This window comes from Phaethon aethereus (genome assembly GCF_964289735.1).
Source record: "Phaethon aethereus genome assembly, chromosome: Z".
NCBI lineage: Eukaryota > Metazoa > Chordata > Aves > Phaethontiformes > Phaethontidae > Phaethon > Phaethon aethereus.
Genome location: NC_138577.1, coordinates 61,828,035 through 61,900,123, shown reverse-complemented (window position 1 = coordinate 61,900,123; position 72,089 = coordinate 61,828,035). Strand labels below are relative to the sequence as shown.

At 38.8% G+C, this 72,089-nt stretch overlaps 1 protein-coding gene across 1 annotated transcript; it reads left to right on the top strand.

The window, feature by feature from the left end:
- Nucleotides 1-36,885: 36,885 nt before the first annotated feature.
- SLCO4C1 (solute carrier organic anion transporter family member 4C1) lies at nt 36,886-69,272 on the top strand (the record flags this gene model as incomplete). Its single annotated transcript, XM_082012829.1, has 13 exons — nt 36,886-37,099; nt 42,387-42,650; nt 49,459-49,653; nt 52,411-52,507; nt 53,423-53,544; nt 54,440-54,555; nt 54,831-54,975; nt 56,904-57,099; nt 61,830-61,983; nt 64,227-64,414; nt 66,434-66,498; nt 67,434-67,571; nt 68,700-69,272. The coding sequence occupies 13 exons, from the start codon at nt 36,886-36,888 to the stop codon at nt 68,822-68,824; spliced, it is 2,019 nt and encodes a 672-aa protein (XP_081868955.1). The 3' UTR covers nt 68,825-69,272.
- Between the last annotated feature and the right edge of the window lie 2,817 nt (nt 69,273-72,089).

Sequence of the window (72,089 nt, the reverse complement as noted above, 5' to 3'; positions counted from 1 at the left end):
GCTAACATTTTACAACAGTTTGGACAATACAATTTCAGTGTTATATGGGGGCAATCCCAAGTCTTGAGGTTTGGATAAACTCTGAAATATCAATACAGTTATTTAAACCAACAGAAATAATTTCTGTTGCTCAGACTCCTTTCACTTCTCCTTCCTTTGCTGGCATTTCCTTCCTTCTTCCTGACTTCTAACAGTTTCCTTGCTATTTCTTTCTTTCATGCTTGTATCAAGATTTCTGCTTTCCTAATACACCCCTCAAAGAAATGACCTTTGTGACAGATGTTACTCTCAAAAGCCTTCCTCCATATCTATTGCTCCTGGACTGTCAGAGTTCAATAGGTTACAGGTGTGTACCTCTATCCCAAGAAAGGTCCACTGAAATAAATTTAAACTTTTAAAGGAAAACTGCAATGAAGATAAGCCAGAGAATTTTTTTTTTTTTTTACAATATAAGGTTCAGAGTCCAAGTATCTATGCAGCTTCAGGAAATCTGGAGCTGAATTGAAACTCCTCAGTCGAAGCCACTTTATGAACTTGCCATGGAGCAGGATGGTATGTTATAACAATATCATCTGCTCTTGAGTTTCATTTGAATATTTAGCCATATCTGGTAACATGTCCCTTAGGGCAGTGCTGATAACCAAAGCAGTAAAAACCTGATAACTTAACATCAGGATTCTTTGCTCAAATTTTTGGAACCAGTTTACATACAGAGCTCTCCAAGTAGTTTGTTTAATTACTTATTTTCTTCATATTACATTGTTAAAAATAGAATTTACTTTGAGAGCTTGTGCACTTCATTAGAAAAACAGACACAGCTTCCCATTTTAATGCATTCCCCAAACCTCTGGGCCACGAAAGTAATTCTTTAGTTGAGAGTCTCTAGCCAATAAAAACTAATTGGTGCCATCTTGTGGTGAGTAAAGAAAACACAGAACCAATCAATCCACGTTCCTTGCATAATTGTGCAATAAATACTTTCTTTTTATCCTTTTGCCTTTTCTCTACTTTTCCATGCATGCCATTTTGTTACAGTTCAAAGCCTACCTCAGCTCTGAAGAGATACTGGTACAGTTGAAAAAAGTTACATAAAGCCAATAATTTAAGGAATCTTCAAAAAAAGAACAACCTGTAATATCTACTATGATCAAATTAAAATAAGAGACAAGGGGAAACTGTTAAGTTTATGAAACTAGGTTGAGCTACAGCTTGCTTCCTTGACACATGTAAGCTAAAAGCAAAATTGTGGAAAGGTTCTGTTTGGTGTAGGCATCACTGTGGTAGCACAAAGCTTGGCAAAGAAACACATGCTAGGTTTTCAGTGGAAGCAGTTGTCTGTGACACTAACTGGAATTTCTAGTGCTCTTTGACATAGTTCCAACTTCATATCAGAATGGGGTTAAAAATTTTTTTCCTTAGAAAATTTCATGGCAGTTTGGCCATCCCAGTGATGACATGGTTTCATCACTGCAATTTGCAGTGCTGCCTAACTACCACCATGAACTGCTTAGAAACATTTCTAGAATGTAATGAAATCTACCTTCCATCTGTGATTCACAGGCATCCCAAACTGGAGTTAGAGTCAACTGTGTCATCACAGTGTCAAAATTCCTGATGATTTTCATTTCCCATCATCTTAGTGATGTTCTTGTAATGAGGTTACTGGTAAAATAATAGATAGATAGTAAAAGAATGTGTATTTCCTTTAAGGAGTGTCTGGGAACCTACAAGACTAATAAATGCCATGAAGACCCTTGGCCTAGGCTAGACTATTTCTTTCCATAGCAAATCTATGGAAGAATATCATATTGAGGATTATCTATGGAATTGTTGCAAGAAAAATTCTCACATCCAAATATCTGTCTGGAATACAGAAAGCCTGGCCATTCTGGGTGCAGGCTTGTGACACTCTTTGGTTATGCATTTCCATTTTTTTATCTTGCCTGTTTTCCTTTAATCCAGTTTCAGGATCAAATCATCCCCTAGCTGTTTCCAGGAACTCCCTTTAAAAATGTGCGCGGCTATTCCAGAGTAGTAATATAAAAGACAAGCTCTGCATTATGCTCTTTCCATTATAAGCTCTTGCAGAGGTGTTGTGAGGTGGGGGTAATATATAGTCCCTTGCCTCCCATCAACATTTTCTAATACCAGCACCTTCCCAAAGAAAATCACTGGAAAAGCGTTTCTTCGGTCAAGTGTACATGGCAGAGGCAAAGAGGACAACACTTTCATGTTCCCTCCAGTCAGAGTCCTCCCCACTGCCAAACTCATCACACTCTATGTCTCTTTCACGAGGCTTCATAAGGCACAAGACCTCCCCTTTCTGTCATTCTGTGGACCACTCTGTGAGAACGACTGCTCCTCTTGGTTTACATTCTCTGCAAAGACAGACAAACAGCACAGTGTGAATCTATGATTTGAAATTGCATGCAAAACACAACAGTTAATTGGAAGAATAGGTCAGTCCATTGTGTGTACTGAACTGCATATTGTAAATGCCTTCTAAATAGCTGATTATATGCCTGAGAACGTCAATAAGCAATTTTCCAGTCAGGTCTTTGCACCTGAAAACATACTCTACTATTCCATCTTGCTTTCAAGAATTTTAAAGCAGATTCTCACAGAGCCTTAGGTTGCTGACACAAGCCTGAACACCCAGTGTTTCTTTTCTTCCTAGCATATGTATTTCCTACTCCAAATTTACCCCTTTGTTGCAATGTCTTAATTGTGCAGATTAGCTGAATAGTGAAAACTTAATGTCTGATCTGCTTAGTGGTACGACAGTCATCACGGACAAGGAAAGACAGAATATATTTATCAGCTGTTTTTTTCAAACTCGAGATCAAAGATGCAGCCATACTGAATAATTTTGCCTTCCTTTGTCTATGCTGGAAAGAAAAATCCCATGTCTGAAATGGCTGAAAATAATAATGAAATGAGATTCAGTGTAGCAAGTGGCTGGATTAAAAAAATAGGGATGATTATGAAAATGTGAGGATTATTTGTTCTGAGAGTTTCTTGGTAAAACTTTTCAATTTTTAATTTCAAACAGCATTTTTCATTTAAAATTAATCAACATTTCACAGAACCGTATAAAGCTCTGGACTCACAAGTACCTTGAGATGTCACCTGGTCTAACTCTATGCCCTAAGTCATGTTAAACTATACCATCAGCATGTTACCAACAAAATGTCAGTTTGTTTAACTTGGTCCTAAGGACTTCCAGTGGTGGAAACACTACAGCAACACCAGGAAACTTGTTCCAGTTCCTTGAAGTCTTTAGTGTTGATCCAATTATCCCACTCTTTAACCCAAATCTTCCCTGCAGCAAATGTGCTATTCAGCTTGGACATGTAGAACAGCGTTTTCCTTTCCTTTCAGAAAAAGCCTTTACAAATTTGGGGATTTATATTCCTCTTAATTTTTCTTTTCCTGCAGCTCTTCAAGCTTCCCTTGTAGATCACGCTGCTTAGGCCTTTGAACATACTGTAACTCTCATCCTTATTGATCCACATGTTCCCTGAAGCATGGTGCCAAAATGCCATATCAATTGTTCAAATAGTGCAATATAGAAGGAAAAGACCATTTCATGTTCTCAAAGCATCTGCTTCTTTCTATTGAATTTGTATTCTCTTTTTTTTTCAACTATATGGCACTACTCACATGGTCAGCTTTGCAAACCACTATGAACTCACATGCTGTTCTAGGAAACTTTGCCCAAGTGATTGACTCACATTCTGTATTTGTGCAGCTGCCAATTGCAGCCTACACACAGGCTTGTAAATCTAAGTTAGAAGTTTTTTAGCTGGCTTTGGAATTTCATCCCTTTATTCTCACATGAGTTCTCCAACATATCAAGATTATCTTGCATTCTCACACCGTTCTCCTGTATACTAGGAGCTCTACATTCCAGCTCTGTCACACATGTAATTATAATGATCATGTTCTCTGCAAATAGAAGAGAGTGCAGAGTATTTTCAGAAAGTTTACAAAACCTGAAATACTACATTGTCTTTGAAAATGACCAATTTTTCCACAGTTTTTCATGTGCTGAAAAAGGAACCCTCGATTTAGAGGAGTCGCAATATACAAACTTACAAAACTTCCTTCCTGACAGTTATTTCTACTCATAACTAAAATTTCTTGTTAGCAAGACCAAGCAGGGACTCTCTAAGATCTCTTTAGCTTCCCCAAATTGAGACTTCTTTGCAATTTAACTCTAAGAATCTTTGAATTTGTTCCCTATGAACTGAAAATGGGATACTGTACTGTTAAAAGGGTGGGTTGTGCAGGAAGCTTCTGGTGTACTACAAGTATGTTTGCAAGATACTTGCTTCTTTAATTCCTCCTATTTGCTACAACAGTGTTCAAGGTTACAAAATTGATCACTCATCTCATGCACCATGACTCAGTAGTCCATAATCACTTTCAGATTATTTTGTAGGGCTGGAATTACTTTTTTGAATAAAAACCTGTGACATGCCCAGCCTTAGCTACAGAGACTCTTCTTGAATTTGGCTTTTCATTCAAAAAACATGGACTAACTTAAACTCTTCCACTGTTTTTCTAGTAGAGTAGGTTGCATTTGTATTGCTTTGTTTTCTTTTTTTGGCCTTATCTGTCTTAGTGTCATTCTTGACCATGTGCTATAGTCAAGAATGCATATCATTGCATTGCAGGTGGAAAGAAGCTAGGGTTTAGTGCTGGCAGAATATTTTTCATGCAGTTTCCTTACCCAGTTTGCCACCTCATTCATTGTTTGTCACAAAATATAAGGGTTGTTTGAGATGTTGAAATATTTCTAAGGAGGAAATACCTTACAGCAGCATGTAAATAAACAAAAAAATTCTTTCATATTGCACAGTTGTTCCAGTCTAGTCGGCTGGAATTGGCTCAGTATCCATAAGCCTAATAAAACATTCTTGTTTCCTGGTGTGTTCATGTATATGTGAGTATAAGCATACATGTGTTCTATGCTTTTACTGTATGTATGTGCCTCAAGGAATACTATCTATAGCATATAGGCAATTTTGGTGAAAAAAAATGATGGAAATGGAACATTATTTCTTTGATACCTGTTTTAGGAAATAATGAAAATGATATAAAAATATATGTCTCAACTTTTCTTCGTTTGCTTTTGTATTTCCAAGATGCTTCTATGAAGAAATGAAAGTTTATGTAATTTGTAGTTAATTTTTGTCCAGTTCTGAAATAATCAGAAGCTGAATTAGTAGAATTTAATTTCTATGTATAAACGTTATTGCTAGATAGAGAATAGGAGATGGCCTGTGCAAACATCCACCTATCCTTGCAGTATGAATCATCACATCAAGGTTTTCTGCATATTTGACTCTTTTAGTAATCAAAACAATGTATGTCTGATGATAGATCTTTCAAAGACAGACCAGTGAAAAGCATGCCCTTGTAAAGAAATGTTTTATGTCATATTCAACTATTGCTGAAGGATTTTCACAATATACACAATATACTTTTCATTGTATAGAGAACAAGTTAAAACTTGAATCTCTTTTTTATCTTGTAACACAGGATAAAAAGACGGAAATCTGACAAGAAAAGTGATTGGAAAATGGAATTATCTACCTGAAAGGCTGCTTTCCTTTGTGGCTCCCATTCATATTTTTAAATGAAAAGAGATCTGTGTATTGTCTTACAAAATACAGATGAGACAGTTCAAGAAATAACATACTGAAGTACTGACAGAAGAGTTCATAATCCTAAAAATGATCAGTGGTTTCAAAGCTCAGTCTGTCACATAGGGATATTTTCTTCTAAAATTTTTCTTTTTTTTTTTTATTTAGAAAAAGACCATGACAAGATATTCAACACCACAAACCAGAAACAAGTAAGTTATCACAATATTCAAACACATTAACATCATGGATGACAGAATTATGTACCACATACCATTGATTTTATGGGTAGCATTCATTTACACTTACATATGAAAATGCAATATAATCTTCTCTGCGTGGCTTTTTTTATCATTAGAAGGAATTCTCGCAGAGGAGAAGCAGAAAACAACCTCTGATAAAATTCTTCTATAAGTGTGGGATGCACCTTTAAATTTTACCAGAGGAAACTGATGTGTCAGTCTTGTTTTGGTGAAGCTGATGTTTCATGGTGGTTGTATAGAGGAAAAATAAAATTAAAATAGTAAGTATCCTCTATCATTAAAAACAATCTGAGGACACCCTGAGAACATCTTAGAGACATTTAGATAATAACTGAAATCTCCTCGTAAGTGTGGTATACTTAAAAACTAGGCATTAAGTTACACTCATCTAAAGTCATTATATTAAACAAAACCCAAAGCAAAATAAGAATGCTGGAATAATGCTATGGCTTGCTGACATAATTCAAGAAACAAGGAATTTTGGACAGTGCCAAAACAATGGCATTGTCTCCTCTGAGACTAGAAGATATCTCTCAGCAGAAGAGAAGATCACATTTGTTCTACTACTGCAGATAATAAGACTTTATATAGAAAAGTAAGTCACTTCATCTTCCTGGTAGTGATAATCTGTGATAGCATTTCAATAGGAAATAATCCAAGTAATTTTACAACTGTGTTCCTTTTTATCATTCTAAATTTGCAAAAATAGTCTATACTCAACAAACACAATAGGTAAAATTCATCACTGATCCCTTTCATGTCTTGGTCCCCACAATGCCTTGTGTGAAAAGATCAGGCAACTGGAAGGTAGGAGAGTTGCTGACACAAACTTTCTTGCCAGTTTATGAAGAGTTATTATCAAATGCTCAGATAGTGGTTTTATATGTATTATGAACTCATATATGATATAGTCTATAGCATAATATAAACAATAAGACACATGAAATTGACATGGATTATGCACTACAGTTGACCATTTCAGAGCAAAAAGAAACAGTGAAATGAAAAACTTTTGCTTTTTATATTACCATTTTATGTCATGTTTTCATTTTTCCATTTTGAAGCGTACAGACAGAGTCCACATTGGTAGTATCAAAAGGAAAAATAAAGAATTTTGAAGAGAAACAATTTCCCATTAAAGTCAGTAATGAATTGAGGACTAGGTAAGTTTTTCTACCAAAATTATTCTAACCGAAATATGAAGATGTGATTAAATATTTTTTTGTTATAATAAATACTCATTCTTGCTAAGATATCTTGAAATAAATTTTGGTCTAAAAAGCAAATTTCCATTAAGGATTTTTGGTTTTTTCTTCAGTAAAATCTGAAAAAAAGATTTGCCTAAGTATTTTACATACATAGAAGTCTAGGTTTAAAAGTTAATTTACCCCAGCTAAAGCAAAGAAGAAGGATTAACTGCTAAAATCACTTCCAGAAATGTAATGTGACCTGTTCCTTTTAATTCTGAAAAAGTCTTGAAAATATTTTGCTTCTTGACAGATTTATCTCTGTTCTTTAAACAGCATCAAGTAATCACTCCAGCTTAGTGCAAATCTTTTGTTTGGGAAAAATATTCAACTTCACGAATTATCTCAGACAGAAAGGTACCATTTTCCCCAAAGTATTATCTCTCTTGTTAAAAAAACAAGATCTTTTTCCTCTTCACACTGGTGGTTTTGCTACAGAGTCACTGTAGCAAAAATAAATTTCATATCTGGATAATAAGAAAGTATCTTCGCAGAGATAGTTTTACAGTGGTTGTAAAAATCTCTGCAAAGATCTGATGAAATTTTTCACAAGAGATGACTAACAGTCAGTTGTCTTTCTCAATGTGCAGGCAGTTACCTTGGTCACTTGTATTAGTTACGGCTTTGCAAGAACCATGTAGTGAGCTTCCGCCTCAAGTAGTAAGATTCAAAACAACCAGGTGGTATGTGGATCAATACACTCACTATAAATTTCATCCAAGACTCAGTTGGACGCATGAGGTCTATGGAAAACTTTTATACTTTTTCTTGATGTGGTAGGTTAACCTCATACAGAAGCCAAGCACCCACACAACTCGCTTACTTCTCCTCTTGCCCAGTGGGAATAGGAAGAACAAAAGCAAGAAAACTCATGGATCAAGATAAAGACAATTTAATAGGTGAAGGAAAGAAAAAAAAAAAAAAAAAGGATGGAAAGGCAATCACTCACCACCTCCCACAGGCAGACCAATGCCAGCCAGTCTCTGAGCAATGGACACGTTGGAAGCCAAAACAACACCTTTGGCCAGGCAGCATCAGCTGTCCTGGCTGTGTCCCCTCCCAATCTCTTGCCTACCCCCAGCCTGCTCACTGAGGAGTGGGGTGCAGTGCAGAGTGGGAAAAAGATAAATCCTTGACACTGTGCAAACACTGTTCAGAAACAGCCCAAACATTGGTGTGTTACCAACACTGTTTTAACCACAAATCCAAAATACCTGATGTGAATAGTAATATAAAAGGAGAAGCAAATTCTTCATAATAACATATTTCAAAAAGTTGCATGTATCATCTGGATCTTTAATTTATACCTTAGATATTTATGATACTGACAGCAGTCTTCTTTTTTAATGGAAAGACATCTTTTTTGTCCTGTATTCCTGTCTGTAGCATCTACCTGCAAATAATTTTTGTATACTACAAGACCTGTATACAAATATGAAAAACAACTTGTGGGTATTCTTCCTCATTTAAAAAGGATGTTGTCAACTACCTTACCACTACTTGTCTGGACTGAGGTCTCCAAGTACTAGTCTTTGTTAGTCAATGCTGAGGAGAAATAGCTGATATATAGAGATTTAGAGCTGAACAACATTATCACCTGAGAGTATAATAATATCCATCCAAGTGTCCTTATTAGGCCTTTAACAAATTAACGTGTGCATTTAATAATAATGACAAGATGGAGCCTTGTAAAATCCTGAAAGTGTAACTGCCTACTAATACTCGTTGTCAGTGTTCTCAGAAAAGGAGCACATTCTCTCAGGATTAGCTGAGGGATTAAAATCTCATGATCAATACTAAATAGCCAATAGATAGATATACATGGGTGTGGTATGAGACGTTAATTCCTTACACAGATCAAAACACACAGGCAGGAAATCAGTCAACTAGAGGAAATGTGAGACTAGAGATCTCTAGCCTGACTCCATTACAATTTCCTCTGTACTGATTTTGGTTGGAATAGACTTAATTTTCTTCACAGTAGCTAGTATGGGGCTATGCCTTGGATTTATGCTGAAAACAGTGTTGATAATACAGAGATGTTTTTGTTATTAATGATCAGTGCCTACACAGAGTCAGCAGCCTTTTCTGCTTCTCACCCCACCCTACCAGCAAGTAGGCTGGGGGTGCACAAAAAGTTGGGAGGGGACACAGCTGCAACAGCTGACCCCAACTGACCAAACGAATATTCCATAAAATGTGATGTCATTATATTATTAATTATATTGATAATATTAATGACAACCATACATACATCAATATCATATGAAAGGTAGTCTACAGTTCTTGACAGACTACAATTTTGCGAGTCTTTTTTCACTTTTACTCTTCTGATTCTCTTCCCTGTTCCACTGTTGTGGGGAGTGAGCGAGTGGCTGCATGGTACTTAGATGCTGGCTGGGGCTAAACCATGACATCCTTACATGAATAAAGTGGAAGAATTGAAGTAGATAGGGAGCTGGGAAAGATGTACTTTCTCTGCTTATGATACTACTGCTGCTGTATACTGACCTTTACAAGGCAGAAGTACAATGTGCATGCAGTGTACACAGACTTTGCCAATATTAGATATATTTGCATTGTGTAAACATACAGCTTAGAATCTGTTCCAAGCATTAATGGCCATCTCTTTATAATGCAATCAAGTTCTTAAGGAATAAGTGATTCCTAGCGCTCACAGTTACTTGAGTTGCTCTCTCTAAGAATTGATTTCCTACAACAAAGCATCCTGAGCAGCCTGTTCAGTAGCATGCCCATCATTTTGTACTCAGTGATTCACTGCTCTTTCTAATAGTATCTTAAAGTTTGAAAAATTGTTATTTAAATGTAAAACTGAAAATATTTATTTCTTTGTGAGTCATCAAGATTACGTTAGCTTGCTTTACCTAGAGAACATTGCTTTACCTAAAAGAACATTGCAAAGCAAATACTCTGAAATGTTCAGATTAGTATTCTTTTAAAAATGACCCTGGTTTTGGTTCAGACTATCAGATAGGAAATGGTAAATCATTGGTATCTGTGGGACACTCCTCTCTTTCTGATTCTATTTGCAGGAGTTAATTCATATAAAAGGAAGAGCAGAATTAATCTGAGTGTATATGTAAATATATTGGATTCCATATTTCTCACTTCAGTTCTAAAATTATGACAGCCATGGTAACAACAGACATTCCTTTACTCATCCAACAATTAGTATTCCTAGCAATTCAATTTTCATAGTTTTCTAAGAATCAGAAATAATCTCTTAAATATAAACCTAGTATTTACAATGTGTTTTCCTTAGTATATTTTTACATTGGCTAACCAATATTTAAACTATGACATTTTCTAACTTCTGAGATCCCAAATACAGAGGTATGGGGCACAAGCAGAACTCTCTGTATCTCTTTAACCAGACTATCACAGCATTTTGTTTTTAGGATGTTATCAAATTATATATACACTTACTCATGTGAGAACTGAGCAAAATGCACAGGGATTCTCATGTAATTTTCACATACTAATTACAAAATTTACTCATGTCTCACTTTTCTTGAGTTAGAAGTAATATATCCAATTTCTCTACTTAAAGAATATGAATTATATAAAAAAAGAAGTATGTTCTTTCCATTTCACAGGAGCTGGGTTCCCAGAAGAACAGCCAAGGCTGAGAATGTAACTTCATCGTTGATGAAATCTGTTCAAATTAACATGCAAAAAAAATTTGAGCATACACTAAGCAACCCCTTTTTTATAGAAGAATAGTGCCATATATCCTTAATTGAATTTATATATTGCTTGAGTTATAAGGACACAAAGAAGAAGGACTAGGGTATAATATAGATCAGAACAAATAAACAGAAAAGAAAAAAAAGCAGACCTCCAGTTTGGTGGGGAATAGAAGAATCAAGTAGAGCTATTCAGATAAAGGTGACTCTAACTGACAGCCCAGAAAATGATCTTGTCAGCAAAATTTCCTAAGGACCACAGTAAATGGACTCATGAATGTAAGAAAGGATAGGAGATGAAGTAACAACCCTTTCCTCACAGTTTTGGATGAAAGTGAGAATGACAGTGTAACTTGGAATGGGAGCAGAGAGGATTTTAGAGAAAAGACGGGGAATTTGCTTTTGTCCCCACTATGTGGACACAAAGGAAGGGGTGTTAGAAAGCAAAATGAAGAGCAGGAATATAGTTTCTTAGTTCTGGAGTGAAATACTGTTTTAAGTGCAACCAATTTAGCAATACATCTTTCACAGTTTCCTTTTATCCAAAAAGTAAAGTGTCCCACAGCAAACTAAATGGCTTCAGTTCCAACGCTGCTAGCAACAAGGAACAGTTTATGATGTTAATAAAGCTCCCTCAGTGAATCATTGCTTAACAAAACATTAATATCTTATTTTGCTAAAAGATTTGTAAGAAAAAGTAACAGCTGGGTGGAAAACTTCAGATTGTGAAATTTGGTAAACTTTTATAACATCTAGTATTTAGTTTCTCCATTTTCGTCTTTTTCCTCACTTACTACTGAAATCACTGAGAACATAAATTCTGTTTGTGAATGGAAACTCCATTATACTCACAAAATGAGTTTCCATCCATGCAAATGCCAACACAAAAAGTAAGGTTTCCCTTGCTAGTAGGCCATCTGAAATCAGCCGTCTGGTATCACTGCTATTTTAACATTCTAGTTCTTGTGCAATTACTAATTCCTGAAAACAGAAAATAGAGGCCCACATACAAAGCTGAATTTAAGTCCAATTCAGTTCAGTGGAAGCGCTCATGCTTCCACAAATCAGTAAAGATCCAAGACAGACACAACAAAGATGGAGCAGACATGGCATTTGAATTTTTACTTTCCCATAATGATGGTCTTCAAAAAGCCTTAAGTAATCATAAGCGACTTTTTTTGAAAAGCGCTGTCTATTATTACTCTTTATACCAGCTGTCAGGGTCCCAAGGGCACTTCCAGCCCTGACTGTCTCTGCTTGGCCTCTCTGGGGCTCCCATCACCTCTCCACGGCCCAGGACCTGATCCCAATCTCCTGCGGCCATCAGCCCCTGCCCCAGTGATGCCACAGCAGTGACTTTCTCCAGCTCCCCACAGCCCTGCCCTGCCCATCCATAGTCTGTGCCAAGCTGGGCCCCACTACAGTGTCCTCCTCCCCAGGGAGGTGCTCAATGTCCAGGGCTGAGTCTGCCCATGGTGCCCCCTGCTCCTGACTGAGGTGTGGGATGGCCCCTGACTGCCAGGCCCTGGCAGGTATTTTCCTCAACTCCTGTCCCATGGGAACTGCTGGCCCTCACTGGGCCCTGGCATGGAGGAAGAATTGTGGAGGCGGGAGGAGGAAGAAGCTGCAGGTGACCCCAGATGCTGTGGACGAGTTACCCTCTGCTGCTGGCAGAGCCTTGCCAGATCTTTTCTTCCCATGGCTATTGCATGCATCCCATGTTGCCCCATTCTGGGGAACCCCTGGAAGGGTTTCCATCAAGAAATTAGTTTCAAAATCCAAGCAGCAGGAAAGGAAAAAAGCAGCAGAAAGCAGCAGAAGAGAAAATGTTTTTGTTAAGCTGCTGTGCTTTGTTTTAATAAACAAACTCGGGGTCATGCCCACAGTTCTCATGCCCTTTTGTTTATTTTTAATTATGGCATTATTACATAGTGCACAGTTGCTCTATGTGGTTTTTAAAAAACACCCTTACTAGAAACTGCCAGTTAATCACTTTTTGTGTACCCTTGCAAAATATACAATAGGAGAAAAGCAGCACCTGTCAGTTGAAACAATGACAAATAATAAATGCTAAAAGTCTAATGAAAAAAAAAGTCAAATGAAACAATGGCAATAATAAATGTAAAATATTTGTAATGGCTGTATAGTTTATATCAAACTCTGAAACAAAACCTTCTAGAAGTTTCATTTGCATGCAGTGGCAGAAAGGCATGCATTTTAACAAATGCATTTCCTAAGGACTGAGGAGAAAATTATTGCCGGTCTCACTGTAACACCTGTCCTGGGAACTTCCACACTGAACAGGAACCTTCCCCAAAGATGGTATTTCTGTTAGTTAGATTCTGTTAAGTAAATGCAATGCCTAAACCACACTGGGAAACCAGCACATCAGCTCTAAATTCTGTGCTTTAGGATCCGAGGAGAAATTACTTCAGAAACTTAGCCAAACTCAAACTTCCACATGTGTTTCTTTAGAACCTGACCTTTGCTAACAATGAATTCTTGGTAGTACAAAGTCTGACTGTGTTTTTTGAACTTGGAGTATTAGTAACTAAACTCACTAACAAGCAAATGATGAGCATCCAGTCCAGCAACAGCATTTCATTCTCAAGTAATACATTAAATATGTAAATTACATACCTATACTAAGTTTCCCGTGTCTTGAAATTGAGTCAGCTTATTGTCTGTCTTGACAATGCCATCAGCCAGAGTGTCAGAAGATACAAATGAAGATAATGCCATTGAGATACTCTATTTACCCTAGCTTTACTATGGTTTACTGCCTTTGAATCTTCAGGTAATTGTTTTAACTGGAGACAAACATAATAACTTATTTCTAAAACAGTGTTCCAAGCAGTGGTATTAATCTTTTTGTATTTACATTCTCCACTTCTGGCTGCTACCCAAGTAGCTCTTGTGAAATTGCACTGGCTAAGTTGGAACAAAACTACTCAGTCCTACCTCCAGTTTCAAGCCAACTGAAACCCAGAAGAGATTTCTGAGAAAAGGCATGGAATGTTGAAACAGGAGAAAATTATTTCCTTGTGTCTAAAAAATTTGGCCAAGCCAAGTCTGGTATAAAGGAAGAAATTAAGTTAAATGCAGATCTACTCATAATTTGGGAAATTCAAAGACACCGGCATGAATAGCATTTAAAAAATACTGTTGAAGATTTCATAGAATGTGTAATAACTGTTTTTTAGTATTGGTGTAAAAAAGTATTTTTTATTCAAGTAACAACAGCATGTATATTTTCTACAACATTTTACTGACTTTATTGCTTGTACACACTTAAAAAGAGAATCCAATAAAAACAATACAATCAATGTTTTTCTTAGTGTTAGCAAGCGTTAACAAGATCCAGCTCAAAATTCCTCTGCAGCAAAAATCCAAGGAGTACAGAGCCAGGAAACTGGGAAGGCAGAGATGGAAAGCCTTGAAGAGTCACTAGGAAGATGGGGGACATGATGGCATGTCTGCTGATGATAGGAGGATTTGGTGATGCTCCTGCAATAGTTGCCATCCCTGACACCTCTGCTGCTTTCTTGCCAGAAAGCACTTAAGCCAGCCTACCTTTTGAGGGCTCTGCTGTGATAGTCATGTGTAGTTTCCTGATTAACTCTTCTTTTCCTGTGTCTGCAACTGTATCAGTTCACATAGAAAGCTTTGTACATTTATTGTATTTTCAGAGATAAAGAGACAGATTATACCAAAGTCTGGAAGAAATGGGAGGTAGGAGAGGCTAGAAAGAAATGGAAGAGGTATACACAACTTCCCTAACAGCCTATGTCCCCAGCTGTCCCTGGCTGATTTGTCTAAGCTTCTCACAAAGGGACATGCAATGAGAGCTGAAGAAGTGGTCTCTGCTTTTCCATACCTACTAGGAAAAATACAGTTTTTGCAATATTCAAGCAGTGCAATAGATTATTTCTGGTAATGGACCATGCCTGCAATGGGCCATGCAAACCTATGGGGTAGCTTAATATGTATAAATGATTGTAAAATAAACTGCAGCAAGGGTGCCTCACAGTCTCATAGCTTCTTCTCTGTGTTTCCAATAGCAAATCAGGAAATCACCCTCTTCTAGAACTATCACTGGGACTGGACGCCTCCTTTTTGCTCCAACATGTGTTCTGTCACAGAGGCACAGTTAGCCCTAAGAATGAAATGTTGTCAGAAAGAGACAATGCTAGAAAGTCATTGCTAGAAGAAAAACATTCTTTCTTGCCAATTAATTCGTTTGTGTTTCTTGCTAATGAGCTTCTCTGTGTTCTCCCAAAACACAGCTAAGGATGAGGTACCTGCTAGTTTCTGCTGAACAACGTGAATATAGGAGTTTTACAGGTATTCTGTTATAAGAGGTTTCAGTCACACTATTGATTCCATAGTGCAACATAATTCCAGATAAAATATCTTTAAAAGTGGCATTCTTACAGTCAGTTGAAATATCATGCTCCTCCCTGTGCCCCTCCCCCCCACCAAAACCCACCAAACCCCAAAAACAAATGTAAAACCCCACAAACCCAAACTTTTAGCATTAAGGTAACATACCATTAGGACAGCAAAATATATGACTGATTTTACTGTAGGCACCAAGTATGAAACATGGTAATAAAGGAATTACCACAATACAGACTATCACAGTATCCAGCAGATCCTGACGTTCCAAAGAAGCTGCAGTATTTGCTGAAGCTGGAGCCATGAACGTTGTTGGAACATTTAGCCATTGTGCAGATCGCTTCAAATTTTTAGCATTTTGTCAGTTCACCCATTTCTCAACATTTACTTATTCTAAAAACATAAATGTCAAAGAGACATGAGAAAGAAAGCATTTCATTGCTTTATGTCTAAACAATATTAATTTGTTATGTGGATGCGAATACAATATGCAGTTCTCTCTTCACTTATGTGACCACAGATACATGAATTTGCTCACATCCATTGCTTGTTACAATCCTTTTCTTTAAGGTGTGTTCTAATACCATTAACAGTAATTTATTGAGTATTTTTAACCTAAGTTCCATTACCAATCTCCTGACTGACCAATAAGCAACCAACCAAATTCTTTGGTGACTTGATACAGCAACATCTCAAGCTTGTCCATGGCCTGGGCCTTAGAACTGAACCTCCCAAACTGCTCTGTCCCTGGCAGGTGCCAGACAACCTATCCTTGCTTGCTATCCCTTCTCATTGCCACAAGTTTTATGAATTTGTGGTGAAGTTGTGTTCTCTAGACATGCACTGAAAAGGCCAGTTTTTCCTGTTGATCACATCACTCAGATTTCTTGGGCACAGGCAAGTTCTTAACACACTGCTGCAAGTTTAACAGGGCAATTGCTTTGCAGCTGGCTGAAACGCAGATAGTGATCTAAGCCCTACTGACTCATAGCACAGACTAGACCTGATGCTTGTGGTTTCAATTAATGTTGAAATTACAGGGTAATGGTGAGTGCTATTGCATTATTCACCTTTATCCATAAGGTGTTCTTGGGCCTTTAAAAGCTAGAAATTAAATTCAAATAATAGATAGAAAACTGAACAATATTTTATGCATTGAACTCCCTTCTCCTTTTTGTAACAACTGTTTGTAAGACAAATTTGCACTTTCAGTTTTGTTATTGAAAACAAATACTGTTAAACAAACAAGATGGAAAAAAGAGAAATATTAGTAAACATTTTCCTAAATATATTGTTATGAAAAATTTTGCAGTCTAAGTCAATTAATCTGGCTAATCAAGTGCTAGCTTGCAAGCAGATGAAGACCAAAGCAGTAGCAGCAAGTTAGGTATTTCCAGAGTGTACCAGTGTCTGACAGTACAAAGACAAAAAAAATACTAGTGAAATAAACCATTTATTTCAAAATCTGGATTCATCCTATCACACAGAACAAGGATAATAAACCCCCTGCAAAATCTTGTTTTGTGTTTGTTTCTTTTTCTCATTCTAGAGCCCTCTTCTTGAACTTCCAAGCACCAGGAAGGCCAAGAGAAATTCCACTTAACTTTGTACACTTGAGACCTCATGTGGCCACTGTTGTCTCTCAGAATCAGTGTGTTTCTTTAGTTCTTTTACTTTATGTGAGTCACATTTTTATATCAACTCTTCTATCTCAAATAGCCAGACATACAACAGTTGTATTACTTGAAACAGGAACTTAGAAGATTCTCCAGCTATTACCTATCTTAGAAAGATAGCAATTTTGCAGCTTGAGACATGCTACTAATTTATATTTCCTAAAATGTTATACTCTTAATATCAATCCCATTTTAGTTTTTGAACAGAAATGGGATTATGGAAAAATAGCAGACTGCTTTCTCACACTTCCAAATGTTTTTTTAAATATCAGAATTGTGAAGTGATAGCCATGTATTTAATGAATTAAAGATAAAAGCTAATTGCTTCAACATTTGAATTGGATTTAATACTAACAACATGGACTCCAAACTTACTGTTACAGAAATTTTTTTAAAAGTTCTCATTCAGATATGTAGATTAGAAATACAACTGCTTTTATAATTTTTCCTTTCTCAAAGTAGAAATTAAAGTTAGTTTGAAATATTACACAGGAAAATGTTACATGAATTAAGTCAATAACATGTATTTATAAAAATCCTGAAGTATTTAACAGGTAAAGGTGGCTAGACTTTTCTTCACAACCGTCTCAACATAAAGTATGAATTAAGAAAGTTAACAGTAGTACAGTATGGGATGGGATATGAATAACCTCTTCCTTTAAAATTGCTTAATTCCTCTCCCCTTTTTCTTCCTCATCCACTGCACATATTTGCAGCAGACACTTATCCTACAGATTTGTCTGATCAGATTATTTCTGAATGTTAAAGCCAGAATTTTGGAATGCTTAATCTGGTTCTGAAAGAATGCCTGAGTCTCTGTGGAATAGTGTTGGCCTGCAGGGTGATGCATGGGTGAACACTGCCTTCAAATTTTATTCAGACTAGATGTTAGGAGTAAACATATGGGGTGACTAATTGGGTTGAACTTTATTTTTCATAACCACTACTGTATTTAGTTTTTACTTTCTCATGAACATTTTAAACATTCACTGCATTTCTGGGTTTAGTGCTGTGGATTTAGCTTGATGTTTATGGTTAAATCAAATAAATGTGATGTAAGATTACAATTTACTTATTGCCATATAACTTATAAACTGGGCAGACTGTATTTATGAACTGAACTTTAAAAGATTTAATATGTAACACAGTTTACAGTAATGCTGCCCCTGAAAAATAAAAGCCTTCACAAAAATATCATCACCTTTTTTGTTTAATCCCATAAAAATATTTAGGTGATGAAACTGTTTTAAGGTAAATAATTTCATATTAATTTCTAATATATGTATATTATTTTCTATTTTGTAATATCTTATATTTTATTTCTGTATTAATTTTTAATTTATTTTACCTGTCTTAAAATGAACAAATCCTGAAAATTGCCAAATTTTAGGACTATCTTACTTTCCTGTTTCCACATAATGAATTTATTCCTCACATACATCATCTGCTACTAGAGGCACACAGGTATTTTATTAATATCAATGAATATTGCCCCTTTACAGCCTCTGAAAAGTATTTCATAAGCAGTTTCACCTACATTTATGGAAGAATATTGCAGTCATTGAGAATTTGTATATTCCTGATGGTGAATACACATTGTAGTAGTCCTGCTCACACAGGTGTCCCATTGATGCCAAGGTAATTATTAGAGTAGATAAAGTGTATGAAATGGGTATAGTCAAAGGAAAAAAAAATCCTTGCTCAGTGGTGTAAATGTCAGGATAACCTTCAGCTTCAATAGTGGCAGGTTTTCATACTGATCATATTCTTACATTGGGCTTTTAAGATAACTCCAGTCAGTGGTATACCTACTTCTGGCATACTTGAACTGAGAATTCAGCATTTGTAATTCTACCCTAAAAACTTTCTTGAAAATTTCCTTTACTCCTCTTCTGGACAATTTAAACTTCTCTTTTGGGATTTACACATTTAAACACGTATTTCAAATGCACAGTTATATCACAGTTATACTCTGGTTTTCATATGCTTTTAAACACTGTTCCCAGAAAATGCTGCATTAAGTTATATGCATAACTCCCCAAGGGAACACATCTCTCAGTAGGGTTTAATTTAAAATTCTTTGCTTGTGAAGAGTTAGATAACTGTTTTGTGAAAAATGTTTGGTGTCACACCAGTTCCAATGTCAGCTGGGGCATGTGTTAGCAGAACTTCTGTAGTTCTGACAGCTAACATCAGTAGCAAAAATAATGTAATCATAGCAAGGATAAGCTAAGATGCACCAGTTTTGCCAGAAAATTCCTGATGTATTGTGTCTATAAAGTAGTTTGAGCTGCTATATTTAAGCAAGCTCAGTTTGTTTTCTTTCTCTTCCACCCAGGTTGTGACATCCATCTCTTGGATTACTTGCCAGTCTTCATTTATTTAGAATGCTTTCCATTCTGTTTAATTCTGCCTCAAAGTTTCCCTTGTTTGACTAGCACTCTTCCAAAGAGAATATACTCTAAGTGGAATCAGTTTGTCACTTTCTCCTTGCTTGTAATCTAGTATTCTGAAATATTTTCAAAGTCATAATGAATTTTAACAACTACTTAAATCTTCTGCATCTGCATGGTTGTGAGCTGCACATCTGGAACAACTAGAAGAGTATCTAAGGTTCAATTAAGATTGCTAATAGCTTACAGTTGGAGGTAAAATAATAGGACATTGAAACAGATGCAGTTAAAAAATTGTGTCCCCCCAGCTGTTTGTCATTCCCATCTATGCAATGGTGTAAAACAAAAGAAGAAAAGCACATAATAGCAAACTAAAGAAATAACAGGTGGGAGAGATGCACATGTGGTGCTATTTAATATGACGTAGTGCAACAAAATTTGAACTAATACTCATAACATGAGTTATTTCTTAATCAGTTCCATCAGGATCTCCAGTGCATCAACCTCTTTCCTTCCATCCGTCCCTCCTTGGTCTTTCCCTGCCTGTGCTTACGCCAGCTCTGACATGGTGCAGATGTGCTGCCCTGTATCAGGACTCCGGGAGCAGAGCTGCATGAGCAGGAGCTGAGGAAAGCCTCGTGGGGCGCTGCCCCTGCTTTCCCTGGGAGCTGCATCAAGCTCAGGTCCCCATGCCTGCTTTGCTGCTGCCCTCAACGCCCGGCTCCCCAGCCTGTCCATCCTGTGTTTTTGATGCCAGACAGAAAGCACTAGGTATGTTCTCTCAGTTTTCAGATACCCACAGAAACTCCTGAGAGTTTGACTTTCTTCTGGTGACACACCCTAAGGCATCTCAGCTCCGAGGACTGGCAGGGCACTAACATCCCATCCTCATGTGGGACCCCCCCCCCCCATCCCTGCCCATGGGCCTGGGTCTCCAGGGGAGGGTGCAGAGGGAGGCTGCGAGGGCTGATGAGGCCCCTGGCCTGCTGACTGTGCTGTCGCACTCACTCCTGGCTCCCTGTCCTTCATGCAGCCACTGGCCCTTGCCGCTCCCTGGCCTTAGGTTAAGAGTTATGCTACCTGGTTTTTCAAACAATGGTTACACCTTAACAGTCCTATCCAGTGCCACTGACTCCTTCAAGACTTTTAGCTAGTCTGGGCATGATTTTTGCTCCCTCAGGCCTCCTGAGGTTTCACAACCTCAATATGTCAGTGCTGATGTCTCCATCTGGAAAATTCAGACTTTTTATGGGGAAATCTGAGTATGCCAGAAACAGACTGCTAGCTCATTCCTCAGCTGATCCTCACTTGTTGAGAGGCACTGACTAGTAGTAGATAGGTTCATAGTCTCTCTTGTTCTCCTGGGCCTCCCTTTACAATATCCTTTTCTGAGTTGCATAGGTGAAAAGAGCACAGCAGCCTTCTAGTCCAGTAAATATGGCTGCCATTTCTTGTAACAACCTACAGGCTTTGTGTCTAGCTGGTAAGACAGGCCTCAGGACTTGTCAGGCTTTGTACAGACTTGACTTGGCCTGCCTGGAGACTCAGGATGCTAATGGATTGCTACGCTCTCCCCCACAATCCAAACGGAAGCCATCAGCCTTGAGACCCAGAGGGTTTGTGGAAGTGTGAATGTAACGCCAAAGAAAGGGGTGGACACTAGAAGTTTGTGCAGGTCATTTTAGCATTATTAAAAGCATGGTAATTGGACTAATAATAATTCCTTGATTAGACTGCTAAGACAGTGTGTTTGTTCTGCCCCGAACAAGACTGAGCTTAACAAACTACCGGGAATTCAAGCAAGCTACTCCAACTTGGATCCCATAAACTGATGACAGCATGAAGTGTCCCTAGATGTGTCAAAATCTTCCCATGCATTACCATTGGTGATATGTCTCCTGCCACTTCTGATGCGTAGCTATACCCTCTCCTGTTGCATTTAGTGGTTTACTAATGGCTGGAAATCCCGTGATCCTTTTGCACCCTTTTGCTCTTCTGTCACTGTAGTTTTGTTGTTAAATAGATTTAGTATAAAGTGTTTTTTTAAAAAATCTTATGCTGAATGCAGCCCTTTCTTTCTGCAAGGCTTCTTTAACATCATCGACTTTATAGTGTATGATGTAAAGATATGAATGTGATTTAGTGCTGCAAGGCCATCAGTTTGGCTTATTTCTCTTTCCTCAGAGCTTCAGCTTACCTAGGAGGTCATCTTCAGTAGAATAGGTAATGATGACCAGGATATTTTAGTTATGTGCCCCAAAACAGAAATCTTCTCATTCCATTCCGTTACTCATTACAAAAGTCCAAACAAAAATCTAGTACTAAATTAAACTGTTTAAAAACTGGTAGATACAATCCCTCAATCAGAAATTAAGAAATGGAAATGTATTACTAAGTTTCCTCCTGAACAACTCCTATTTTATGATTCTATGTATAAACTAAAATGTAATTTAAATTATTGTGCTATGGACCTCTAACATAATCATTTTCTTTATAACATCTCCTTAAGCATAAACCATTTAACTTTTCTTTTCCAGTCAAATAAATCACTTAATCACTGGAGAATCTTTGATAAAAAAAAAATCCTGTTATGGCTTAGCTTCATAATTTGACTATTGCATTTGGCAAGAGCTAACATAAAAGGATTTGGTTATTTTTCCTTATATCTGTTTTTATATACCCTGTGAATTAAATGTACTTAATCAACCTGATATTCAGTGGACTACTGAGCAGGAAAATGGCTTAATTTGCAGTTAAAGTATTTTAAACTCCAGTGTAATTGACTTTCAGTTTTGAAATTTTTTTTTCAATTACAGCTTTTAATTTTTATATTTGCTTTTTGAAGTTAATATCAGTGTTTTGTTGTTTTTCTAGGTTAAGAGAAATATAAAAGGCAACCATCAACTAGAAAGCTTCATTTTTAGAGTTTTTTCTGTGCAAGGCAATTTTTTAAAGCTTAATTTGTTAATAGAATATATTTTTGACAGAGATATTCCAGAGAGTTCATCAACTTAACAATTTTCATGGAAAAATTCTCTGTTATGTAATGTGTATTAATACTTTCCAGCTTTTATGTTTCACATACATAATTCTCATGACTAAGCACATCAATTTAAAAAGAACCTTTCCAAGAATCACTCATAGAAACATTGTTTTTGGCCAGAAAGGTAATAGGTAGTGAATGAAATCAGACTGAAGTCTCCTAAAAAAACAAAAGCTTTATACATTTGGGAAGAGGGAAAATCCTTGAAAAACCCTAGGCAAGTTTATGCTGCATCAATAAAAACATGGAGCAGAATTATGTAATTTCAGCTTTATTTCAATTAATGGTAAAAATTTCCTGTAAAAGGCTGGAACAACTTGAAATATTTGACATTAAGACACTTCTGAAAATCAAAGCAACAAATTCAGGATTTATGTATTTATCTGAATACATACTTGACACCTAGACAGAAATACATAGCTGATAAGAAGCCTTGTTCATGCAGCCTTGTTCATGCACTGTGTGGTTACAGTTTGCAAAACTGCTACAAAACCCATGTAATCTTGACCCCTTGAATTGCAAAGAATGTTGTATCAATTAAAACACAACATATTTTCCAAAGAAAATACTTCCTTTCCAAACTTCCTTTTCTCAGAAAAATCTGAGATTCTGAGGAAATTCAGGTATCTCTTCTGTCAGTTTTTAAGACAGGAGACATCAAGTATTGGAATAAAACTGCCCAAATCTAACAATCATAGGATTTTGTCTCCTATTTTTGAAACTTTAACTATACAGATTGTACAGCTTTAATATTGATTGGACAACTTCTGCAGTGGCATCTCTAAGATACCAGCAAGTTTCTTTCTGTACACATTTCTTTCAGGTATCATTTTAAAAACCAAATATATAGACTGGGTATACTCTCTTTCTAGATGCACATTTATAGCAATGTTCTCTGTTAGTAAATAGGCAAAGTCAATAGTAACTACAACTGTGACACAAGAGAATTATACCACCCCAAAAAAGGTACTTTTTTTCTGCTGCTGGAATCATTTTTTGTGACAGATCACAGAATCACAGAGTGGTGGAGGTTGGCAGGAGACTCTGTAAGTCATCTGGTCTAACAGACTGCTCAGGCACCACCTACGGTCAGGTGCCCAAGATCATATCCAGGCAGCTTTTGATTATGTCCAAGGATGGAGACTCCACAACCTCTCTGGGCAACATGTCCCAGTGCTCAGTCACCCACACAGTGAAAAAGTGTTTCCTGATGTTTTGATGGCACCTCCTGTGTTTCAGTTTGTGTTCATTGCCTATAGTCATGTCACTGGAAACCACTGAAAAGACCCTCACTCTGCCTTCTCTGTGTCCTCCCTTAAAGTATTTACAGATAGTGATGAGATCTCGCCTGCTCTTCTGCAGGCTGAACAGTCCCAGCTCTCTCAGTCTTCCTTGTAGGAGAGATGCTTCAGTCCCTTCACCATTGTAATGGCCCTTTATTGGACTCTCCCATTAGCTCCATTTCTCTCTTGTTCTGTGTATTGAGTCTGGCTGCGGTGGAGTTCATTTTCCCCACAGTAGCCCTCATAGTGCTGTGCTCTGTATAGGTAGCTAGAAAGGTGTTGATAACACGCCAGTGTTTTGGCTACTGCGGAGCAGTGCTCGCACAGCATCAAGGCTGGCTCTCACACATTCCCCCCCTGCCACCAGTAGGCTGGGGCTGGGCAAGATCTTGGGAAGATAACCAGTACAGATGGCCCAAAATGGCCAAAGGGATATGCCATACCATATGATGTCAACTCAGCAATAAAAGCTAAAAGAAAGGGCAGGGGGGGCATTTGTTTTTTACGACGTTCTTCTTCCTAAGCAATCGCTACACATACTGAAGCTCTGCTTCCTGGGAAGTGGCTGGACATCGTCTGCTGGTGGGGAATAGAGAATAAATCTTTCGTTTTCTTTTGCTTCGGCATGTGGTCTTTGCTTCTTGCTTTATTAAGTTGCCTTTATCTTGACTCTTGTGTTTGGGTTTTTTTTTCCACCTTAATTTCTCCCTGTCTGTCCTGCTGAGGAGGGAAGTGATAGAGCAGCTTGTTGGCACCTGGCGTCCAGCCAAGGTCAACCCACCACATTCTGGGAGAACTGGACACACTACTCCAGGTGTGGCCTCACCAGTGCTGAGTAGAAGTGCTCTGAGGATGAAGCCAGTGAAGCAGAATGAATACAGAGGGGGTGTGCATTTTCACCTGCCACATGAATGTTATAAATAGATTAAATTCACTGCTAAAAAAACAAGGAGTTGCCATCAAGGTAAGCATAGCATTTAAGAGAGAAATTTTGTGGATTTACCTGTTCCTGCTCAGAATTTACTTTACATCAGAAATAATTACTAACTGCCTGCCACTAGAGGTCATGTATTTGCTGATGAAACAAACTATGAGACAGATCAAATTTCATATGTTCTTGTTCAAACTTGGAACCAGGCAGAAAAAAAACAGAAGAGACTGCCCAGTTCTAGAAAACACTGAAACTAATGTTTCTGAAAAGAAATGAAATAATTAGTTCTTCTCTATTCATATACTTTTAGATTCCAAGGGTAGAAAACAATCCATGGAACTTCCTTTGTGAAAAATCAATGACTGTGGTAAGGGATTTGTCTCATTAGATCTGAATATGTTTACAGGTCAAAGAACATGACATTTACAGAAAACAGGCAAGGTTTGGTTAGCAGTAAAAGATTATGGCATTGAGATAAAAATGGGACACACCTTGAGTTTTCACATTGAGGCATATTCATTAGACAGTTTAACAAATGATGGAAATAACTATAGGAATTAATTGTAGGATACCAGGTTAACCCCTTTACCTATCACTAACCAAGTAAACAAACCTGCATACACTTAAATGTATTTCACTGAAGGATAAGTTGGTTGGACTTCCCAAGGGTGAAAATTGCACAAAAGTAAGTATAGAAGATCCATTACTAATGTCTTAATAAAGATAATGATTCAAGAAGATGTCTCCTTTGCCATATATTCCAAACAGGGAAAAAGTTGGTGTTGCTTCTTTGGGCCTATACTGGTGGCAGAATTAGACACAGGGCAGATTAAGAGCTACATTACCTTAATTAGCACAGATACAAGACTCTAAACAAACAGAGAGGTTAATGTTGTGTTAGCAGAAGCACGTAACTGCCTTGAGGCACAATGTAATTTAGAGATACCTTGAGCTAGTTCAGATCCTACAGCAGAAAAGTACACAGCTGTAGGTTTGCTTTGTTAACTTTCAAAAGAATAAATGTGTTCAAAACCAAACCAAACCAGATTGTTTTTACATAAATAAGTAGAAAACTATACACAGACAATAAAAATGCTGATTTTACACTTTTTCCAAAACAAACAGATCATCAGGACTTAAATGGAATTAAGATTTTACTAGAAATATGACACAATTAAGGTAGTCAAGAGAAAAGATAACTAATGTATTATAACAAATTCCTGGTTCTGCAAGCCAAGCAGGCAGGATAATTTCTACTCTTTTATGACCCTCTCTGGGTGCTAATATACCCAAATCCACAGGACTCTTCAACAGGGAAAGGTAGAGGTGTTAATTTCATCTTTAAATACCATAAAGTAGATAAAAATTCTAGACCCAAGGCTTTTCTGCACTGGAAAAAAGAAAGCAGACAGAAAGGAGATTCTTCATTAAAAAAGGCAGCACTGTTTTCCACAACTTCCTTTGAGTGAATTCTGATCTAGGCCAACTAATAGAAAATGATGTGGAGAGACCTACCACAGTAGAGATAAAATAATCCACAGAGGACAAGGATTTTATTCAGACTGCCAAAGTATAAAGATGTAGAGAATTTGATATCTGAAACATTCAGCAAACACTGAAAAGCTGCCCAGAAAATGTGTTGTAAGGATCCCAGGTAATCTACTTTGCATCTTATTTTATAGCTGGTAGAGTCAAAGGGAGTATTGTACTGACAAAATGTTGTGCCACGTTTCTGGGAGATAATCTTCTTACAAGGTGAGAGTGGGTCTGTGCACCACTTGGCCTTTAAATAAGAGGGGATGGCTTCAAGATGCTTGGAAAAAAAAGTTTTAAATGTGCATTTTTTGGCCTAATCTGTCTTACCTGATGGCAAAAACTTGATCACTTTTGCAATTCAGAGAATGGCAGTTCTCAGAGTTTTTAAAATGCAACACTATTTCTTAAACAAATCCACAGGTCTTATCTAGCATTCCTATGGTGGGTTTATGTCTAATCAAAAATGTGACACACCATGATACCATGCAACAGGAGAGTTCTGACAAGTTGTGAGACTGCAGAAGCTGTAGCTGATCAAATACAAAACCGTGAAGTTAGAAGGCAGCTAGATTATAATCTCTTCACAAATTTATCATTTTTTTTTCTTTAAAATATTTGCTTGTCTCCCTGCAAGGTATCCAGTATGAATTTTATGATATTCCTCCGAGTTAACCATAATTTCTTTTTCCTAGAATATAGTTTCCCATTCCCACTTCACAGGAAGTTTGGATCAGAAAAAGACCTCCTATGTAATCAGTTCTTGTGTCCTTATCCTAGTCATAATTTGATCAAGCTCCATCTAGAGTTTTGGAACTCATTAAATCCATTAGAAGTTTGTTCCAAAACTCTCCTCTACCGAAAACTAAAAGCCTTCTAACTTCTAAGAAAAAACTAGTTATGGTCAATTTGATAATTTGTTTTAAAAGTTTCTGTTGCCTTTTGTCCTTCTCCTTAGGACTGCTTATTGTTTCATGGAGCACTTCACTTTGCTAGACTGGACAAGCCTGTTTCTTTCAATTCTCTGTTGGAAAAGAAACTTCTCTAGTAATCTTTCTGCACATTTTCTCCTTTAAGAAGTTATTTCTGGGAAGTTGAGGATCCAGGTGGTATACAGGATGACAGATAGCAGCTTGTAGAACAACTTTAGCAGGTGTCCATTAGCTCTGATAGCAATGCACACATAAGTTGTAGGTCGTATTTGCCTTTTCCATGAGCAAACTCCATCTAGTCCAGTAGATTATTCACCTCACAGTCTATTACCATTTTTATCTGAGCAGTCTAGATACTTTCCTAGAAACCAGTTGTATTTTGCCGTTTTCAGGTAGGCTGTGTATCCAGTCTTGAATGTCAGGAATTTAAACTTCTTTAATAGCTTTAAGTAATGTCTCATATAAAAGCAGTTTATAAACGCTGGTTGGATCTACTGCATTTCTCTGTAAATTGCTTGTTGAGGAACAACAGTATCCCTCAGGCAACCAACATAACCAGTGCAAAATACATCATATTTTATGCCCTCTCTCTCCCCCATCCCTGTGGCTTTCTCCTAAAATCTGTATTCTAATAACATGCTATAAATTCTTGAGAGTTCACTCCCATTTAATTCCCTGGATTATTCAATTCCTGATTTAATTTCCAGACTGGGCCTAGACTGGACACCACAATGCTACTACCCTGCCCAATTTTCTTAAAAATGCTGTTGGCTTCAGCTGAACACACTATTTTTCATAGCAAGCTCCACTCACTTCTCTTTCCCTTTCCTTCTGTCACCTTCCTGTGATGATAAAACCAAAACCATAAATTGGGAGGGTGACAACTAGATGAAGATAACAACAAACCTAGCTGACCTGGCAGATAAGGGGAGATTTTTATGTCTCATTAGCAGTATAATAAATTAGCAATTTTGTGTATTATTCTTACTACTCTATCATGTAGGCACTCTAGTGAAGATCGGTATATTATTTCAAATTACATATCCTACTTTATTTTAATTAGGGGGTGTCGTGGTTTAGCCCCAGCCGGCAACTAAGCACCACGCAGCCGCTCGCTCACTCCCCCTCCCGCAGTGGGACGGGGGAGAGAATTAGGAAAAACCTCGTGGGTTGAGATAAACACGGTTTAATAGGACAGAAAGAAAGAAGAGAACAATAATGATAATACCAACAAAGGAATGTACAAGAACAAGTGAGGCCCAATACAGAAATTGCTCACCACCCTGTGATCGACAGCCCGTCCCCGAGCAGCGATTTCCGCCCCCCGGCCAACTCCAGTTTATGTACTGGGCATGACGTCGTATGGTAGGGAATATCTCTTTGGCCAGTCTGGGTCAGCTGTCCCGGCTGTGTCCCCTCCCAGCTCCCCGTGCACCCCCAGCCTGCTCACTGGCAGGCCAGCACGAGAAGCTGGACTGTCCTTGACGGCTCAGCAGCAACCCAAAACATCAGCACATTATCAACAGTTCCTCATCCCAAATCCAAAACACAGACTCACACTAGCTTCTGTGAGGAAAACCAGCTCTATCCTGGCTGAAACCAGGACAGTATCCACCCCTTATTCCATACCATTTACGTCATGCCCAGGTCCTATACTTTTCAATACATTCCAATTATTCATTATTACTCTTCCTGTCTTTTAATATATACACACAGATATCACTCTCTTAGTCCATGGGCCATCACCTTAAAATGTCTGTGTAGTTCATTCAGTCCATGACTCTGGGCTTCATCCATCATAGCAGTCTCTCAGGGCAGGGGAGATGGTATGTGGTGGTGGATTGTCATCTGGCACGGTCCATGTCCATGATCTGCAGGTCGAAGATGTCGATCTCGAGGGATTTGTTGGGCGCAAGCTGCTGAAGCCAGTTCTGGTTTCATCACTGCTGCACGTTGCTTGGTTTCAGTGAAGCTCATTCTTCATCAGTCTGGCTGATTCTTACTATAATACCATTGATATGGCAGATAGAATGTCATACTGAACAATTAACATAATACAATTCAAATCATTGACTGTTTTCACCCAAAATCAAGTCTCCTTGAGGTACACATCGGACTTCCCCATCCTTCCGCATTACCCACCAAGTGCACCCAGGTCCCTGGGCAAAGGCAATCCCACGAACGGGTTTGCCTTTTCCTAATGCAGGAGTAACCCAGACTGTCTTCCCCAGCATGTTTCTCACATGCACCACAGGGACTTTATCCCCTTCTACAGTACGTAGAAGTTTTGATTGGGCAGGGCCGGCTCTATTAGTAGATCCCCTAGTGTTGACTAACCAGGTGGCTTTGGCTAAATGTTTATCCCAATTTTTGAATGTCCCCTCACCCATTGCTCTCAGTGTAGTCTTTAACAGTCCGTTGTATCGTTCAATTTTTCCGGAAGCTGGTGCATGATAGGGGATATGATACACCCACTCAATGCCGTGCTCTTTGGCCCAGGTGTCTATGAGGTTGTTTCGGAAATGAGTCCCATTGTCTGACTCAATTCTTTCGGGGGTGCCATGTCGCCATAAGACTTGCTTTTCAAGGCCCAGGATAGTGTTCCGGGTGGTGGCATGGGGCACAGGGTATGTTTCCAGCCATCTGGTGGTTGCTTCCACCATGGTAAGCACATAGCGCTTGCCTTGGCGAGTTTGTGGAAGTGTGATATAGTCAATCTGCCAGGCCTCCCCATATTTATATTTCAACCATCGTCCTTCATACCAGAGAGGCTTTAACCGCTTGGCTTGTTTGATCGCAGCACACGTTTCACATTCATGGATAACCTGTGCAATAGCATCCATGGTCAGGTCCACCCCTCGATCCCGAGCCCATCTATATGTTGCATCTCTTCCCTGATGGCCTGAGGTGTCATGGGCCCACCGAGCTATAAATAATTCACCCTTATGTTGCCAGTCCAGATCCACCTGAGCCACTTCAATCTTAGCAGCCTGATCCACCTGATGGTTGTTTTGATGTTCTTCGGTGGCCCGACTCTTGGGTACGTGAGCATTTACGTGACGTACTTTTATGACGAGATTCTCTAGTCGGGCAGCAATATCTTGCCACAATTCAGCAGCCCAGATGGGCTTGCCTCTGCGTTGCCAGTTGCTCTGCTTCCATTGCTGCAGCCACCCCCATAGAGCATTTGCTACCATCCATGAGTCAGTATAAAGATAGAGTACTGGCCATTTTTCTCGTTCGGCAATATCTAAAGCCAGCTGGATGGCTTTCACCTCCGCAAACTGACTTGACTCACCTTGTCCTTCAGCCACTTCTGCGACTTGTCGTATAGGGCTCCATACAGCAGCTTTCCACCTTCGATGTTTGCCTACAATACGACAGGACCCATCAGTGAACAGGGCATATTGCCTTTCGTTCTCTGGCAGTTCATTATATGGTGGAGCCTCTTCAGCACGCGCCACCTCCTCTTCCCGTGATATTCCAAAATCTTTGCCTTCTGGCCAGTCCATGATCACTTCCAAGATTCCCGGGCGATTAAGATTTCCTAGTCGAGCCCGCTGTGTAATAAGCGCGACCCACTTACTCCACGTAGCATCAGTCGCATGATGTGTAGAGGGGACCCTCCCTTTGAACATCCAGCCCAGCACCGGCAGTCGGGGTGCCAGGAGGAGCTGTGCTTCAGTACCAACCACTTCTGAGGCAGCTCGAACTCCTTCGTATGCCGCCAATATCTCCTTTTCAGTTGGAGTATAGCGGGACTCAGATCCCCTATATCCTCGACTCCAAAACCCTAGAGGTCGACCTCGAGTCTCTTCTGGTGCCTTCTGCCAGAGACTCCAGGTAGGGCCATTCTCCCCGGCTGCCGTGTAGAGCACATTTTTAACATCTTGTCCTGCCCGGACTGGCCCGAGGGCTACGGCATGAACTATCTCCTGTTTGATTTGTTCGAAGGCTTGTCGTTGCTCAGGGCCCCATTTAAAATCGTTCTTCTTCCGGGTCACTTGATAAAGAGGGCTTACAATCAGACTGTAATTTGGAATATGCATTCTCCAGAAACCCACAACACCCAAAAATGCTTGTGTTTCTTTTTTGCTAGTTGGTGGAGACATAGCTGTTATTTTGTTGATCACATCCGTTGGGATCTGTCGACGTCCATCTTGCCATTTTATTCCTAAAAACTGGATCTCTTGTGCAGGTCCCTTGACTTTACTTTGTTTTATAGCAAAACCAGCTTTCAGAAGGACTTGAATTATTTTCTTCCCTTTCTCGAAAACTTCTTCTGCTGTGTTGCCCCATACGATGATGTCATCAATGTATTGCAGATGCTCTGGAGCTTCACCCTGTTCCAGTGCAGTTTGTATCAGCCCATGGCAAATGGTAGGGCTGTGTTTCCACCCCTGGGGAAGTCGATTCAGGTGTATTGGACACCCCTCCAAGTGAAAGCAAACTGTGGCCTGCACTCTGCCGCCAAAGGGATCGAGAAAAACGCGTTAGCAATATCAATGGTGGCGTACCACTTGGCTGCCTTTGACTCCAGTTCATATTGAAGTTCTAGCATGTCCGGCACAGCAGCACTCAGTGGCAGCGTGACTTCATTCAGGCCACGATAGTCTACTGTCAGTCTCCACTCTCCATTAGACTTTCGCACTGGCCATATGGGGCTGTTAAAGGGTGAGCGAGTCTTGCTGATCACTCCTTGGCTCTCCAGCTGACGAATCAGCTCATGGATGGGGATCAGGGAGTCTCTGTTGGTGCGATATTGCCGCCGGTGCACTGTTGTGGTAGCGATCGGCACCTGTTGTTCTTTGACCCTGAGCAACCCCACCACAGAAGGGTCCTCTGAGAGACCAGGCAAGGTGGACAGCTGTTTAATTTCTTCCGTCTCCAAGGCAGCTATACCAAAAGCCCACCGGTACCCTTTTGGGTCCTTGAAATACCCTCTGCTGAGGTAGTCTATGCCCAGGATGCACGGAGCCTCCGGGCCAGTCACAATGGGGTGCTTCTGCCACTCATTCCCAGTTAGGCTCACTTCGGCCTCCAGCACAGTCAGCTGTTGGGATCCCCCTGTCACTCCGGAAATACAGATGGGCTCTGCCCCTATATGGCTTCATGGCATCAGGGTACATTGTGCACCGGTGTCCACTAAAGCCTTATATTCCTGTGGGTCTGATGTGCCAGGCCATCTAATCCACACAGTCCAATAAACTCAGTTGTCCCTCTCCTCCGCCTGGCTGGAGGCAGGGCCCCTCTAATCCTGCTCATAGTACTCATTACCCACTTCTTGTAAATAGGAATCAGAAGTCCCTTCAAGAGGATCAGAGGTGAGATCAGCTCTTCTATTCTTTCTGGGAAGCTGCCCACTGGAAAGTGGAGCGACGATTTTCCTCGAGGAACCTGAACCCCCTTTTGTAATTGTTTTTCCTTGCAGCTCGCGTACTCGTGCTTCTAGGGTCGAGGTAGGTTTTCCATCCCACCTCCTCATGTCCTCTCCGTAGTCACGCAATTGAAACCACAGGGTGGCTCGTGGTGTGTATCCTCTATATCTTCTCTCTTGAACAGAAGAGCGCTTACTCCTAATGGCTGAGACACTGGTCCGTATGGGTGGAGGGTAGGGCATATCCTCTTTGAATTGCCGGAACTCTCGGGACAGTTTCTCTATAGCAGAGACGCAGGCCCGTAGGGAGGAAGAGAGACTTTCTTTGTATTGCCGGAGTTGGCCAGCCAATTCATCCACCGTTGGTCTCTCTTCGTCCTTCCAGGCCATTACTGCTAATGAGTTGGCATATGATGATGGTGCACTCCGTACAAACTTCCGCCACATAGGTTGCGTGCAATTGACTTCATCTGGATCTTTGGAGGATTGTCCATTGTCCAAGTCACCATAAATCACTTCCAGCACCGCTAGCTCCCTCAGGTACTGCATACCTTTCTCCATGATGGTCCACTTGCCTGGGTGACATAGAACATCTTCCTTGAAGGGATACCTTTCCTTCACACCCGACAGGAGTCGTCTCCAGAGGCTGAGGACTTGTGCACCTTTTCCAATTGCTTTGTCAATGCCCCCTTCCCTAGAAAGGGATCCCAGCTGCTTGGCTTCCCTACCCTCTAATTCCAGGCTACTGGCCCCATTATCCCAGCATTGGAGCAGCCAGGTGACAATGTGCTCACCTGGACGACGGCTGAAATCCTTTCGCATATCTCGCAATTCACTCAGGGATAGAGATCGGGTAGTTACCGTCTCTTTTATAAGTTCTTCCTCTTCCTCCTCTTCAAGTGATGACTCGCTCTCTTCCCTCTTCCGTGCTTGTGATGGCCCTGCTTCAGAGCACTCTGCCTCCTCACTCTCTTCCTCTGGCTCCTTCTTAGCAGAATCTTCCTCCTCCCTTACTAAACGAGCTGACTTCCGCTTCCAAGATTTCTTCTTTTGTACAGGGGCAACTGATACCGGGATGGGCTGGTTCTCTGGTTCAGCTGCAACAGTCTGAGTAGCTACAGTGCCCGCCGTGGGGGTTGGAGTAGCTACAGTGCCCACCGTGGGGGTTGGAGTAGTGGCAGTGCCTGCCACAGGGGTTGGAGTAGTCACAGTGCCTGCCACATTGCCATCAGACCCAAAGAGCCTCTCTCCCCTTTGCACAGTGTTAAATAGGGTTCGGTAGGCATGGGCCAGGCCCCAGCACATGGCAATGATTTGTGTCTCCTTGGAGCTGCCAGGCTGACAGCATACTTCTTCCAGATATTCTGCTAGTTTATCAGGATTCTGCACTTGTTCGGGAGTGAAGCTCCAAAACACCGGAGGTGCCCACCGCCCCAGGCATTTGCCCATGCTGTTCCACACACCCTGCCATTCATAACTATCCAGCCTTGGGGCAGATCTCCGGGTGATATTCTTAAATTGCTTGCCAACCTTAGACAAAACCGAAACAATGTTCCCCAGAAGTAGCAATAGAGGTATTTTAACCAGCCAAGGGTGTTCAAAATACTGAAAAATTATTGTGATGAAGGAGGAAATGTTATGATAGAGGGTAGCAAAGGTACCATTCTGCATTTCCTCCATAAAAAACCTTTCAGAGGCAGAAGTATAATTGCTAATCGTCTCCACAAAACTGTAGCCAAAATACAGTAACGGCTTTAGTACAGAGCTCAGATGATACCACATTAAGCTCAAGGTCAGTGCTCTAAAAACAAAATTCACAGGCGAGACATTACTAATCATTGCAGAGTACAGCAGCCCGCAGAAACCAACACCGATCCTTAACATGTACAGCAAAGACGAGAGCATGATGCAAATCAAATAAACTGATATTGTGACCTGCAACCGTTATTATCTCAAGCCTCGTGCCCCACGTTGGGCGCCAAAAAGGACTGTCGTGGTTTAGCCCCAGCCGGCAACTAAGCACCACGCAGCCGCTCGCTCACTCCCCCTCCCGCAGTGGGACGGGGGAGAGAATTAGGAAAAACCTCGTGGGTTGAGATAAACACGGTTTAATAGGACAGAAAGAAAGAAGGGAACAATAATGATAATACCAACAAAGGAATGTACAAGAACAAGTGAGGCCCAATACAGCAATTGCTCACCACCCCGTGATCGACAGCCTGTCCCCGAGCAGCGATTTCCGCCCCCCGGCCAACTCCAGTTTATGTACTGGGCATGACGTCGTATGGTAGGGAATATCTCTTTGGCCAGTCTGGGTCAGCTGTCCCGGCTGTGTCCCCTCCCAGCTCCCCGTGCACCCCCAGCCTGCTCACTGGCAGGCCAGCACGAGAAGCTGGACTGTCCTTGACGGCTCAGCAGCAACCCAAAACATCAGCACATTATCAACAGTTCCTCATCCCAAATCCAAAACACAGTCTCACACTAGCTTCTGTGAGGAAAACCAGCTCTATCCTGGCTGAAACCAGGACAGGGGGAAGAAAAAATAAATCAATAAAACGCAAACAAACACAGGTAAAAGAAGTCTTTACTAATATGCTGTTCCTGAAACAGGTTAGTATGCCACCTGGTTTAGGCACATCCTTAGACCTCTCAAGAGGCTGTTAACCAGGATACATCTTGATAACCACTTGGCGAAAAAACATTCCAGTCTATAGCTTGAAATGATAATAAGCTAATTTCAGGGTTTGGAGGCTGTCAGTGACCAGCAGAGAAATGCTTCACTGGGGAGCAGCTATCTGAGCTCCTGTGGGCTTGGGAAGGTCACTGCTGGCTCTGAGGCTGAAGCACTACCTGGGAGGGACCCCGAGATGGCCAAGGCGGAGGGTGGGGAAGGCCCAACTGCCAGCAAACCTTGTGGCCCTCCAGCTCCAGCCACCACTCACTGCCCCTGCAAGCTGCAGCAGCAGCAGCCGGTATCTCATTTGCAATTTATCTATACAAATATATAGACACATACTCTCTTCTTTAACCTACTGGTTTTCTTTTTGCATAAGGTCATCTCCATGTAGTATCTGTGCTGCCAATGAATACTTGAAAATGTGTGCTTCTCTCTGAAGAGCTGTGACACCAGGGCAAGAAAGGATGGTTGGGAATTCAGGAGGGTGACTTGGCATTCGCTGTGAAACTAAAGTCACTGCTGATGTCTCCAGTTTCAGTCCTACTTCAGTTGTCTCAAACTTTTTGGACTCTTGAAAGTGGATGGACTCTTCAGCACAAACCTGTGCCGCCCAGAGATTAACACCAGTGGTGATGGTTAATTGATCCCTGGACTCCTTCCCAGTTGTTCTTGTGCAGATGAGTAAAATAATTTCCGCTACATGCAAACAAACTTGGTACTTCCTTGTACACTTTACAAATTCCCATGGTTGATGTCTGCAACTGAATCAGCTTGTTCAATGACTGAAAGCTCCTGCACTTGGAAACTTTCCGTGGTACAGTAGGGGAATAATATTTATAAAGGATGACATTTCTGAACGTCCAGGGATTTTTTTGTTGGAGGTGGTTTTCCACACCCAAGCAGATCATGTGCCAAGCCACTTGCTTAAAGTGGGAAAGTACCGTATCTGGAAAAACATCCTTTTCACTTTTCCCAACACTTACAAAGAACATTTTGAATTTTTTGGTTTCTCGGAAGAAACATTCATGAGGGCTTTTTTTCAGGTGCCTGTGGTTTTTTTTTTGCAGAGCGAATATGGCTCGATAAAATCGATGTGCCGTTTCTGCTGCAGCTGCTGGGCATGTGCCACTCACATCCGCCGACCTCCACCGCCGTACCTCCCCACGCCTGCCGTGCGTGGTTGCGCCTCGCGGCGGCGGGCGCCACGACACGCTTCCACCAGTCGCTAACTGGAACTTTAAAGCAGAACTCGGTCTGGGCCCATGAACTTGAAAAAAAACCCCCACAACCCAGCCCTCACCGCACCCCGGGCTGATCCGCCCGACGTTAATGTTAATCGCTGCTATTAACGTTACGTAGTTCCCGGTGTGGGGGATCTTCCCTCAGGGAGAGCGCGGCGCCGATGGCAGAGAGACCCCGGCCACGGCCCGGTGGGGCTGGAGGCCGTTTCACCGAGCGGCGGGGCAGGTGCGGCGGGCGGCGAGGCAGCGGCCACTGCAGGCCCCTCCCCGACGCAGACTCAGAGGCGACACCGCCACCACACGGGTCTCTCCGGGCGGCGGGAACCGCGGGACACGGCCCCCCGCGGCTCGGGCGGGGCGGGGCGGAGCGGGGCGGGGTGGAGCCGGGCCGGGCCGGGCCGCCTTCCTCGGAAGGAGGGGTAAAGTGCCGCTACCTGCCCCTATCGGGGCCGGCCCGCCCCTCGTGGTATATAGAGGAGCGTTGCGCCTGGGTGTCGCTTGCAGCTGGTGCCGGGCAGCGGCCTCTTAGTGCTATGAAGCGTGGCGGTATTGAGAACCCAGTGTTTGAGCCACCCAGCCCCAATCTCGACCGCCAGCGCCAGGCGAGACCCGCAGGGGCAGATGCCGGCGTCCCTGAGGCTGAGGAGGGGCCCTGCGGGTGGGGCCGTTGCGCCCCTAAGGCTCTGCAGTTCTGCAACAACCCTGAGGGCTACCTGGCTGCCTACAGCCTCCTGGCTATCTTCCAAGGTAACCCGTCCTTGCCACTTTGTCCAGAGCCGTAGGCCTGCTGCACTACTCCTCACCTTTCCTGAGGGACCCAGCTCCTGCAGGGGGGTTCTGCTGCCCTGGGCGCATCTTCCTTTCTGTCCTGGAGCTGCGGGGGAAGCCAGGCAGGAGCTTGGGCAGGGGAAGAGTGGTGGTGATTTGGGTGGTGGGTAAGGAGGGGCAGGGTTCTTTGAGCTGTCTGAGTCAGGTGCTCTTGCTGAAGAGTGGCAGTAGTGGCTTCACTAGGGGAAGAAACTTCCCTAGTGCTGTGGATAGGGAAGTTGCTCATACTGTATTACTCTCTGTACTTCACTCTGTTCCCCCTCTTCTTCTTTTCCTGCCTGCCTCTTTGACCACTGCTGGGTCCATGGTCCCATCAGCTATGTGCTTCACGCTTTTGTCTGTACTGTGTCGTCCTTGCACACAGGGAAATAGTGCTCTATGTGCACTTCACAGGTTGAGAGATATATGAGCCATGGAATAAAACACATTATATAAACCAACAGACAAAATTGTAGTGCCCTAGCATGTACTTTGTTGCCAGCCTGCCAATTAAAAAGGTACCCTGGCATGGTTGGGTGGGACTTTAGGTAATTAAGAAGGCTTTAAAAAAATCTGGTTTTGTTCTGTGGCTCCCAGTGCAGCCATCTTTCTAATACTTAACTAACCGCTTAACTTAACCTTGGGGGAACCTGAAGTTTAGCTTGCTCTTAATTTTTGTTCTTTAGCTTCAGATATTCCTGTCCATATTTCTGGTTTTCTGTAACAAGATTTGTTAGGGCCTTGGCAAGCCTTAGGCTTAGAACGTAGTAATAATGATGGAGAGGGAGGGGAAGCATTAGTATACTAAATGTACGAACTTGAGTTTTGTAAAGCATAGATATTTGTCCATCAAATGGAAGTATTGGATCAATGTTCAGAACGCTTCAACTTTATTGGACTAGCTAGAAAAGAAAACTGTGTTTCCTGAAAAATTATGAGGCTTTAAAGGTCATTCTTGTTGCTCATAAAGAATGAGACTGCTGTAGGGAGGTGAGGGGAGATGCAGAAGGGGAGATTCAGTGCTAGAACAGCAGGCAGCCTATGCTGAAGCCATCCGTATCCTGCATGTCTTGTGTTTCTGCCTGGAACCACACTGAGGTAACTGGGATGGTCTGAGGAGAACTGAGCAGGAGGTTCTACTTAAAACCTAGAAGGATTTGACTGCTACTTGTATTACTTGAAAAATCATTAGAAGGATTTGACTGCTACTTGTATTACTTGAAAAATCATTAGAAGAACCAGTGTCTCTCAGTATGTGTTTCCATGAACTCTTTCTGATTCCAATGTATTTAGGATCTCATCTTTTCTTAGCATACCCATGTTGTGTTAGAAAAGTATCTAGAGAGGTTTGGACAGAGCCTGTTGTTCCTTGCTTGTATTTGAAGGGCCAAGCTAGAGCTGGTAGGATGAGGAGGTGATTATTGTTGCAGTTGTCCTGCTGTTAGCTCAAATTTATTTTCTCTAACACAGTAAAAAGAAAGGGAGGGATGGAAGAACTTCTTACATAGCAGATTTCAATGGCAGCTGAGTTGCAGAAGACTCTTAGATCATGCATGTATTTTTTTGTAGCTTAAGAATGCAGGTAGGCAACCAAAAATGCCCTGAATGTGACACTGAAAAGTTTCAGGTTATAGTGCACTAGACAAAGCATCTTAAATATTTCCAGCACTTCTAAATTTGCTATAGCAATATTTCTTCAAATCCAGTTTGCTGTGCTGATCTGATTGTCTGCTCAGCTGAATAATGAATTCAGTATCATTTAAATTTTAACTCTTCTTAGTAGTGTGGATAGGTTCCCTGTCATAAAAAGGTCTTATAAGAATCTCTGTTCCCTTAGGATTCTATGGGTGTTGATTATGCCACTTATCCAGATCTTGTTCCTGTTACCTAACTGTAGATTTATGCCAGACCTCAGAAAGGTACTTATCTAATCTAGTTCAGATTTAGGGCCTTAGTGTAAGGCAACTTCTGATGCTTATTTTGACAGCTGATGTAGTCATGGCTGTTATAGACCTTGTGGCATTCTTAATGATGTGTTATCTGAATTTCCTGAGCAAGTACATTGGCTAGATTGTAGAAAGGAAATCAGGCACTGAAGACTCAAGCTGCAACTTTTTGAGAAGCAGAAAAAAACAAGAATAATTTTCAGACAAGAAATTCAGTGCTGCATGTGAAGTTTCACAAACATATATTCAGGTCTTGCAGCTTTTCAGATAAAAGCTCACAAAACACAACTGGGATTTTGAAGTTACTCTACTCTTCTACTGTACTCTAGCTTTGGGTCCAGTTGTTTAACTTACCCTCCAAATTACAGAAGCCATCTCTGTTGAAGATAAAATATGTCTATAAAACTTGTCAATGCTAATGTACCTCTAGGAAAGTTTATTTCCTAATGCACTGAAGAATAATGAAATAATCCTTAACACCCTTTTGATGTATGTAAGTTGTTATACTAGACTTTTTGCACAATGAGTAAACAGAATAGGTAGTTGTCTGCAGTGGCCTGGTACATGCGTGTAGGTTTTTGTGTGTGTGTCTAACTGAAGGCAGGTATTTATTAGGTTATTTTCTAGCTGCCCCAGAAAAGAGGTTATTGTCATCATTAGCACCTGATTTGCTGCATTTCAGCTTCTCAGAACATTTCAGGTGAAACTTAACTCTTAATTTCTGTCTATTTCTGTTTCAAGTACATATGAAACCTGTATTTCCAGAATAGAAAACACTTCTTTGAGTAGAACATGGTTGCATGACTAATACCTCCTTTCTGTATGGCACTTAGAGTTGCATAAATGTATGATTGCATCTTGTAATACAGTAACTGGATATGCTGCAGTTCATAGCTGTAGTAGCAAACAAGGTAGAAGTTATCTCCCTGTTTTGAGTACAAGGCAGACTGTTTATTCCTCATGTCAGTAATAACTTTATTAAACAAAACAACAGAACCACTCTGTGAGACTGGACCAGTCTAATCTGCCTGTAAACTTTGGAGACCACAAATATTTTATAACCTGATTGGATTTGTTACTGGAAGGACTTTTTAATTTTTGTTAATTGGGTGTCTTGCAAACCACTACTTTAAAGCCACTGTACTTATAACAGCTGTAGAGTATGGGTTTTTTTTGTTAAATGGATGAAGAAAGAATACTCTTGTGTTTTGTTAGAGCAAATGAAGTTGGTTTATGATTAATCTGGATTTTGTGGGTCAGTACACACTGTACCTAAACTTCTAATAGATGTGGCTGGACAATAAGGTTTTGGATGAGAATAGTTAGAAAACTATTTCTATACTACCATGTAAGTGTTGAGTTGTCCTTGTAGGATTTGTTTTTCAGATCAAGTTAGTGTTAGCCAGGTTCCATCTTTCCGGAAGAGACTTTAGTGATTAATCACTAGATGATGGCATTGGAGAAGTTATGCTGCCGTTTATCACATCTACATTTTTACAGATAAAATCTGATTATCCAATAAAATTAACCACAAGGTTTTATAGGTTTTAGGTTGTACATTAAAGGTGGCAACTTAAACTACAGGTAAAAAGACAATGTCTTCTACTTCTGTAATCATCTTGCTACCTAGCATGTGTACTTCATGTGAATGTTTTAAGGCCTTAGTAAATGTTTGAAGTGCTGGCAAATGGGAAAAACTTGTTTGTTCATTCCTTCATGCCAGTATTGTTCTTTGGTCAGTGCTCCTTAAGAAGAAAAGAAGAAAGCTGCCAAATGTATAAATAAGGGCAGTGGAGGAACACCTCAATATTTCTGTTAATCCCATATGAATTTAAGTGTGGTGGTCAGACTGATAAGTGAAATTGTCAACCTTAATAAAGAGGCTATACTAGTGTGTTAGAAAATCAACATTGTTGAAGAGCTGCTTCCTTACAGAAGGTCGAAACCAGGACAGTTATGGTGGTGTTTGCACTGATAAGAAAACAGCTAGTTGATCGCAGATTTGGAGTAATTTTTTTTAATATGTAGAGCCCTCTAAGCAGTTCTGTTGACATTCAGCCTGTGTAGTTGCACTTCTGGATGGTGCAGTGTTTGTTGAAAACTGTCTTAAATCCATTGCTGTCCCCAGTCTGCTGTTCTCTTCTTGGAATCACAGTAGAGAACCATGTTTGAATTTTAGAGAGAGGAAAAATAACTGTAGGGCCTGTGCCATGAGAGATGCTCATCAGTCATCTGTGAGGTTACAGAACTCTTGATCTTATTTGCAACTGTGACTCCAAGACTTCCTAACTTTTTTCCAGGGTATATATTTTATTACGGGCACAGCTTGAGTAGACTACCATGAAGTTATCTGACCCTGTTATGAAGTACAGCTATTCTTCTCACTTGTAAGGGAATTCTAATTTAGGACTGCTAAAAGTAAACTCTTGGAATTTTTTAACTACTTGTTGTTTCACATAGAAACAGAATGTGAGGCAGGATGAGAGATTCAAGTTAGTATCTACACACAACACTTTTGTAAAAATGGACAGTGTGTATAAGCATGGACTGGCAATTGCAGTTTACTTCCACTTTTGGATTAGTTTTTTGGAGTTCATCTGTGCCTAAGTAGGGCAGCTTGTGCAAGGCCTTTTCACCAGGTTGTCTGATACTTCTGCTTCAGGGAACTTCAAGATTCAGAGGGTATCTTCCTTCTTAGTTGAAGTACTATCTCAACTGGTCTGAAATGGCTGCAAAGTATTTTTAAATAGGTTTACACTTTTTTATATTATAGGGGAAAAGCCTTCTTGAATCTTCCTTTTGTGGTGGCAGGGAAGAAACTGGTTTTTTTGACAATCATTATTTGAAAGCTACGTCCTGAACTTGCTTCAGTTGTAGCTTGTATGCTAATGCAAGTCATAACCTTGACTAATTTCCTTTTAATTTGTATGGTATCTTATGACACTGTAATGCATTCTGTTTGAAATCTGACTGTGATTCAAACTGAATCTGGAACCTCATACATGAATGAAGTTTGAGGCATGGTATTTCGCTGGCTTAATACTTGAATGTTGAAGTTTTAATGCCCACAGGAGAGAACAAAATTCCTTAGGTCCTGTGCAGTTTGCCTGTCTTAAGTTGGCACTGAAGTCTACTATATACCTGGATTTTAAAGTTAATAAATACATTAAAATGTAGCTTTGTAAATATATTCATTTTAACCTTTCCATCACCCAATGGTAAGTTTACCCTTGCAACTCTATCTAAAGTATCTTTGACTAATTATCTCTTTTTTTTTTTAGGTATTGTGGTAAATGGCCTGATTAATATTAGTATTTCAACAATTGAGAAGCGTTATGAGTTGAACAGTTCCCTCACTGGCTTAATCTCTGCAAGCTATGACATTGCTTTTTGTATATTGTCGCTGTTTGTATCTTTTTTTGGAGAAAGGGGGCACAAACCACGATGGCTTGCTTTCTCAGCGTTTATGCTAGGATTGGGCTCACTTATATTTTCCTTACCACACTTCAATAGTGGAAAATACCACTATGGAGCTAAACTTGAAGGTAAGCTTATCCTTATGTTTTGAAAATCATTAAAAAAAGAAAAATCTCTGTAGCGACTTGGTGCAACTCTTAATTTGGTACAACACAGCTAATGTCTGTCAAAATCCTAAAAATAGGCTATTAACTCCAACACTGAAAATTAAATGATTCTGTGAAATCCATAAGTTCAATACATGTCTATCTGTACAGTGAACTTTCTTTTTAATGTGTCAATATTGTTTCTTGCTCATAAGCAATATTTGAATAAGATGCTTTTTTGACTTCCATTAATGAATGCAATTAAAATTCACTTTGAGGAAAAAATGATCTGGCATTTTTTTGTGAATAGGAATGCAAGTTAGATCAGTGTTGTACAATAAATGTTAAAGGAAAGGTGTTGGACTTACTGTTGCCTTGTTGGAAGGTGACTACATGTTGCAGTTCCTTTGGGTTTTGAACTACTAAAAGAATCTTGAGTAATTCATTAACAATTTTCACTTAGTTCTTCTAAAATGTTGATTAAAACTTGTGTGTCTCTGAAATAGAGGGAACAAGCAGTGCTGAAGTATGCTGAACAAAGCAGTATTGAAATCAAGGGAGTAGCCAACTCTCAGATCTTGTATATCTTTTCTTATAAAATAAGACTTTAAGTGCTGTGTGTTTAATGCCAACTATTTGCATCTCAAATTAGTGGCACACCTATAACTAATAATGAAACATCCAAATATGTTTAAAGCAGGATGACTTAATCTTTTAGGATTGTCTTAATTGTTGCTGCCGTGTTTAATCAGATTTATGCCTTCAATGACTAAGCATATTAAAGTGTTCACTAAAGAAATCAGTAGCTGTTGAGCAATCTGTCAGAAGGTTCTCAGTCTTCTGGTTGTTGATTCTCAAATTAGTTTTTTTAAGTGTTAATCATGTCACACACTTCCATGAGCTGCCCAGACATTGACCATTAGTTAAATAACCTTGGTAAGCTACTGTTCCCTAATAAGTGAGGATTTGAGGCAGAAGTTAGCTGAACTTTTAACTGAGCAAGGCCAAAAGAAAACTCTTCAGTGTTTGGAGGCTATGAGCAGATGATTACTTTTTACCCCTTAGTAGAGGGTCGACAGCTTACTTGCTCATGGCTCTATTACAATCCCATTTCTCTACAATTTCAGTATTACCTTCCCTGCTTTCACTAGTATGGAAGGGAAGCTGAATTTAACACAAAAAAGTTCCAACCTGATTGTAGCACTTTTTCATTGAAACAAGATACTGAGAGGGTGGAACTGTGAAGGGAGATGGCTAACTACTGCAATTGATGTCTCCCCATCCTACCAATTTTGGTTGAAATCTCAAAGAATCCGTTCCTGTTTCATTAAACATCTGCCACTTCATCTGCCATTAAAGATGCTATAGGCGTTGATATCTTATTATGGCTCATATTCCTCAGAGCCTTGTGAAATCTAAAAGCTGTAGGAAAAATTTTAAGTGGAACATGTGCTTTCTTGTCCATGGCACTGTAAGCTGACTGAATTCATGCTGTTTTGACCACTGTAATGCAGGTACCTATGCTGTGGCTGTAGTGAGCAGATTTAAGGATTTTAAGCCAACTTAAACAAAACAATGTCAAAGATAAATAACTACAGAGTGCAGGGAGTGTCTGCACCATGACTGACTCAATGTAAATCTGCAGGTGCTGTACAACGGCATCCTTTAACAGTTAAGTAACCACATATGTGATTTTATAGGATGTCTGGTTTAGCTAGTTTTGATGTTGATGAAGCATCTTAACTATACGTTTAGTTGAAGAATTTAGTAGCACCACATCCCAAAAACCCTTCCTTGTTGCTTATTTGTTTGGATGAGTAGCTTATAGAGATTTTAGTGTATTGGGAGTAAACTCTTTTTATTTGAAGTCTTGTATTAAAAACTACCACCTACCTAATTTATTTTTGAACAGTTCCTAGTTGGTAACTTCATTACTTATGTTCATCTGTTATATGTAAGTACAGTGAGTTTCCCCTGCAGGACAACTTCACAGTATTGCAATATTTATTATGGTTGCCAGGTTAATTAATAGCACGCATCTGGAATACAAAATATATCTAGCCTCCAGTAGAAGGCTTACAGACTTCCTGGAACTTACTGTTTTACCTTGAGATATTAATTTACTTTTATTCTGAGTGTGTATATATATCCTACTCTACAAATATTATATATCAATATATTATATATATCTATTTTTATATACATCTTACTCTGGAATTTTTTATCATAAAAACACTATTTAGAAATAGTTTAATCCATTTCATATTGAAAGAGTAGCTAACCAATGGTCTAAGTATTTACAAAAAAATTTAGCCACAGCAAAGATGTCTTGTTTAATCACCAGAAATGCTTCACGCTCAAGTTTGTAACCTAGATGTAACCAGCTATTTGTTATGGTAACTTTTTTAGATTACATAGGGTCTCCAGTGTCTCAGCTGGCTCTGATATTTGTAGTCAGGAGCTCCATCTAGTGGTTTGTAAGGAAATCATTCTGTATTTGATTACCCATAGACAGTACAGAGGACCCTAAAAACTGCAGATGCTATAAACAATGTACTTTTAAACTTCTGTCTTGGATCTTATAGAAGCATGTTTAAATCTGTAAAGATGTCTGTCGCAGCAAATGTGAAATGTAGATCTTCACTTGACACAAGGAAGGTAACTTTATTGTGAAGACAGCCAAGCATTGGAACAGATTACCCAGGAAGACTGTGCAGTGTGTATCTCTGGGGGGTTTCAAGACCATGCTGAGCAACTTGGTCTGCATTTGGTTTTGATGCTATTTGGATTAGGATGTTGGACTAGATGACCCCCTGATGCTGCTACCAAACTGAATTATTCAATAAGTCTCTTCAGTACCAGGATGTAAATGATGTCTTGGGAAAAAAGAAATCTTTGTTAATAACAAGTCTTAGCCATTTGAGTTGAAATGTGTGTGGTGTGATTTGACAAGTAAAATGACCTTAACATATTTCTTCAGTTCTCTGTTCTGTTGGAAACTCAGGTGGTGGATAAGTCATTTAGTGTCTGAGAGTAAATTGTGTCAGAAGGGCATGAATTGATCTTCCCCAGAACATGCCAAGGGCAATTAAAAATTGAAGGAGACTGTGGCATTTAGGTACTAATGGTGACACAATATGTGATGTCAGCCTCTAATTTGACTGTGTTGTCTTGCATAATCACTATGTCTGTGTGTTTTCTGTTGGTTTTGCTTTCTGAAGAGACTCTCTGTTTAGTTGAATAATGAATTGTGCTGCTGTTCCCTACACTGGTCTGTTTCTCTGTACCACTTAGATGTTCTGTAGCACTGTAATATCTGCCCTTGTAAAATAAGGACTTAGTCTTCATTCAGTATGTAAATTGAAGCTTTGAGCAATTTTTTCTATTCAAGACTTAGACGTGACAGATTTTTAAGTTTAAAAAGGAACAGAAACCAAGCTGTGTTTTATTTCTCACTCCTCACAACTCTTTAAACTCTTCCCTACCTCCCAAAAGACCAAAAAAACCCCCATGCCTACTAGCTGCAGTTTAAAATGTGAGTAAAACTAGTCTTGACATGTCTTACTTCTGATTGAACATAATTGCTAAAGCATCTCACAGTTTGTTCTGCCTTCTGGGCTAGTGTGTTGTATGTCCCAGTATTTGAGAACATTTTGGCCTTTACATAACTTGCCATCAGGTAAGTATGTTAGATTAAAGCATGCAAGAAGGTTTATAATGACTTAACTAGTTGCATGGTGTTGCCATTAATGCAGTTCTGCTCTTTAAAATGCAAGCGTAATTCACTGACTTTCAGAAGGGAAAACAAGTTTCATGAGGAAAAGGTAGTTAAAAATGGTCAGCCACTCATCTTAAACTTCTCCAAGAGCCTGGCTTATCTCAGGTCAGACTTTCTTGATCATGTAAAAGCCAGTGCCTTCTCTCTCCATCATTCTTACATCAACAGTGAACAGTCTTGTGGATCTAATCCAGGTTAGATTTAACCTGTGTCACTTTACCAATCTGCTTAAACCTTGGACTGGTACAAGAAGGTGATGACATGAATGTCTGAGGTATAGAGAGTAAACTGTTGTTTGATGGCAGTTTTGACTTATGCTGGTTTAAACTCATCTCCTAGTTTTGTGGTAAATCATCTTGGCTTTTAAAATGTTTCTTGAAAACATGAAATATGGTCCATGACTCCACTCAGCAAGTGCAAGTATACTTGCTGACTTTAAAAAAAAAACAAAAAACAAAAGAGGTCTGGTAGCTGATGCAAATGAAAGGATTATAATTGTATTAAAGTGCATATTATGATTCTCTTAATTTTGTAGTTAGACCTGATTATGTGGTTCTGAAAACAAACTACTGTGGTAAGCTTCTCATCTCAATGTCAGGATAAATTTCCTAGGGCATATAAACTGACAAGCTAGAAAATTGAAGGAGAGGGGCTATAATCAATTAGTTACACAATAGCACAGGCTTTTAGATTGACATGAACAGACACATTGGTGGTGGGGATGTGGATTCATGAAGAACCACAGTCTGTCAAGAGTTTGATTGCCATTACCATACGTAATCAGCTTATTTCATGAAGCTATTTCTAGACATCAAATTAGGCTACACTTTTGTCATTTAACATCATTCATGGTATTTTCTTGCTCTGCATTACTTGTTTCCTGATGTGCATACTTTAACAAGATATTATTATTTGTCTACTACAATAAAATAACTAGCTAAATGCTGGTTTAGACTTACCCAATAGGTATTAGAAGCTAGCTTATAACAGCAGGTATACTCTATATATGTGCTGTAGCTGAATATATGTTAAACAAGATATGGTAGGATATAGTGTCCTTCTATAGCCAGTTTCAGGTGCTGTGCATGTAAATAGCACAAAGCTAACCTGATTTAAGATTTAATTTCCCGTTTTAAAAAAAAATATTGCTAAAGAAAGCAGATTGACAATAAATGGAAAATAGGCTTTAATTTTCAGAGTTAGTGATTCAAAATAAAATGTTCCCCATGTGGCTTCAGTATAGCATTAAAACCAAGAATTGTTCCTAAGTGGAAAGGAAGGAAAATTTTAATTGACTCCTCTTCTTGAAGGGAGGTTTTCCAATCACTCTGTTGACCGTTTCTGTGAAACACCACTGAATCACCTGTTGTGTGCTACATGACTCCACCACCACTATGGTGCTGTTCCTTCTGGAGGGAGGCATGATAAAGCCCATGGATGCATTTAACATCAGTGTAGCCAGTTCTCTTTAAGTATCTGCTGTGAGGCAAGCACTTCCTTGTGTTTTATGTGTTGTGAGCCCGAAGTGTGGACAAGCTTGCCCTTTGTTTGCTTACATAAGAAGTATTCTCAAATGTAAAAGGACCTGAGAAAAACGACATAGTAATTTTGTAGTAAAATATCAAGAATTAATCAGTCCATTCATCAGATCTGAAGGGTGTTTTCATATATTTGCTCAGTATGGCTTGTTTCCAACAAACTGATGGGTTTATCTTCTTCCTTAGGGTTGTACACTCTTCTGTGGAAAAACCTGGAAAGAACCACGGTCATTTTCGTGATCTTGTCACTTGGGACTGTCTGCTATTAAATGTGCAATGATAGCAAGAGGAAGGAAAAACGAAAACATACTCCCTGTCTTCACTTCCTCTTTTCTCTTCCCTCCTCATAGTGGCAAACATTACAGAAGCAGATGCAACCTTAGCCTGTTCTACCTCTGCTTTCCTTTTTGTGTGTGTGGACAAGTACAGAGGCTTTACATGAACTTCTCATTCTGGCAATATGGCAGTGTATGCTCTGTGAGAGATAGTGGTGCAGTTTTTCATGTAGTTTGTTTTTTTTTTTTTTAGGGAACCACATCTTATGAGAAGGGAGGGTTGTCTTTGGTTGTGATTCTGATGACTGCACTTTCTTCTCCAGCAGTCAAACTTTACTCGGGTTGTTCAGGTTGCTGTCACTTAAGAATGAAAGTTGTTGTTAGTGCTCCTCCGAATCATTATAAGGTACAAGAACAAAATGAAGTGCCTGTTACCTAGGAGTAACAGTTCCTAGTTGCTAACTTCATTACTTATGTTCATCTGTTATATGTAAGTACAGTGAGTTTCCCCTGCAGGACAACTTCACAGTATTGCAATATTTAATATGGTTGCCAGGTTAATTAATAGCACGCATCTGGAATACAAAATATATCTAGCCTCCAGTAGAAGGCTTACAGACTTCCTGGAACTTACTGTTTTACCTTGAGATATTAATTTACTTTTATTCTGAGTGTGTATATATATCCTACTCTACAAATATTATATATCAATATATTATATATATCTATTTTTATATACATCTTACTCTGGAATTTTTTATCATAAAAACACTATTTAGAAATAGTTTAATCCATTTCATATTGAAAGAGTAGCTAACCAATGGTCTAACTATTTACAAAAAATTTGCCTAGGAGGCAACTAACCTGTTGAATGACCATTTGGCAGTTGGTGTTTTTTTTGCATACATATGGTCAATAATGCTTTCAACAAGCCAAACTGTTCTAATAAGGCTGTTTCATCCATCTTTCCTTCCTGGTAAGGAAACAAGAACCAATCTATGATAGTATTTCTTTTGGAGGATATGATATCACAGAAGGGCACTGTCATACAGGATATATTAGTAAGACTGAAAATTAAAATGGGAGTCTGACACTAACAGCACTTCCTATGTAGTTTAGCTTTCAGTGCAGGTTTCTTTTTCAGTTGGACTCTGAGCTGGGTAACAGAATTTTAAAGTCTTGCTGTCTCTGTCTTTCAGACACGTGTCAAATTCCAGGAACAAGCTCTGGTAACTTCACTTGCAGTGCCAGCACAAAGTCTTCACTTCCCAACTATCTGTATGTCTTTATCCTGGGACAGCTGCTGCTGGGAGTTGGAGGAACTCCACTATATACTTTGGGGACAGCTTTTATTGATGATAGTGTCCCAAAACACAAGTCTTCCCTTTACATAGGTAATTTTTAAAACTCTTTGTAACTCATTGTCTGGATAGATCATAGACTGCAATGCCTTCCAAATGCTTTTATGAATACTTCTAATTAAATCTTGTCTTTGTTTACTTATATGTATAAAATGTTTCTATAGCCGTTTCTGTGCAAGTTAGGTATTAGTTTGCTGTATCAAGTCTTTTCAATAGTTACTTTGCAGAGCATGATAAGGCTATTTTGTGTACCTCTCCTGCTGTTTTTTCATGTGAGTAACTGAAAATGATCAAGTAGTTAATATAGCCTGCCTGTTAACAACAGAATAAGTTGTAGAAAAAATTTGCTTTTTACTGTCACAGAGGTTGAAAACCACTGTATATCTTACTGTATCTTACTGTATCCTTTAACAGTTTTATTTATTTACCTTCTAATAGTAGGCTGTCCCCTCAGTGCAGGGACGCTCCTGTGCGTCATGTGATCAATGTAGTTTTCTAGCCACATACACATTTGGCACTTCAAGAGGAAATACTGGAAGTATCTTTCCTTAATTAAAAGTAAAGGGATTGCCTAGAAAGGGAGACTGTGTTTGTCTTACTGTGGGTCTGTTTGAAAGCTAAGGAATGTTAATTCTTAGAATTGGTTTTTAAACTTCCTGGTCAGCATTCTCTGGGTTGTATGCGTGCTTACTGCAAGTTCATTGCAGTCTAAGTGTGTTTTCTAGGAGTATGAAAATATTTGCTATTTTCTCCATTTTAGGTGTAAGATGATAAAAGTATGTTAGCTATACTGGGAACTTGCAGGAGGAATTTAAAGTATCTTAGATTCTCGGACCGTTTTCCAGACTAAATCAATATTTTTTTTTTTTAGGGGGCAGAATTGAAATAATCATCTATTTACATACAATTCTTGCTTAATTGTTCCAGGAAAGCCACTTCATTTGATGCCAACAAATAGAATAGTTGTATATGTTAAATCTTACATAACAAAGACAGCTTTTACTTTTGCTCCTTCTTTATACTGAGAGAAGATTATTATACTTTTTTTCCTGAGGCCAGTGAAATAGAGAACATGTAGGGGTGCCTGCATGATTAGGGCATCAAGAAATGGCCTGAAAACTTAGGAGAATAGTGTCAGTGTTCATACTTAAAACAGAACAGACCAATACAATAAATTAATGCTTGTGCAATCTTCAGACAACTGCTGAGTTCACAATAATGGTGTATTCTGCCTACTATAACAAAACTAGAGGGAAAATGAGTGGACAGGTAGCTACATTAAACCTTAATTATTTTTCTTGCTTTTATTCAATGTATTGAGGATTTAAAATATATTGTGTTGCTTTGCCTCATGCAAGAAGTCTTGTGCAAGACAGTGAAAGAAAAACCTAAAACTTTCTGCTAATGTCTGTAAATAGTTGCTAGCATCTTAGACTATAAGCTTGCAACTTATAAGTTGGTAGTTTCTTTCTCTTATGAAAATGCACTCAGTTTCAGGAGGACTGTTCTCCTCTTGCTGAACTGAGGCAGCTGCATCTAAAGCCAATGAAAAGTTAAACAATTTCAAATGGTAACTTAACCTGAATGGTCTGTGGAAGGAAACAGGCACCTTGTAAGCTAAGTTTGAAGTTCTGTGGGATGAATGTGGACTTACCTCTGAAAGATCCTATGAGCATGTCATTGTTTCCAAAATATAGGAAAACCTGGAATATGTCAACTCAATATTTGACTTACTAATACTTGAGTGTCCCCTTCTGCATCCCTTCTCCCTCTTGCACCTCTCTAAATCCCTGCCCCCATCATTCCTTCTTGCTGTCTAAAGAGAGAGAAACAATCCTAAATATTCAGGATCCAGGCACTTTGGAAACAAATGAGAAATCCAGATTCTTCAACATGGGGGAAAAGTATAGAGTATAAGCAGTAAGATGCTTGTCTTGCCAATTATTTAGGCAGATGTAGTTACTATTAGTTGCAAGCCTTTATCTGCAGAGACAGTGCTCCTGCCAGGAGTGCTAAAGTGCCCCAGAAATCTGGCTGGTAGGCCAGAGAGACTGTTGTGATGTTGAGAAAAACTTGTCCTTAAGGCCATAAAAAATGGATACACACAAGAGTGTTCTTTAATAGGATATGGTTAGACCTGCAACTTTGGTGGTTTTTGTTTTGTTTTGTGTGGGAGTTTTTGTGGTGTGTGTTTTTTTGGGGTGGCTTTTGTTTTTTTTTAGAGATGTCAGGAGCTGTTAAGAGCCCTGGCTTTGTATTTTAAGGCTCATATGCACTTCAATTTATTGATATTGTTGAGTTTTTAATGAACTTAAGTTGCAGATATTACTCCTGTCAAAAGTTTTAATGGAGCACTGGCTTCTGTTCTTGACAAATCTAAAAACCAACTTAAGACTCAAAATAAAAATATGTAGGTTCTTAAAGAACATGGGCATGCACTGTTAACAACTGATGCTCATAACAACCTCACTCCTCACTTCAGAACCTTCTTCACAAGCTAGTGTGGGTTTTTAGGCACAAGATGTGCAAAAGGCAATCTAATGATGCATAAAGAAGCTGTCAGTAAAGAGTCTTTTGCTGAACCTCTGAGCTGCAGCTTTTAATGACAGCTGCAAATTTTCTTGTTGAGGGACAAGGACAAATTTTGTCTTCTGCATGCTATAGTGGAAGTAATGACAGTGAAAGAACAAGTTGAATTACAGAAACCATTTGGTCTGAAATTGTTTTAGGAATTTTTTTAAAAGAAGGCTTTAAAAATGTATGGTGAAATTAATGTATTTTCTCTTCTAGGAATCGGCTATGCCATGTCACTGCTGGGTCCTGCTATTGGCTATGTCTTGGGAGGGCAGCTACTTAATATTTATATTGATATCCAGATCCCAGAAAGGCAAGATGCAACTTAGCCTTTTACTTTCTATTTTCTTTTCCTAATAATTCTTATTAAAATCTTCAGCTTTCTCCATGTGAGGAGTAGAAAGAGTTTTTGTTTGGAAAATACTACGTTTTCAAGAGCTTCTTTAACTTGATAACAAGTTGCGTTCACAAGGGCTTCTAGTAAGTGTGTTGCTTCCCACAGTGAGTAGTCATTCCATTCATTGTGTGTGAAAGTTTCTCTGTAGTACAAATATATAGTTCTAGCTTTTTAAGATATTAGCTATTTTAAAGCTGATTAACAAAAAATGCTTTGCCTTTTGATTAGTTGCTCATTTAGGGTTAGATTGCAACTACTAATTTCTTGTGCAAAACGTTCCCTGAGGTGAGATATGAGGGGTAAGATACAGCTACTTACCTCTTGGGGAAGAGCTTGCTAGAAAATTTACCAGTTGAGTAATAGTCTACTATTCAGAAAATAATGTTATAAATTGTACTACTGTCCAAACCAACAACTTCATTTACACTTATTTCCTCTGTTTTAAGGATTTTGGGTCAATGCAATAGCATTCTGAACTTCTATATTGGCTTTCACATACCCATTGATTATGAAGATTCTTTCCAAAAATAGCTTTTTCAGTATCTTCATAATGCTACAGGATCTAGAAATCGGGGCCAAATAGTGGCCTTTGAATCAGAATGAATTTGACTAATGGGTTGAAAGCTGTATTTGGTAGAATGTAATATTATAATAGAGCTGATGAAAATGCTTTAAACAAGCAAACAATACATTTAATATATGTAGAAAACAAGAATGAGACTAATAAAGGCTTTCTGTTAAATTAGTATTAAAAATAAATTCCAGCTCATCTGGAATTGCTGATTGGAATTAATGAATGGTAAACCTGCTTTTTCCAAATTATTTTTCCAGTTCAAAGATGGATCAAGATGACCCACGTTGGCTTGGAGCATGGTGGATAGCATTTATTGCATGCTTTTTTGCAATTTGGCTGCTTATAATACCTTTTTCGTGCTTTCCAAAACACCTACCAGGTAAATATTTAACAATAATGGGCTACTTTGGAAGAGAGATTTGTTTATACTTGTGAGTTACACTGCTGGACTGAGTGATTTATTCCTCTCTGATTCTGTTTCTCAGTTGACTGTCTTTGGCTAAAACCTGATGATAAATATCTTGTTTCCAATATGCAGCGTTTAAAATAAGGCAAATGGGCTAGAGGGAGGATCCTATGTATGTAATTATGTACAATAGGACTGGAAACAAGTAGAACATGGAAAGTGATGGTCAAAGTTTGGAAGGTCCTTGCAACTAAGCACCCAGGACTGTATTTAAAGCTGCTATGTTACTCAGCAAGAATCATAAAGAAATCCCACTGACTTATGCATTGTTGTCTCTGACTCTATTGCCTTCTGTTTTGGGTGCAATAATAAAGCATGAATCAAAGCATCCCAGAGAAGTCTTCTAAAAAAGAATAATTCAAATACAATTACTGTTCAGGCAGATTTATATAACAAATCCCTTGGAAGAGTATCTAAAGGAACTTACTGTGCTTCTCTGGAAAGAAAAATTATGGAGGGAAAGAAACAATGAATAGGGAACTGGGGAGAATGTAAGGATGATTTAAAAAAAAAAAAAAATTGAATGGTCTTCAGGATAGCCTGAAATTCTTAGGATATCCCTGATATCATCTTACAGCCAAAGCATTCCTATGGAAGCATGATACTTTCAGCCAAATTATTCTTTCTGCATTGATACAGTATTCATCTTTTTATGGATCTGTACCAATAAAATAGTCAAGAAGACTTCCAACGTCTGAGCTAGTTTTCCCAAGGGAGGAAAACACTTATTTTGATGCTTTTTCTGACTTTAAGTCTAAGAGCACAGGTGTTCAGTGTTTTCATTGTCAATAAATATACCCGTTTGTAGGAACAGCAAAAATACAGGCTGAAAAAATCTCTGAAACGCATAACGATGGAAGTGAGGTACTTGTTGAGACCAAAAATATTGGAAAGAGTTTTAAAGACTTTCCCGTGGCTCTCCTGGTAAGGATATCATGACTTTACTAGAACTGCTTTCAGGTAATATGTAAGTGTTTAGAAAGGTAATTGCCTCTTTATTGTGTTGCGACAGGGAAATCTCCAGGGTACTGGTAACTTAATACATATTCTATTTGTTGATGCTTAACACTGTTAAAGCAAGAAAAACATTTTAGTGAAATTCCACATGACAGTATCTGCTCTAAAATATAGGGACTTCTTGTTTCCATGGTACTGCAATGAAATAATTTCCTGAGTGTTATGCTAATTTCTCCCCATAGATACTGTTGAAGAATCCAGTGCTTATGAGTCTAATAATAGCCAGTTCTTCAGAAGCTTTAGTTGCCACTGGCTTTGCCACATTTCTACCGAAGTTTATAGAAAGTCAGTTTGGAAAGACCTCAAGTATTTCAGCAACTCTTGGAGGTAATGTGGCTTTTCATTTTTTAAATCTTACTGTGCTGAACACCTCATTAGCGTTATAGGTGGAAGCTTATATAGGCATCTTGTGTTTGTCTGAGATATTTGTGAATATACTTACATGAAATGCAGTTTTCACAGCAGAAACAGTATTTTTATATTATTCTTGCCTGCCCTATGAAAACCCTGGTACTTGATTCATGAAGGGTGAAAATCTACTTGTTCTCTGTAGGTTCAGAAGAGTTGATACTCATATTCAAAGTAGAATGAGAATTCTGTGTGCTTTATTCCTTTCTTATTCGTGGTGAAAACATTTTAATATTCCTCACTAAAAATCAGCTGAAGGAATATTAAGCCTTAGTCCCTACAAAAGGAAGCAAGTTGAAGGGCAACTGGAAAAATGCTTACCTGCAAGGCGTTGACTGGACCTTTCCTTTCTTCAATTCCACTATAAAATTACAGTGAGATAGCTTACAGTAAAATGCCTAATCAGAATATATTGCAAAACTATTACGTAGCTGCTTCTATAGTTGGCTTACTGCCACTTCCTTCTATTATCTAAAATGCAGAAGTAATAGGTAGAACAGGGGAAGGCTACCAAAAGCTGGATATTGAGAAACAAAGAGAAAAATCTGATGGAAGAGCTGCATTAGGTAAGGTCACATGATTATCTCTGACACAGTTACTTTGGAAGAACAGCAACTGGATCAGGGCAGATAGGCCAACAGATGCTTGGAAAATGGCAGACTTAGTATTTCTGGAACATGACTTGCTAAATTACTTCAACTGTATATATACTGTACATAGTGCTGCAATGTAAGCATATGCTAGTTGAAGTGCTTTTTCTCAAGCAAGTATGTTTGGGAGAGACTTTCTGAATGACTTAGTCCCCTGGATAATACTAGATAGTATTGTCATGATTCAGACATCATTGCTTCAAAACAATATATCTGCAAGTTTTACATAAAAGTACGCTGGAATACATGTTCAGTTGTTAAACAGTAATCAGCAGTGACATGGCAAACTGAATGTTCCTTTTTCGTGTATAGACCTTGTCTTAATTCCTTTTAATTTGAGTTGAAGACCTTGATAGTGTTAATCAGATGTACAGCTTTAAAGAAATGCCTACGTTGATCTTGAAAGCTAACTGTATCTGAACTAATGTTGAGCCAGCTAGTCTAAGTGTTACCAATGGCCATGTTAACTATTTAAATTACCTTTGACTATGGGCATCTGTGGCCTGTGCAGTTCTGCCACTGTACCTGAACTGTCTTTAAAATTAGCTGTCTCAGGTCAGTGCAAGTTACACTGAGTTCTGTGTTGTATTGTAGAATAGCCATATAAAAATGCTCAGTTATATATCTGGAGTCCTAATGGTGCAAAGAGGATAAAACATTATGACTATATGGACTATGACAGCAAAGCTGATCCACTGATCTCTACTTTTTTTAATCTTTCTGTAGATGTCTTATTATACTTGTGCTGTCTCTTGTATAATAGTGATTATGTCCTCTTATTAAAAAGTTTGTAACACAAATGTATAACAAAACACAAATGAAAAAACACTGCAGCAATGAAAGAACATTTTCTATTTTTATGGTGGCCTACAGGTGTTCAGAGATTCCTGACCAATATGTAGTACTCTTAAGTAATCTAGTTTTGCTGTGTTGAACTTGGGTTTTGGCTATAAAGCTATAAAATTGCATTGTCAAGCTGAACTTCTGGAAAGGCTAAAGATGATGTAAGGGTAGAATAAATTACTCATGCCAACAGCTTCTCATAGGATGATTTGAAAATTACATCACATGGACTGTATCTTAAGATACAGGTAACTGTTGTGATTTTTTTTTCTTAACATAAAATTGCACTCTAAATTGCTTCACTAATTATATCTTGCATTTTTGTGTAATTGCTGATGTCTTGTTTTCCTCTAGGGCTTATATTAATTCCAGCAGCAGCACTAGGCCAAATCATAAGTGGCATCTTGGTTTCCAAGTGCAAAATGGATTGCAAAAGCATAATCAAGTTCATGATAAGCACATGTTCAGTGGCCCTACTATTAAACACAGTGTTTTTATTTGCTAAATGTGGGAATGAACCTTTCGCAGGTGTCTCTGAAACATATAATGGGTAAATATATCTTAATGCACTCTTGGGTTTGGTGTTAATGTTTAGAATAAATAAGCTATTTCACAGAATACAAGACCTTTAAAAATGTCATATTTGCCTTGATGTATGAACCGGAAATGTTTTATGGAACTCTAAAAACTTTGTTCTTGGAATCCTTACGTAACAGCTGATGAAGAAAATGTAATTATGTCTCACCTGCAAAATGTTCTGAGCAAACTGGTCTCAACAAAAAGATCCCAGCTTCTGTAACCATTCTAGATATAGTAGCCATGGTATTGACTACAGTTAATTTTATATCTCTGTGGAAGTAGCGCGTCTTTTGTATCTTGTTTTATTAACCAACTCTTGACAATCTGGGCACTTGGTTCCAGGAGGGCATATGTCATGTGCCACAATTTCATGAGAGCGCACTTAGGTGCACTTCAACTTAAACTGATTGCAAATTTCTCCCTAGAAAAACAAAGACATTGTAGCATCAGGTTCTAGCACATATAGCTTCCACTTACAAAGGAGACTTTCTTTTTCCTGGTAAAATGGCTGATGGATGATGAATGTAATGCAAAGAAAGCATAGCTCAGTGACCCAAAGTGATGAATAAAATGGGTGGAGTAACATGGTTAACTGAAATGTAATCAAAAAAATTTTTGGCTAAAATGTATAGGAAAGACTTCTCTAAACAATACATACTTTTCTTTCCCTTAAACAACACAGCTCTCATTCCTAATGAGAATGCAGTCTATCAGTCATTTTTAGGTATCTGTAGTAAATGTAAAAAATTCTAGGATTAATGTTTTTCCTGTTACTGTGAACAAAGTTTACTCTGGAAATCAGTGGGCAGTGGGGAAAAAGTCAGAAAAGTGACAGTAAAAATGAAGCAAGATTAAAAATGAGTATCTGCAAGGATAAGGATAAGCATTCTTTAGAGAATGGATTTCTAGGTCCACTTTTAAAACGTCAACATTGAACGTGTGTGATCAAATCACCACCATAGGCACTATGTTGTATAAAATGCCCAATCATGCCTTATTAAGGAATTAATGATAAGATTATAAAACTGAGAACTGAAACATTAAGTAGTGTGCATTTCTGTAGTGTGAGCAGTGTTTAAAAGCAGAAGGAAGGCAGCTAGTTGTGACAAAACTGTGCTCTCAAGTGGTTGATTACTCTGCCATGAATTGACAGAGCCAGAGACAACTCCAGCTGCTTGAGGGTCTGCCAAAGAGCAAGATGCTGTTGTGAAAACTAACTCTAGTAGGCTTGTAGCTAGGGACTGCTAGCTGCCATTTGAAAAAATCATAAGCATGGGCAGTGTGCTGGGGGAACAACTTACCAATATTTTTTGTTGTTTTCCCCCAATCCCCCATTTTAGAAAAGGGTTAGGTACCACTATCTTGTACAAAAGCAGAATCTATAAGTTATGCTCTAATGCATAAAAAGGCATTTGAACCTAAATAGGATGGGGAAAAGTAGCTTTGTGCTTTACTGACACAATAACATGAAGTGCACCGTGAAAATGCAGAAGATGGATTGGGGAAGAAATGGGTTTTATAGCCTCTAATGCACATGCAAGTTGGTAATACGTCTAGGAAAAAATGATAAACATCTAATCAACAGTTAGGCATATATAGTTTCTTCACTTGATATCTATCATGCTTTTTGACTGACTTAAAATGAACATACAACAGATAGAAGAACACAGGAAAATCTTACTCATGGAGGCAACTAAGTGCACAAATAGAATATGAAGGCTACTAATTTTCTTAGGTCCTTTAAGGGAATCATTGACACAAACAACTGACAAAAATTACAAAATTTTCCCAGAAATGCAAAGAGTGACATGAAAGACTAAACAGGTATTTTTCAGGTCTCATTTAGTTAAATGTGAAAACAGTAAAATAGACAACCTTAGCTTAAGAGGACAAATTCAGAAGGCTTGGAGGCAGTAGTGATTGAAGGCAGTCAGGCTTTCAGTTCTCTAATAGAGTAAAAATTTAATGCCATGATACCTTAACCAGTCATTTGTATTTCCTTTTCCAGAAGGCGTGCAAAATGAATAAACCAAATGTCATACACTGGTGACTGGGGAAAAAAATATCCTTAAAGCCCAAGTTACCACTCATTCTGATTCCATCTTTACAACTTGCTCTATCAATTGACAGTATATTCAAAGGCCAGTGTTGACATTTGACACTTAAAACATGAATCTGCTTCAGTGTCAAAAAATGTTAGCTGTAAGATTACCGTAGACACTTCAGAACTGTGAAAACAAGGATGCAGACTTTGGCTGTGTAATGTTTATAGTTATATGTTGAGCAAAAGAATCTGGACGTAGCAATTAAACATTGAAGAGGTTGTATAGAAAATAGTACGTGAAGCTATCCATATTTCTATACCAGGTCTTATGATAATAAGCAGCTGACAAAAGGTATAGCTGAATTGATTTTTGTCCTACATTAAATACAGTTAACTTGTATTTAATAGTTTTGTGTAACTTTGGCAGTTATGTAGTTTAACTGGTGCCAAAGGCTTCTTATCTACAGCAATTTGGAGTTAACCAATCCTGAAATAACCCTCTCTACTCAGTATCCATTATAAAAAAAAAAAGGTTCAGTTATATCTAATTCACTGTTACATTTTGGAATATAGCTTGGACATATGCCCAGCATCAGAACAGTTAGTGACACTAATATAGTGCCAATTCTGAAATTGCTTGCCATGAAGGATTAAGCAGTTAAAATATGTAGTGGTAGCTTGAACAAATTTATAAGCTTGGGAAGAATAGCCAGTGTTTGACTCCTGCTTTATGCTATTGAACAAATGCTTCTGAAAGAATAAATTGAGTGCTCTGGGATTTGACTTGGAAATTGATGCAGATTCATTTTTGTGGAGATTTTGAAGAAATCATTCATGGCAAGCATTCTCTTTCTATTGAAAAATAGCCTGGAGGTGGAGGGGTGGGGAAAGCTTTTGTAAGTTTAGTACCAGAACCACATGAGTATAGGATCACTTTTGAGTTCATATGTTAATAATCAAAGTATATTGTTTGTAGTAACTCTGTTTAGTAATAAATTAGGCTATAAGCATAACTGATGTGGTTTACTTTGTCTAGTAAAGAATGTCAAAGAATTGTTTTTGCCAAATTCTTTTGCCCAGTATTTCCTTGAAAACTTGAAGGAATGGAAATGCACTGACTATTTCTGTAGTTCTGTTCATTCCCACAAGTTTCTGGGATTCCTTGTTTTGTTTTGCTGTGAAAAATACACAACCTGTAGAGCTTTTTAAAGACCATTTAATGTCCTCAGCTGCTATGCTTCTTTAGAAAAGTGGTGTTAGAACAAGAAGTTCCATGTCATAACAGCCTTTGTACACTAAACTGTATTTCATCTGTACTTTAATATTATTTTCTCTGACCATGCATAACTAAAGGTTCAGTCCCTCTTTTGTAGGTCAGGGAAGAGAGACATTATCTGCATATGTAAACAGGACAAATATTGCCACTGAATTGATTAAATACTTCTAGGCTTGATGTGCCTCATAGGCTAACAAGGCACTGTATGAACAAACCTGTGATTAGTGAATTAGCTTAAGGTGTGCTGTAGTACTTTAAGCCAGATAAAACTAACTTTGATTCTTCTATGTATGAACTAATGTAACTTAATAGGGTTCAACTGTACTACAACTAAATTAAGTATATTGGTAGTTATGATGTCCCTAATATTCTCTGTGCAGTTTGAATTCTATGTAAACAATGAGCTTAATTCTTAGGAAAATTATTTTTCCTCTTAGTATTTGCAACCACCTTAAATTCTGTTGAAAAAACCTGCCTTTTAGGTAATGAATCTAGAACTTTCAGTTTACAGTACGATATTTAAACTACTGGCAGTGTCAGTATCCTGGTTTCAACTGACTGAACTCTTAACCTGTGAAGCTGCTTTACTTATTAATGCACTACTATTAGAAAATCAAAGGGTGTTTTTATTCTCTCCAGTTATATCTTAAGATTTTTCATACTAATAATATCGTGGGACTACTTCGAGTACAACCATACTATGGCCTATACTGGAAGTAAATGCCTAAATGGGGAGTAGTTATAGTAAGCGAGGGGTGAATTAAACTCTGTTCTTCATTCCCTAAACAACCATAGAAAATCTTTAAACTCCTTTTGGGTGTATTAAGACTTTGTATGCCATGGCACACTGCATTTATCATGTGCAGTCATCTTTGTGCTGGAACAATCTAGATGTCTACATAGCAATGTTAAAAATAGTAAAAATGCAGTGGGTTTGCAACAGGATTTGAATCCAAAACAGGAAAAAAACCTTGGAATATGATCAGTAGAATAAACAACACCAAATACTCCTTTTAATCTTGTTGCACTTTTTCTTAAAACTGTAAATTGAACAAATTCAGGTATATAACTGTGTGGGAGGGAGGAGATGACATAAGAATTGGGTTGAGACAGAATTTTGTCATCTGTTTTGTGAATGGAAATTGGAGGAACAAGCTATGGAAGTAATAATAGCACAAAAATAATAAGGTACAGAATAAATGGGAATTCCTGCTAGAGTTGTAACTACTAGGAACATGGCTTACTTTTAAACAATTAACTGCATAGATCACCTGAATTGAATATTTTGAGATTTATTTTACTATAAGTACTGCATTACTTATTTATATATCTGCTGTTTAAAAATTTCTCTATTAAAAAGCTATTAACTTTTACCTTTCAGAACAGGCAAACTATATAACTTAACAGCACCATGCAATGCTAACTGCAGATGTTTGCGCTCTATGTACCACCCAGTTTGTGGCAGAGATGAAGTCCAGTACTTTTCTCCATGTTTTGCAGGATGTGCATCACATCTTTTTAACAACATGAAAAAGGTACTTTATGCTACAAAGATAGCTGACATGGTCATTCTGGTTTCCTGCAAAATGCATTCAATATTGAAAACATTCTTTCCTTAGTATGGCAGGAAATCACAGTATTTCTGAATCTAAGTGGTAGTTTCTACAGGAAAAATGGTGTGGATTGGAAGCGCCTGTCTAAGCAGGATAATGTTGGTATGCATCAGAGTCCAATACTCTGACCAGATGCTTTTATATATTCCACTTGTGGAGGGTGTAATGTTTAATATCAAATTTACTTATGTGATGACAGTTGATGTTATACAGGAGTTCTGATTTAGCAGTGTGATACAAAATATACTGCAAAAAAACTAATACAAATGTAACTTAGACTTAGCAAAACAGAGCAATTGCAATACACTGTTCAGTCACAGTACCAGTGTGATTCCCATTACCAGTCTCTATAATATGCTTACCATCATGATGCCAGGCCTCTCCAGTTGTTGGGAAGGCATATGTGGGTTGAAACCAGCTCAAGTCCATTGCTCTCTTTGAAATTCTGCTAGTTTTCTAGCTTCTTATACTCTATGTTAGGCTGAGCCATACTCCTGCCAATACTAATCTGGCTAATTAGGGAAACATTCACACTCTGTTGTGGCTTAACCCCTGCCAGCAACTAAGCACCACACAGCTGCTCACTCACTCACCACAACAATGGAATAGGGAAGAGAATCAGAAGACTAAATGTGAAAAAAAAATTGTGGGTTGAGATAAAGACAGTTTAACAGGGAAAGCAAAAGCTGTGTACAGAAGCAAAGCAAAATAAGGAATTCATTCACTACTTCCCATCTGCAGGTAGGTGTGCAGCCATCCCCAGGAAAACAGGGCTTCATCATGTGTAACAGTTACTTGAGAAGACAAATGCCATCATTCCAAACATCCTGCTCTTCCTTCCATCTTCCCTCAGCTTTATATTTCTGAGCATGATGTCATATGGTATGGAATATCCTTTTGGTCAGTTGGGGTCAGCTATTGCAGCTGTATCTCCTCCCAACAACTTGTGCACCCTCAACCTACTTGCTGGTGGGGTGGGATGAGAAGCAGAAAAGGCCGCTGGCTCTGTGTAAGCACTGCTGATCGATAATGAAAACACCTCTATATTACCAACATTGTTTTCAGCACAAGTCTGCAACATAGCCCCATAGTAGGTACTATGAAGAAAATTAACTCTATCCCAGCCAAAACCAGCACACACTCTCTTAATGAACTAGGGAGAAACACACCACCAGGTGAGCCACTCAACTGCCATCATAGCTGTTTCTTTTCTGCATAGCTTTCTTTGCAACAGCTGTGGCCACTCACAGCCTGCATTATTCCCTGAGGTTCATGGGCATATTACCCTTTACCATCTCCCCTGAGCCTTCTTCCATTGTAGGGGTTTATTAGTCAGTCACAGTATGTTTCTTACTTGTACAGTGTCATGTTGCAAATCTGCTAAATGTACTAAATTTTCTAATGCTGAAAATACATTAAACCTGCACATACTTTAAATGGAATTTATAATCAGAAAAGTAGAATCCAGCAACTACCTTGAAATTAAACTGCAGTTTTTATCTAGATCTTTAAGTGTAATGTAATGTTTATTGCATGCATGGCAATGTGCTTCTGTGAGTTTTCAAACCTTGAATGTCATTTGCCCCTGATGTATGAATGAAAAGCCATGAAAATGGCTTATCAAGCCTTCCCAGAACTGAGAGACTTTCTATATCTATCGATATAAAAAAATCTTGAACACTGTACCTTGCCCTTTCTTAACACAATACAATTTGCTGTATACAGTTATCTTCACTGATTTGTAATAAGATTTGAGTGCAAAAGTTAGCATTTCAAGGCTTACTCTGTTGGTGTTTTTGTGTAACATTATGTACGGCATATGGTTGTGCCTCTCACTCTCAAATCTTCTTTAGTTTTAAGGTTTTTTTATGCTTGTACCTAAAATCTTGCTGCACACAAAATGAAGACTATTACTGTCTCTTTAGATTGCAAAACCAAAAGTAACTTTTGCTTGGGTGAGCTGGATCAGTTAAGCCCTGCTGAACCGGTTTTAAAAACGAGGGTTAAGAGTGTCTTACTGATTATCAGGAAATGGACTGTTTCCCATACTATAAAGTGAGGGTTTATTCTTGTATTGTGTGATGCAGACCCAATGAACATCTACCATATTAGTGTCACTTAGAACCATTCTTGGAACTAAATTTTGTTTTATAAATTATTTGTAGACATACTACAACTGTTCCTGTATTGGGAAACCGAAAAGAGAAAATGGTTCAGAAGACTTTCTGTACGAAGCTGTCCCTGGGAAATGTCCAACACAATGCAAATTTTTACCTTTATTCCTGACCTTCTTCTTTCTTGCAGTTGTTTTTACATTTATGGCTGTTACTCCAACAACTGTGGCCATTCTCAGGTACCTTTTTTGGGCTGAAAAATAGCTAGCATTCTTGTGAAAACTCAGATCAGTGAAATACTCTAGTTTTTTTGCTTTGGAATGTGGACTTAAACCAATGTGCAAGGGATTTCCTGTTGTACTTTGTGTAGTAAGCAGGCAGTACTTGAAGTACAGGAAGGTCATACCACTGTTAACTATCTCTGTAATTATACTTGGTTAGTGGATACTGTTTGAGTCTATTAAAAAAAAAAAATCTTTCCTACTTGTAAAAATCTTTTCCTACTTTTTATGGGAAGACTCCTGACTGTTTTAGTCAACGTAAGGAATAAATGTGCCACGTGCTTCGATGAAGAAAATATTCAGCTAGCTTGTATATTGGTAGTGCCAGGATTTCAAATTGTACCAAGAAAAGAACAAAATAACAATCAGTCTATTGATTCCTGTCTCAGTTCAAAGTTCTGACTTGCAAAATTGTAGTCTGTCAAGAACTGTAGACTACCTTTCATATGATATTGATGTATGTATAGTTGTCATTAATGTAAAATGTGACAGCATGTATGTGGCTGTTAACCAGTGGTTTGACTTTCTTTCAAATTGCTGAAACTCATGTACATGAAAGCTAGATAATATTTTTAAAAATATGTGATCCTCATTCTGAAAGGAGAGCTGTTTCACTTTATGTGGAAATCTGACTTGTACCTCTAATACTTCTGGAGAGAAAATGTTCATGATGCATAGCCATACATACACTATACATGTGGTGTTTTGGGGAGGTGTAGTTAGATGCTTTTTTCCCAACTTTCTAGTTCAGGGAGGGGAATGATACACTGCAATAGTGCTTTGTAGTAGCCTCCTGTTCAGGGTTGGTGTAAACCTGGAATTAACAAGCTTGTCATATTAGTGTGGGGGCAGAATGATGTCAAGTGTTGCATTATCTTCAAAACTGAGCTGACACAGTTTTATTTAGATAATTCTAAGGAAAAACGTTTGGAATTTTAAATCCTTGTACACTTCAACCGAAATGGTGAAATATTTTTTTATGGGAAAGAGGACTGTAGAGCAGTTTAAATGTGCAGAAACTAATTTAAATGGCTAAATGTGAGGTAAATTACTACAGTATATTCTGATATCTTTTCAGTGGGCCTATCTTGTGCAACTTCAAGTGTAAACCCCTATGTGTTTGTCACAGTGTACTAGTGCTTCGAATAACCGCCCACACTATGCATTCTTCTTCCCCTACTTGCCTTTATGGGTAGGATGATCCTAACAGTGACTGCTGATAACTGCTCATCTTGAATGTTTTTCTATGGCTAATCTTCATAGATACTCCAGAATGAGGGAATAACTCCTGAATATTTAAATACTGTCTTTTTTAGCACTGACAGTACTTCAGTGATACAGCAGTTATTAAAGAAAAGAGTGCTGAAACTAAATTGTATACGTTTAAGTAAGTTAGGTTGTATTTAATCTTTATGGTAGTGTCTTTAAGACACTGTCAGGATAAAATGTTTGTTGCTGGAGAAATATCTGAAAGAAATGGGTGGGAGGAAAGGAGGTAAAGTCTGCTACTTATACAAATAGATATATTGGTTTAATAACATAGGCCAGAGCTGATTAATTGTAAGGTCAGGTGACTAGTGCTGAAGCCTAGTCTCAATTCATGTATTGATTCTTTAGGAATAGTAGCTCAGGATTGCATTCTAACACTGTTCTAAAATCTTTGGTTGTTCTGTGGAAAAAAACGTTCAACGGTATATCAGGGTGCTGCTGGTAAGCTAGCTTTTTGTTCTGTTTTGTTAAACTAATTCTATCTAAAATTCATTGATGAGCTATAGGAGTTGCTTCTCTCTTGTCAAAACACCTCTTTAAGTTGTTTGAAATGTTACTTGTTCTGCACACTGGATTTCTAAAACCCTCTGCAATTAACAAGTTAAAAGAGTATTTTAAAGACAAAGCATATTCACTGAGGGACAAAGCAGAGAAATGGAACAGTTAAAACTTGTTTACCAAGTCTTAAACTGTAAATCTTCTTCACAGGTGTGTGCCAGATAAGCAGCGCTCATTTGCTCTTGGAGTACAGTCCGTGTTCCTACGACTACTTGGTATGAATTGCTTATTGAAACACTTGCCTCTGAATAATCTACTTATTTGATGTTTTTCTAGACTTAAAAATAATGTATTAAGAAGCTCTCGGAGAGGCTTGAAGCAGCCTGTAATTGGTTTACAGAATACTTGTTATAAAGTGGATGGTATCTGGATTCAAATGCCTCTTTAAATAGCACATGCATGCTTATTGTAGCTTTTCTTGTTCTTATAGGCATGAATAAAACATAGGTAACTGTCATTCTTTCAGCAAAAGCCACCTGCTGTTACATTCCCCCAGAAGGAGCCTATTCTGAAAGCTGAGGAAAGAAAAAGTGATGTAATAGAAAATCTTCATGTAGTTAGCCTGTCAGGTTCCACCACACAAATCTAATAAATTCTACATAGGAATAATTTCAAACACTACTATGTGAAATTTTTCCTAGAAGCTTGGCTACATCTGAGTGATGGAAAAAATGTATACTTGAACATATTAACCTAAAAATATTTTAGTTCTCTGTATTTGGAACAGATTAGTGCACATGATCTGAGGAAAGGGACTTGTTTTCCTTCAAGTAAAAATCCTGCTTCCTTGATTAGCTGTTTTTCCACCTAATTTTAATCACATTTTTCTTTTCCAATGAAAAATGAGGAAGTTACGAGAAGCTCAAGTCTTTGAACAAGCTTCTTGCTCGATGAAGTGAGAGCTGCATAAAGCATTAACTGACACTCAGTGCATCCCACCTATTAATTGAGATCAATGGAAGAGGCACACTTGCTATGTAATATGAGCCCTATGACTTTGATTAAAATGTTATGTTTAGTGTGTGACTCTCCCATTTTATCTTCCCCACCAGTCTGGCATTTCACTGTATGCATTAAGACCAGGTAAGACTATTCAGAATCACAGATTCCAAGTAACTCAAATGTTCTAACATGTTACTGTGGTCTTTAGGTACTATTCCTGGACCAATTTTGTTTGGTGTTGCTATAGACAACAGTTGTACTCTGTGGGATATTAATGAATGTAAAACTAAAGGAGCCTGTTGGGTTTATGACAATGAAAGAATGGCTTATCTGCTGATGGGCATAAGTAAGTGACTTCTTCATATTATATACATGTACAAGGTAATAGATATAATGACCTTGACTGCTAGATGGGAATAATTTTAAAGTAGAACCTTAAACTTTTATTTTTTTAGCAGCAGTGTTTTTTTAAAAAAACTTTATTTTGTTCATAAATAATAAAAAGCAAAATATTGTGGAAGCAAGACCACATTAAGTGGCTCTTAAAAATTACTTAGAGAACTTTTTTAATAACAATAATACAAACTAGTTTTGATCCTCGGTCTTTTTTCATTGTTACACTTTACTGAATTTTAAGGAATTGGCACACATTTCAGTCTTACCTGGGTTGGTCTGTTGGCAGCTTAAGGTCTGAGGAGCTTTCTTCCTCTTGTCATCTTTCAGTTCTTTTCCCTAAATTAATATCAAGATCTTGAAAATATCTCTGAACACTAGTGAAAAGTTTTCCCAACTTGTTTAACAATCTGTTCCCTTCAAGTGTGTGAGGTGTGTATGTCTGGGGGAGGGAAGATGGACTAAGCTTACATCTGTGATAACTGCTGTTGTTCTGTCTTCTAGCAACTGTGATACTTACAGTGCATAAACTGAACTCTAACATCTAATCTTCTAACTGAGAAAACGGGAGTCACAACTTCAGGCTCATTTGTGATAAAATACAATACCTCCTCTTTTTCTCCTCTCCTTCCTCTCCCAAGGGGACACACCACTGTGTGCCAGTGATGAGTAAACGGAACAAGCTTTTAAGGTAGCTGAGGAGAGAATACTTAACAGGTTTGTACGTAGGGAGTTTTAGTTTGTGGCAAAGGAATATTGATGCCATGAAGAACAATACTGAAACAAGAAATAAGGAAGACTTGCACTTCAGGCTAGAATGGGGTGAAGAAATATAGAACTGAAAGTAGTGGCAATAGCTGCTGCAAGCATGAACTTGTCAGGCAGGTGAGGGGTCTGAAGTCAGTTGGAAGACTGCCTCTACCTGCCCCTTGCAGTTCATGTAAAATACATTGAAATTCACAGCATCCATTTAAAAGACTTACTGTGTAACTCACCATGTGAAACTTCATAAATGACTGAAATACTCTTGTCTACTACTGAAAGTGACTGCAACAATGACTCTTCTGTTCTTTGCATCCAGGTGCTGCTTGCAAAATCATCTCGATCATCTTTGTGGTCATGGCAGTATGTTTGTATAAGCCTCCACCAGCAAGTGCAGCCCTGTCAAAAAAGGATTCAGAAGCAGTATCTGCTATACACACATAGATCATGAGCACATTGCAGGCTTTTGAAAGACGCCAATGAGAATAAGCACTATTACAACACTTGTACCAAAGTTCTTGTACACCATTACCTAAATATAAAAGATCATATTCAATTCTTGAACAACAAAATATTTGTGAATGTGTGTAGTGTTCTCTAACTTGCTAAACATACTTTTTAGTACTCCATTGTGTGTATCCAAAAAAGTGACAAATTTGCAGTCTAACTTTAAATGTCTAATATATAACTTAAGTGAAACAAGGTGGAATACTCCAACCAAAAAAAAAAAAAAAGGAAAAAATGAGCTGACCTGGGCTGACTGTGAGCCCCATTTCCCACTGCTTATAAAGGAATACCTAAGTGAGACTGTAGTGGGAGAAAACTTGGTGTCCTATAGGCAACTGTGGATGTTTAAAATGGACATATTTTAATGTGCACATAATCTGGGCTTGTGCCTTTGTTTGGGGATTTTGACTGTGGATACACTTGGGAATGTGCAAGTATGGACATGTTTTAAAAATATTTTTACATGTTATCTTAATGTCATAAGTTCACTTTTTAATATCTGTAGAAAAATGTAAATGGCTATTACAGGATAGCTGGGTTTGTAGCAGCAAAATATTTGTTAATTTAAGTGCCTGAGTTTGTCTGGAATATATACAGAAAGTTGCTCTCCAGCTGCTTTCTTTAAACACTGTTAACATATTTCTATAAAATTTGAAAATAAAACCTATTTTCTTACTACTTCTGTGTATGCTATGTCACTTCTAAGTGACTGAGTTCTAGGCTTCTCAAGTCCAAGTAACACAATGCTGAAAGTTAGCAAAGAATATGTATGCCAGCATCAAAAGTAGGAAAATACAGCTTTTGTTGTTCCTTTTGACTTGTACACTGCATGCTATTAAAACTGTATTTGTATAGCACAATGGATGTGCTATACGTATTATCCACTCAGATATTAAACTATATTGCTTGCTACTGAAATATCATTCAATATTGACTGAAAATTTTTAATGAGCAAGATATCCTCTGCACTTGCTGTACTTCGTTAATGTAAAACTTCCTTTCTGTTGCATTGGCTATGCATGTCACTCTTATGTAGCCATGTGCACCCTTTTCATCTGGTTACATGGCCTGTACTCATTGACTCTACCAAGATTTTTAAACTGCTATAGCAAAGGATTATGGCATATGGCTCATGCTTAATCTAATTCTTTAAATGCAGCTGTTAAACTAGGTAGAGGTTAAGTATACAATTCAAGAAGATCTTCTATATCTATTTAGAAAGAACTCTTCAGGAAATAAAGCAAAATGGACTATACCTCCTGAAAGCACAAGACCTCATGGCTTTTGAGGCAGAGGAGGAAAGGGACAGAATACAACTGAATTTATGCTTGCTCTATTTAGTAGAATGTCTCCTGATAATATAGTTTCTTGATAAATGGGCTCATAGCAAGACGGGTAACTTCCCTTGAAAACTAAATACTGATCTTCCATAAAGTTTGGGAATATGGCCTAAAACTCTGAATTCAGCTTCCAGCTCCCACATGGCTTGTGTGGGCTATAGCAAATCACTTAATCATAGTGCAGACATGCAGTGTGGTAGCTAAGCTGGTAAACTAGCTTCTCTTCTTCTGTCTTAGGCTGTGACATCATAGTTTACAGTTTCTGCTGCTTAATGTCATTGTGCAGATTGCAAAACTTGTGGGGCAAACCAACATGAGCTTCCTCTTCTGAGGAAGTTATCAGCACTTAGTTGCACTGGAGTGGTTATTTGGGTGGAGAAGGAAGGAAGTATTGCCATGGTGTAAAATTACAGTTAATGCTAAAGGCTGTTGCAATTATAACATAGCTTATGGCTTGATAAAGATTACCATGGCTACTCTAGCAGCACAATGACTAGAAGACAGACCAAATAATTAGAACTGGGTAAGTTTACCTGTTTCCCTTATATCATAACAATGTTAAATTAATAGATATACCAATATATAGTGGAGGGTAGTAGATGCTGTGTCAAAGCTTTTCACTAAGTAAAGGCAAACATCATGGACAAGCTGAACAAGTGTGTTGGGTATTTAGACAGGGAGGGTGAATTAAAAAACTGCCCAAATGACTGGGCCCAGAGGGTCAAAGCAGAAAGTCCAGTTTGAGTCAAGTCACTAGTGCTGTACCCCATAGATCAATACTGGGGCCAGTCCAGTTCAACCTCTTCATTAATGACCTGAATGATGGGATAGATTGCATACTGGAGGAGTGGCTGATAGACCAGATAGTCGTGCTGCCATCCAGAGGGACCTTGACAAGGTGGGGAAATGGGAACCTCATGAAGTTCAACAAAAGGAAGTGCAAAAACCTGCACCCTGGGACAAATAACCTCATGCACCAGTAACATGCAGGGGGCCACCCAGCTGGAAAGCAGCTCTTCAGAGAAGACCCTTGGGTCTGACCACAAGGCAGAAATACCCCTTTTCTGCAAAAATGGCCAATAGCATCCTGGACTGTATTAGGCAAAGCACTGCCAGCAGGTTGAGGGAGGTGATCCTTCCCCTGTCCTCAGTAGTGAGGACATACCTGCAGTGCTGTGTCTAGTTCTGAGCTCTTCAGAACAAGAGTGTTACAGACATGCTGAAGGGAGTGTGGTGCAGGGCTACAAAAATTATTGAGGGACTGCAGTATCTTTCATACTGAGAGAGCTGGGGAAGCTCTCTTTACCCAGGAGAAAAGAAGTCTTGGGCGATCTGAGCCTCTAAGAGGGGGAAGCCAGGCTCTTATTAATGCCCAACTGTTGGGACAAGAGGCAGTGTGAAGGTGGTCAAACATTGGAACAGGTTACCCAGGAAGCTGTGGAGTCACTGTTCTTGGAGATGTTTCAAACCTGACTGAACATGATCTGAGTAATTTTTTCTTGAGCAGGGCAGCTGGCTTGATGATGTCAAGTGCTTGCAGCTTAAATTGTTCTGTGTTTCTGTGAGTTGCTCCTCAGTACGGCTTTTGTCCCATTCACCATATGATGTATAACTTCTATATGGATTCTTGCAAGGGAAGACCTATCTGTTCTTGTGCAGTGTCCTTTGGTTTCTTTTTTGGGGGTTTTGTGGTTGGTTGGTTTGTTTTTAACATGAGCTTGTATCTCACATTGAACGATATTTAGCAGCTAATACTGTATGTATGTCTCACTAGGTGATACTAGTTCTTTTCATGCTAAGAGTGATAAAATGTTTCAAACAGAAGTTGACAGTCTTGTATGATTTGTACATGCTCTGTGAAC